Source organism: Perognathus longimembris, chromosome 20 (genome assembly GCF_023159225.1).
Source record: "Perognathus longimembris pacificus isolate PPM17 chromosome 20, ASM2315922v1, whole genome shotgun sequence".
In the NCBI taxonomy this organism is placed as follows: Eukaryota; Metazoa; Chordata; class Mammalia; order Rodentia; family Heteromyidae; genus Perognathus; species Perognathus longimembris.
The window spans coordinates 28,260,155-28,331,826 of record NC_063180.1 but is presented as its reverse complement, the minus strand read 5'-3'; the positions used below and the strand labels follow the sequence as shown (position 1 = coordinate 28,331,826).

At 48.2% G+C, this 71,672-nt stretch overlaps 2 pseudogenes; both read left to right on the top strand.

Annotated features, from left to right (window-relative positions):
* Positions 1-17,693: 17,693 nt before the first annotated feature.
* Positions 17,694-18,482, top strand: LOC125368182 (annotated as a pseudogene).
* Positions 18,483-46,209: 27,727 nt separating this feature from the next.
* Positions 46,210-66,585, top strand: LOC125368181 (annotated as a pseudogene).
* Positions 66,586-71,672: the final 5,087 nt, after the last annotated feature.

Sequence of the window (71,672 nt, the reverse complement as noted above, 5' to 3'; positions counted from 1 at the left end):
TTTTAGTTCTGTTTATGTGGTGAATTACATTGATTGATTTACGGATGTTGAACCATCCTTGTGACTGTGGGATGAAGCCTACTTGGTCATGATATATAATTTTCTTGATCAGTTTCTGGATTCTGTTAGCTAATATTTTATTGAGGAGCTTTGTGTCTGTGTTCATTAGTGATATTGGTCTGTACTTTTCTTTTTTTGTTGGGTCTCTGCCTGGTTTGGGAATGAGTATAATATTAGCTTCATAGAATGAGTTTGGGATTTTTCCCTCTGTTTCTATTTCGCGGAAGAGTTTGAGGAGTATTGGTATTAGCTTCTCACTAAAGGTTTTATAGAATTCGTTGGTGAATCCATCTCGGTGGTCTTCTTGGTGGGTTTCTCTCAACTTGGGCATTACAAGGCAAAGATGAAAACTGAACAAGTATCTATGTTAACATGTTCCATTTTTGTTTTCCAAAGCAAAGGAAGTGAGTTACATCCATTTGTATTAAGTCTGAGCCCTCAGGGGGATTGACACCTTTTTGGGGACTAACAATGTATGGAGGGCAATTTTTAAACTCTATTAGGCTGTTCTTGTTCTTGAGGATCCCAAACTGTTTACATAGAGAGGCGGCATCTTGATGAAAAAATGGAGTAATTTTGTTGAGCTGTTTTTAACTTACTAGAATTGATAACCTGCTAATTGGGGCACCTACCTCTTAATTTCTATGAAACAGAGGCTCTGGAAGTCCAGAATAGGCTATGATGTGCTGAATGAAACAAGGTGCAGGGTTTTACGAATGGGGTTGGGTAAGGTTAGAGCTTAGGGTTAAGGTTAGATTTCATTTTTTTGCCATTTCCGGTGCTTGAACTCAAGGCCTGAGCAAGCACTGTCCCTGGCTTCTTTTTGCTCTAGGCTAGCACTAAACCACTTGAGCCACAGCACCACTTCCAGCTTTTTTCTATATATGTGGTGCTTGATGAATCGCACCCAGGGCTTCAAGTATACACGGCGAGCACTTTACCACTAGGCCATATGCCCAGCCCCTAGAGTTAGATTTTGTTTTGCCAGTCTTGCGGCTTGAACTCAAGGCCTGAGTGCTGTTCTTGGATTCTTTTTGTTCAGGGCTAGCACTGTACCTCTTGAGCCACAGAGTCACTTCTGGATTTTTCTAGATGTATGGTGCTGAGGAATCAAACCCCGGGCTTCATGTATATGAGAGAAACACTCTACCACCAGGCATTATCCTTAGCTCTGCGGTTAGGGTTTTGAATAAACCATTTTTTCTGCTTTTTATGATTTCTGATTAAGCTCTATTGATGGTAGTCTTTCTGTATATTTTAGCTACCTACACCTACATGTTTCTTCGAGAGTTTGATAATTTAGAGGCAGTAGAAATGCATATTTGAAGTGAATAAGTCTTTTTCACATTTAAGTAGATGCGGCTATTTCATACTAATTTTGATATTATTTCATTCTTTACACTGTAGTAATAAACAAATGCAGTTTTAGAACCTGTGTTTTAATAGCAATTTTGAGTGTTAAAGTTTGGCAGTTGTGGACACTGAACACTAGGGGGAGCCAGTTGTATTCACATTGGGAATGTTCCTGTAATTGCTATGATTTTTTTTTTTTTTTTTCTGTCCTGGGGCTTGAATTCAGGGCCTGGCCTCTGTCCCTGAGCTCTTTTGCTCAAGGCCAGTGCTCCACCACTTTGAGCCAGGGCTCCACCTCCGGGTTTTTTTGGACTGGTTAATTGGAGATAAGAGTCTGGAGGCCTTTCCTGCCCTGGATAGCTTCAAAGCAATCCTCAGTCTCAGCCTTCTGAGTAGTTAGGATTACAGGCGTGAGCCACCAGCGTCTGACTTAAGACTTTTTTTTTTTTTTTTTACAATTTTGCATAGAAAATCTCCCAAATAAGAACAGATTTTTTTTTTGTTTTTAGATTATGTGTGTGTGTTTAGGATTTTTTTCACAGAAAAAAAGTTTGTCATCAGAAGTTATATTCGTCCAAGTTATAATTTTGAGTGCGTTATACCTAAGTAAAATGTATATAACCTGTATTTAAATTGATAACAACTTGTACTAATGAAGCTCTTTTTTTTTTTTTTTTTTTGGCCAGTCCTGGGCCTTGGACTCAGGGCCTGAGCACCGTCCCTGGCTTCTTCCCGCTCAAGGATAGCACTCCGCCACTTGAGCCACAGCGCCGCTTCTGGCCGTTTTCCGTATATGTGGTGCTGGGGAATCGAACCTAGGGCCTCGTGTATCCGAGGCAGGCACTCTTGCCACTAGGCTATATCCCTAGCCCCAATGAAGCTCTTTTTAATCTATGCCTAAGTAGGTAAATAGGAGAGAATTATAAAGTTAATAAAAATATGGTGTCCAATTTCTGTAGCTGAGCAATATAAGTAAATGCAATGCAGTAGAGTATATTATACCCTCAAAAAGAAACAAAACAAAAATAGCAAACTAATTAAGTAAAAACTAGGCAAATGAGCCGTGCACTGGTGGCTCACACCTGTAATCCTAGCACTTAGGATGCTGAGATTTGAGGATCTTTGTTCCAAGCCAGCCTGGGCAGGAAAGTCCATGAGACTCTCATCTCCAATAACCACCTGAAAACTGGAACGGGAGCTGTGGTTCAAAGTAGTAGAGTGCTAGTCTTGAGAAAAAATAAAAAGAAAAAACTCAGTGAAAGTACCCAGGCCCTGAGTTCAAGCCCCATGAATGACCAAAAAAAAAGAAAACAAAAAAAAAGAGACAGGAAGATCATGAGAGTCCAGCCTGTGTTACATATCTAAGAAAAACCACACAACCAAATGTAGAACTGTTATATGATTCAGGTTCCTCATTCCTGAATGTGTACATATATATATGTATATATATGTGTGTATATATATATATATATATATATATATATATATCCAGTGGAGACGAAGTCGTCGTACAAAGAGCTGTGCATACACTCTTGTTATTGTGGAATTATTCACAATAGCTAAGATATAGAATCAGCTTTGGTATCCATCTATGTAAGTTTGGACACATTACCTGTATATAATACAAGATATTATTCACCCACAAAGGAAATAACATTCTCTCTCTGTCTCTCTCTCTCTCTCTCTCTCTCTCTCTCTCTCTCTCTCTCCCTCTCTCTGTCTTCAGTCCTGGGGCTTGAACGTAGGGCCTGGGCACTGTCCCTGAGCGTTTTTGTTGAAAGCTAGTGCTCTGCCCTTTGAGCCACAGCTCCACTTGTGGCTTTTTCATGGTTAAGTGGAGAAAAGAGTCTCACGAACTTTCTTGCCTAGTGTGGCTTTGAACCTCGACCCTCAGATCTCAGCCTCACGAGTAGCTAGGATTACAGGAGTGAGTTACTGGTTTCTTTTTATTATTATGTGTTTTATTATTAATTGGGTGCCAAATATAAACCAGTGAGGGGGGGCATCCATGTCCTCAGCCACAGGACCATATTCCCAGCCTGAACTATCTTTGTATGCGTATGTAATACATAGTTTTTTGTGTTTAAAACCAATGGAGTGAACTATTTAGTATACATATATTCTTTATTAAATGTTGAAAAACAGGCTTGTAGTCGGTAAATCTGTTATGCTGTTTTCAAACATATTTTTAGTTACCTACACGTGGTTGAGTACATAGGTGCTCAAATCCACTTGTGCTTTTACTTCATTTCACCTACTGGACATTCTCTAAAGTCCCTCATCTGTTAACATGAAGAGCATTGACTGTACGGCATGTTTAGCTAATCTACCAGCCTTACTAGGCTTGATATTTGTTTTGAGATCATAATCTATTATAAAGAGCATCTGCTAATTTGCAATTTGTGTAGGCATTTTACTGTTTTTCTTTTCTTTTCTTTTCTTTTGGCAATTCCTGAAGCTTGAACTCAGGGCCTGAGTACTGTCTCTAGCTTCTTTTTGCTCAAGGGTAGAAGTCTACCACTTCAGCCACAGCGCCACGTCTGACCTTTTCTATATATGTGGTGCTAAGGAATCGAACCCAGGGCTTCAGGTATGCCAGGCAAGCACTCTACCACTAGGCCATGTTCCTAGCTTTACTGTTTTTCTTTTAATCTTGATAGCATTTGTTTGAATTTTCTAGGGTTTTCATAACAAAAATTAAAAAAAATTATTTTCTGGCAATCCTAGAGGATAGAAGTCCAGAAGAATGCTCAGGATGCAACGATATTGCTTCTGTCTAGCAGATGGCTGCCTCCTTACCTTCTCATGCAGGACCTTCTCTGTGCCTCCTTGTCTGTCCACTTCTGCATATAAGGACACTCATCTGGTTTGATCATCAGGGTGATGGCTTCATTTTGACTTGACTACCTCCTTAAAGGCTCTCCCTACAATCCCAGATGGTGAGGATCAATGAGGGCTTCCACACTGGAGGGGAGACAGTGCAACATTGGATGGAATTCAGCTTCAGACCACCTTGTAGACACATTTCATAAAGAATTAAACCTGTCTGCAATGGGAGATGCAGTTAGGTAGAACTAAAATAAAGGTTAATTAATTTTTCTTTGATTAAATGTTAAATCAGGTCATGCTGCCTTGCACATATTATGGACATCAACTTTTTTTTTTTGACCTGTCTTGGGGCTTGGGACTCAAGACCTGAGCTGTGTCCCTTGCTTCTTCTTCTTATTTTTGTCCTCAAGGTTAGTTAGCACTCTACCTCTTGAGGTACAGCGCCACTTCTGGCTTTTACTGTTTATGTGGTTCTGAGGAATCAAACCCAGGGCTTCATGCATGCTAGGCAAGCACTCTACACCTAAGCCATATTTCCAGCCCTGGACATCAATTTTATGAGGTTGTAGGAAACCGTAATTCTGTGACTGTTGTGAAGCATACAGCTTTTCTGACTCTGGCGGCAAGTACTACCGGAGCTGACAACAGAGGCGGGAACACAAGGGAGCTACTACTATCTGCTATGTGAAAAGAGCAAACAAAGTGAAATTCCTCTAACAGTGCCTGGGCACTGTCTCTCTGCTTATGTGCCTAAAGCGAGTACTCTACCACTTTAAGCGATGTTCAGAATATGGCTTTTGGGTGCTTCATTGGAGCTTCAGAGTGTCAAGAACACCCTGCCTGGGCTGGCTTTGACGCCCAGCCTTTGGAGTAGCTACAGTGACAGACATGAGCCACCGGTGCCTGGCTTCAAGCTGCCTGTTCCTGGAGGTCGTTCCAAGTCATGGGCCTTGTAGTTGTGCTGTCAACAACGAGGCCAGAATGACCCATGAGGGTGTTCCATGTCCTGAACACACTGGGCATCATGCCTTTGCCTAGAAAAGTGATCCTCACCACAGAGGTGACCATCAGGCATGGAGCCATCTCCACGCCCTGAGAGGGCAGTACATGTGAAGTTGGCTCAGCCACACCCATCAGCCAGAACATTCACTGCCTTGTCATGGCCTCAGTGCCTGGTGGACTGGGGATGGACTGGGGTGGACTGGGGTGGACTGGGGGTGGAGCAGGGCATCCTCCTGGTTTCCCTGAGCCTCACCTGCCACTGGCCTGGGGCTAGACATGACAGTGCCTCTGTGGGCCACTGGTGAACAGAGATATGGGAATTGGACATCTCACTCAGGGAATAAGACCTCTCTTAGGGTGGCAAGCTCATAGGAAAAGAAAGCATAGGGGAAGAAGAGAAATCCACAGCAGGAAGGGAGCAGAAGGAGTTGAGTATCGGGGAGGAGCCCTGGATGGCTGGAGACAGGTTGGAGGAGGGTGGACAAGACAGGACTCAGGGCCCAAGGAACAGCCTCTCCCAAAGCGGCATTGACAACCAGCCACACACGGAGTAAGGCCTGGGATCCCTGACCCTGCAGGCTCCAGCCAGGCCTCGTCCTTCTGGTCTCCAAGAGGAGGTGGCTATGGGCTCCACTGAGGCAGAAGGTGGGCAGTGGCAGTGCCCTGTTGAACTGAGCCTCCATTTTGTGTTGTTTTTCTGTCTGGTGGATGGGCCCTGGGGGCTCTTGAACCCTGAGGCCTCCAAAACAGCAGCCCACACTATCTCAGATGAGTCCTTGGCATCAGGGAAGGGAGGTGGGACAGATAGGAAGGAGAGAGGAAGAAGAGAGACAGAGCCACCCCAAGTCCCAAGTTCTCTGGCCTGGAACTTGGCCGTCATTCCCCCTGTCCCATTCCTTAGCAGTCAGGTGTGGAGAGCAGACTATGTGGAGGGGAGGGCCCTAGGGGCTTGGGCACCAAGAAGCTCCTGTGAGTGTGTCCTCTAGCTCAGTGGCCACATGCAGAGCCGAGCCACAGGGCTCAATTCTGGGAGTCCTGGAAGGAAACGGGCAGGTCTGTGGCACAAGGGCCTGGTCTCTGAGTCTCAGCCATTCCCATCTGCCTAGGATCCCAAGAATGCCTACAAAGAATTTCAAGCAGCATTTTCTAGATGGCACAGCAGAAGCCTAGGGCTTGCTCAAGTTGCATTTAGGTTTTTTTGCTAGTCCTGGGGCTTGAACTCAGGCCTGAGCAGTCCCCGAGCTTCTTTGTGCTCAAGGTTAGCACTCTGCCACTTGATCCACCCGCTACTTCTCGCCTTTTCTATATATGTGGTGCTGAGAAATCAAACCCAGGGATTCATGTATACGAGGCAAGCACTCTTGCCACTAGGCTATATTCCCAGCCAACGCCTTTAGTTGTTCTGTTTTTTTAAACATAATTGTTAGATCAGCAAACTTATTTTCTTTTAAGCCATTCATGTGAAAGCAGCTTTTTTATGTTTTGTTTTTGTTGCCAGTCGTGGCGCTTGAACTCAGGGCCTGAGCACTGTCCCTGGCTTCATTTTGCTCAAGGCTAGCACTCAACCTCTTGAGCCACAGTGCACTTTTGGCTTTTTTCTATATATGTGGTGCTGAGGAATCGAAACCAGGGCTTCATGTATATGGGGCAAACACTTTACCACTAGGCCATCTTCCCAGCACCACGCATTTAGTTTTGTGTGCTGGCTCACCATGAAATTGTTCCCTGCCTAGGGAGAGCCTGAGTGACGTGGGCCATTTTCTGTTCTTGGTGAGATGGGGACTTAGGAGCCCCAACATCTGATGTTCTGGCAAGAAGTAGCTGGAATGGGATCCCTAGGGATCAGGGCCGAGTGGCCTTGGAGCCTCTGAGAAATACAATGTCACGTGTAGTTTCCCATCTGGGTGGGGAGAGACAGTGTGTTGAGGACACCACAAGGATCGATCTCCCTGAAGGTGGACACCACTGCCACGGGCTAGGTTGGGACACTGAGCTGCAGGTGGGGTCATCCTGACCAGTGGGGGTCTGGGCTAGACCCATCCAAGGCATGAACAGGGAGGGCACTCTGCAGAGGTGAGGTCAGAAAGGCTCAACTGATGAGCTGTGGAGCGATGACCTCACAATGGCTCAGAGAATCTAGAGCCTTGGTGCTTCCGGGCAGCCACAGTCCATACAAGCCACAGACCGTGCACTTGTATGGATAGTGACTATCGCAAAATGTTTGGTTGTTGTTGGCAAATTCGTCGAGGCTCAGGCCTGAATGAAAGGAGGAGAGGCTGCTTGGCGCGCGTCTGTCCATGCTGGCTGCGCCCTGGCCTCTGCCGTCGCTTCCAGAGATTGTTCCGGAGAACAACACAGGTGACATGGGGCAGTGAAGGGCCGGAAACTGTTGGGCAGACTCATCAGGCTCCTTAATAGGCTCTCCTGCCGTGTGTGTGTGTGTGTGTGTGTGTGTGTGTGTGTGTGTTTCTTTTGTGTGGGGTCTTTTCTCTTCAGGTACCTGAGTCAAGTGAGTGGTGATGCGTCTTCTGGTCACACTTGACCTGTCCCTCCATGGTCGTCCTCTAGAATGAAGATGGCTTGGCCCCAGGCATGGAGGTGGCCTGCGGGTCCGAGTTCTTCAAGGCAGGCACACCGGAGGAGCATGTAGAGCGCTTGGTGCTTGCCCAGTTGATCCAGGACTCCATCTTTATCTACAATTTCTTAGACACCTACAGGATGTTTCAGGACACCCAGGAGGTCCTGGATCTACTTTTCCAAAGGTGAGTGCCAACTGGAATGGGATGGGGTTCCTCAGCTGCAATGGGAGCCTTGGGAATGAGTGTGCCTAGAAACTCACTCTCTGGCAGTTGTCTTTTCCTGGGGAATCGAGCAGGGAAGTCCTTGGAGAGGCCAGGCCTGGCTGGCAGCTTCCATTGTCCCTTGTGGGACTGTGGGCTCTTCCCTTTGACTCTGTTTGTTTGAGGCCTCCCTCCAAGCAGTGTCTCTCATTAGCAAGAAGGAAAGCGATGCTTGCTGGGTGAAGGGTGTCAACCCAGATGTAGACAGAGCAGGCAGGTCTAGGACAGAGGCAAGACACCTGGACTCGTCAGTTGATCAGGGCAGGAGCTGCTTGTCCTCATGCAGGGCAGAGATAGCAAGTAGCTCGAATAGTAGGGCCGTGATGCAGGCAATGAGCTAAGAGATGGGAAAAGAGCAGGATGTGCCAGCTGTCCTGGGCTGGCCAGTGATGCTTAAATTCCTCCACAGGTTCAGGACTTTTGATGCCCCCATGGGCTCCTCAGGACAGCCGGCTGCCCTTCCCCACTGCAGCCAGGAGGTCATTCCTCGGGACCAGCTCTGCTAGTGAGTGGAATTTGATTGCCAGGGAAGGCCCATGCCTCCACAGTGCTGACAAGTGTGTGTGTGTGTGTGTGTGTGTGTGTGTGTGTGTGTGTGTTTTGCAGGGTGAGGCTTGGCTAACCGAGGAGCCCTCTACTCTTGTACTTGTCACCAGAGACTTGGGTTGCGGGCTCCATCTGTGGGAGGAGGAAGACTCTAGGAGCTGGGTACTAGTATAGAATACCAGTGGAGTCTGAGGCTCAGCACAGAGCCCTGTGAGAATCCATCCTCAGCACAGCCCATGTCATCCAGGCTTGCCCAGCGCTCCTTAAGGTCCAGCTTAGGTCAAGGGACATATGTCCTTGGACAAGTCCCTGGACACGCTGTTTGGAGTCTGGATGACAGCTCAGCGCCACCCTGAGGCACATCAGCAAGTAGAAGGTGTGGAGTGTGTAGACAGCCAATGTGGATTGCTGGGGAAGGAGGCAGAGGAGTTTCCAAGGAGGTGTGCGAGAACCCTGTGCGTGCCAGGCAAGACAGCAAGACTTCTTGGAGTCTAGCGTGTAGAGGCCCAGGGGAGAGAGCAAGAAGGTGGTGCAACTTGCAGAAGAGGACAGAGCTGTTCCCAGCTATGGGTCTTGCAGCGCTCCTTGCAGCTTGTCTGCAGGCCTGGCCTGGGATGGCTTGGCACTGGTGGCACAGCTCAAAGGTGCTCGTGTTGGCAAATACTGGTCTCTGCCAGGAATTTGAACAACTTCTGGGGATAAAGAAGACCACGGGAGGTGCTGGCCTTTCTTGAGTCTCTCCTTGCCACCCATGTGCCTCCAGTGCCATCTCGGGCCTCATAAACACCTGGCTGGACCATCGCCCCCAAGATTTCTTAGAAGCTGCCCAGCATCCGTGCCTCCAGAGCCTCTTGGTTCACCTGCGGCTCCATATGTGTGGCTCCGAGCTGGAGCACGGTGTCTCCCATCTCCTGGCGCAGTTGGGGATCCAGGAATCCATCCAAGGCAAGGCCATGGGTGCGGAGCGTGCGTCAGAGCCGGGGGTTGGGCAGGGTGGATGGTTCAGGGCAACCTAGGGAGCAGGGTATTGTGGGACTCCTCAAAGACTGGGCCACAAAGCAGTCGTGGAGATGGTCTTGTGTCCTCCTGCAGCTCCGGCAGCAGCCCCACTGGTGGCTGTGACCCCGACTCCCCAGCTGGATTGCGCTCCATGTCTAAAGGTGGCCCCCAGCACACTGGGTGGAGCACCAACTGCTGCCCAAACGGAGGCCCCTTCAGCCTTGAATCCGGCTTGCAGGCCTCTGGGAGCCCAAAAAGCGTGTGTGGATGAAGAGCCACGGGCCACGCCGGCTCTGCTGCCACGGCCTGAAGGGGCAGGAGCAGCCCGCGGGGAAACGTCATCATCCCCCACTTGGGCTTCGGAGCTTAGTGGCCAGGGACCAGCGGCGGCCAGTGCTGAGCTGGAGCCCTCCTGCTCCGGGGCTCCTGGGTTGAGTGTAGGAGAAGCAACAGTGGGCGCTGGGGAGATGCAGCCCTGCTCCAGCTTGTCGCCTGTGCTTGGGGCCCAGCCTGCAGCAGAGGCCATCGCTGAGACAGAGCCAGCATCCACCTTGGCTCCCCTTCGAGGCGATAGTTCTTCAACCTTCAGTCCTGAGTTGGAGCTGCTTCTGTCCTTCTCTCTGTTGTTCTTTGTCCTGGGAGCTACAGTTGGGCTACTCTCTGGATTAGTAGTACTAACTCTGCTGCTCTGTGCCATGAGAGCTGTAGGCTCTTGTGTCCCATCGGAGCCAGCTTCCCCCATGGCTCGGGGCCCCGGTGCTGATGGAGCTCCAGCATGGAGTGCTGCCAACAGGGAGCCGTGTGCCAGCTGGGCTCGCATGCTCCCTTGCAGCCAGCCGGCCTTTAGTGCTGAGCTGCCAGTGTTCCTGATCCTGGCCCTGGTGCTGCTTCTCTCCAGAGGACCCGATCAGGTGCTCTCAGCTGTGGGAGTACTCATGCTGCTACTCCATGCTTTCAGAGCACTCAATTCTTGTGCCAAATCAGAGTCACCTACCAGCTTGGCTCTGGTGCACAGTGCTCAGGGAGCTATGGAAAGTAGCACTGACAAGGAGCCCAGTTTTCCCTTGTCTCCTCGTCTCAATCTCAAAGAACCAGTCTCCAGTGCAGAACTGGAGGTGCTTCTCACCTTAGGTCTGTTGTTCTACCTTCTTGGAGCACCAGCTGTGGTGCTCTTTCTGGTTGGAGTACCGGCCATGGTTCTTGCTGTGGTCAGAGGTATAGCATGTCATGCAGACTTGGAGCCATCGGCCACCGTGGCTCAGGTGAACAGTGTAGATGGAGCTCCAGCCTCCAGGCCTGCCCCGAAGCCACGATCTAGCTCAGCTCCAGGATTCAGTGTCAGAGACGCAGCCCCCAGTGCAGAGCTGGACGTGTCTCTGCCCCTGGCTGCGATGGTGTCTCTGGTGCAAACACCAGTTCTGGCATTGTGTGTTGGAGCAGCACTATATGTTGTGCTCCTCCTCGTAGGAGCCCCAATTTCCCACACACCATCATGGAGTGTTCGGATGGGGCCAGATTCCACCATGGTTTCAGATCTCAGGCGTGAGGACACAGCAGCCTCCGGGGATGAGAGGGAATGCCTGAGAAGCTCGACTCCGGTGTTGGGCCTGCTTTCAACAGCAGCAGGCGATGCCTGTGCTCCAGTGCTGGCTCAGGACAGTACAGCTGCCTGGAGACCTCAGCAGGAGTCCCATAACTGCCTGGCCATGGTGAAGGAGCAGGCTCCCTCCGCTTCTGGCCATTCGGATCTGGATTGGGCAGCAGTTCCTGCCCAAGAATCTTGCCATCGTCCTGTGGTGGGCAGAGAGACTGGGCGCGGCCAGGAGGTGCCTCCTGCCCTGATTACAGTTCCCCACCTGATGTCAGAGCAGCTCACCAGGATGGATGTGGTGAGTGGCTGGGCAGAGCTTCATGTGGGGGGTTGGGTTTCCTGTGCCCTCTGCTGCCCAGGCCTGAGCTTCCTTTCCCTGGAGTCCAAGGATTCTTGCCCCAGCCCCAGCACACCTGGCACCTGTCTGTCTAGGACCATTTGTTTAAGTGCAATCCCTAAAGAGGTGAGCCCTGCTCCCCTGCCAGGAAATGTGTGGAATCAACTGGTGGAATAGAAAGACAGGCAGACAGGATAGAGCTCAGCCTAAAGTACCAGGAGCTGGGGGTCTCCTTACTCCCTCGGCAGGCACCTGATATGGACCTGATGGGAGCCAAGGCCAGGGACAGGAAAGGGTGCTAGTTCTTTGGTAGGACCTATGCCAGTGTTCCTGGACACAGACATGTGCTGGCCAGGCTTGGGTGAAAGAAGTTTTTGCTGGGGACAGGAAGGCATTTGGGAGGACTAAGCGCACTTGGGCAAAAACAACTCTCTCCTTCCCACCTTAGTTCCCTTGGAGTCCCTGTGGGGCTTGGTGTGCTGGGAGTTGAGCACAGCAGATCCAGAGACTCCCAGAGGCTGGAGTGTCCTCCTTCCTCCTCTGTGTTCCATAGCCGTGTATGTGTGTGTGTGTGTGTGTGTGTGTGTGTGTGTGTGTGTGTATGTATGGGGACAGGGATCCCAGGCCTTGGCCTGGGCACTGTGCTGTGTGACAGAGCCTGGTGACCCTGGCCTTCCTCTACAGGAGCTTTTTGAGAAGGCGGAGCCCATCCAGTGCCTGCTCTACAACTGGTCTCGAAGGTACAACACGGGCAAGCCGCACCTGGCCCCCAGCATCCGGGCCATCTTGATACACTTTAACAACGTCGTGTCCTTGGTTACAACCCTCTGTCTTGGGGACCTCAGCATGAGCGCCTCAGTCAGGGCCGGTCTGCTGGAATTTTGGATCCAGGTGGCTGAGGTAGGGGATGGACTGTGTGGCCTCTGGCCTCTCGCTGTCCTTTCCCATCTCTCTTTCCTATGCTTCTTGGAATTGTGCTCAGGTGCTGTGTGGAGCACAGTCCCACCTTGCTAGGCCCATGCTTGGCAGAGCCAGCCAGTCCCAGGTCACCCCTGGCTGGCTCTTCCCCCTGTCCTGCTCCTCAGCCTGTACTGTGGGACCCCAAAAGCTGCCTGGGTGGCCCTAGCTCCCTCCAAGCCCTGCCACTCCAAGCATCCCTCTCTTGTCCAGGGTAAGCGGTGGCGGCAGTGCCAGGGAAAGCTCACACAATCTTCCTCCCCAGGGTTGCTATGTCCTGAGGAACTTCTCCTCACTGCACGCCATCATGTCTGCCTTGCAGAGCAGAGCCATCTGGCGTCTGCACAGGTCGTGGCAACTGGTCTCCAGGTAGGTTGCTATTCAACCAGGAAATGCCCTGAGGGTAAGCATGGTAGAGAGCAACTTCCCTGAGCTGGGGTCCCAAAGTCCAGGCCATGAAATGTGAATGGCACACTTGCTGCCTTGGCACAGCTTAGGCAGTCCTTGGCAGGCTCGGCCACTGAATACAGGCACACACACACACACACACACACACAGACTCGTGTAAATCCAGTGACACACAGACACATGGTTATCAGGTTTTCTGTGGCGGCCACACATCTGTGTCTTGTTGAAATGAAAGCAGCACTGACTAGTGGAAGTGGGATAGCACAGCTTTCTGCCAGGAACAAGAAACTGCTCATGGCACACGGGTCCGGGCACTCAGGAAAAGGTTTTGGACACTCTTGTGCTGCCCTGTGGGATTCCTGCTGCCCATACAAAATGGAGTCCAACTCCCCCCTCCCACACCTTCCCAACTGTCACCTTCACTCTGTCCCTCCTGCAGGAAGGACTTGCTCACATTCCAAAAGCTGGCCGAGATCACCTCTCCTGAAAACAACTACTTTAAGAGTAGAGAGCTGCTACTGAAGGTATGCTATGAGGAGGGGAAGGCAGAGGGCAGAGGTGGAGAGGGCACTCATGCTGAAGGGGTGTGGCCACATGATTGCGCTTCTCTTGGGGGGAAAGGCAAGGGAGGAGATGACTGATAGGCACTCATGCAGGTCAAGAGCCCTGGAGTCCTAGGAGGCCTTTCTGGTTGGGAGATAGAAGGGTAACACACGGTGGTCCAGGGAAGCAGAGAATCTCCTGGACTGGGGACTGCTTCTACCCACCCACATGTTGCCGCATGTGCTATAGGCCCCAGAAACATGGCTGCCTTTCCCCATATTAGGCTGGCTTGCATGCAGGATGCCTCCAATGACTCCTGCCCCTTATTGTTTTGACACATTGTTCAGAAGAGGCCTGCTCTGCTAGGGGCATTTCAGGGGTGCCTCTTGGTCAAATGCATAAGGGACCCCTCGGTTGGAGTGCAAACACCCAGAGCAGCCTTGTGCCAGCAGAGGCGCTGTGGGGCTCTCAATGTATCCACAGAGCTGATGCTGCTCATGCTCAGATCCCAGCTGAGAAATTCCCAGCCCACAGCAGAGGCTGTGCACAGCCCAAGGCCTTGACAAACAGGGCTGGCCAAGCACTGCTAACTCTTGCCTCTCAACCTAACTCCAACTCTGACAAGAGGATATGGGAGGATTGCTGTTCCAAGCTAGCGTGGCAAGGAAAACTGGAAGGTGACCCCCCCAAAACGGGAAATGGAGCTGTGGCTCAGGTGGTAGCCCAGCCACTAGGAGCTTCAACCTTCAAAGAACACCCAGACCCTGAAGTCTCACAGTGGCAATGAAAACACATTAGGAAAACAAGCCCCCAAAGATAAAGGTGAGAAAGGAACCAAGTCCTGGTCCTTCTTTCCTGACTTTCCGGAGCTCTTCCCATTCAAGAGCAGCAGAAGGCACATCTCCTCCCATGCTGGACATGCTCAGGTGCACAAGTAGGCCCCGGGATGCTCCTGTCCCAGCTGCACACAGGTAGAGAGAGCTTCTTGCCATAGCACATGGGCCTGGGCTGTGGAGCCAGGGGAAGATATTGCAGGATTCAGGAACCCCATCCTACTCAGCCGAGGAGAGCCAGGACCTTGGGGTCAGGAAGGATTCTGGAACACCATGGCATTCTCCCTTTGTGCCCACCTCCTGGGAGGACCCTGACCCACAGAGAAATGCTAGCTGAGTGGACTCTACTCAGAAGCTCATGGACCCCTTCCCTACAGGCCTTGAGGCCACAGGACAGCCCAACAGCCTTCTGTATCCTTCAGTTTTCTACTGGAAAATAGGAAGGGCTACACAGCTCCCAAGGCTAACCACCCAGGTTGGCTTGTGTGCTGCCCCCCAAAGGAGAAAGCAGTGAACCCTGTAGAGTTCTGAGGAGGCACTGACCCCCCCATGCCAGGCAGGTCAGCACCCATTGGAGGCTGGCAGCAGAGGACCCTGTCTAGTCTTCAGTGCCAGGAGGCGCACTGTGCAGTTGAGGAAGCAAGTAGAGGAGGCCCGGTGTCCAGGAGAGATGCCCAGCATTGAATGCTGGGGCCAAGCCTGAGCTAGAATTGGTCAGCTTGGCCATTAAAGGTTTGGCCCTGCACAGCAGCCAAATGCATAGCACGAGTAACACACTGGCACTAGGAGGGTGCACAAGACAGAGCCCTCACTCACAACATGCTTGATCCTGGCAGGAGGCCTTCATGTTGGCTGCCAAGAAGAAGCTGCTCAAACGATGTTCGAGGGAGTCTCAAAAGATGGTGAGTGACTGAGACCTCGGCCAGGATGCCTCACTGAGAAAATGCTAGCCTTAACTAGCTCTGTTAGCCTTGGAGCTCACGCCCGAGGGCGGCAAGCAGAAGGGAGGATCACACTGTGGGAGATTGGAGCCCTGATCAGTGAGCTGTCAGATGGGAAGGAGGAAGCAGAGCCAGCAAAGCCAGGGCTTGGCAGAGTTTAGAGGGAGGCTGGTTGGCAAAGGTGGGCTACTACCCTTTGGGCTCTGCCCAAAACAGCCTAGAGCTGGACCTGTACTGTTTGGAGTTGCAAGCAGCAGGGAGGGGCTGTGGACAGAGGGCTCACAGGTTCTCCAGGACCCTGTGCTGTGGGAGGCCCTGTGCAGATGCAGGCTGTCTGAGAAGTCTGCTGGGATTGGGGAGGGGTGGGCCCTGGGCGCTGACCATCACTCTGCCAATCCTACAGGCGATGAGCAACGGCATCATTCCCTATCTGAGAATCATTCTGAAAGACTTTATCCTGATTCAGGTGGACTACGAGAACATCAAGGATGTGAGTAGCCAGGACCTAGCTGGCCGCTTGGAGCTGGCGTCCTGAGCTCTGGCACTGCTGGTGGCCTCAAGGCCATCCACTGAGCTGAGTGCAATGCCTCTGGGAGCAGGTGCCGCCCACAGCCGCCTGACCCCTGTGCTGTGGACACAGAGCCCAGCTGGGACTTCAAGTCCCATAAGGGAGGATCTGGGGCCCCACCTGGAAGCAGATTTCCTAAGACAAACAACCTGTGGCCCAAGCCAGGCCTTTTCCCCTGAAGCCACAATGTTCCTCCTAGCTCAGAAGGGTCAGTCCTCACACTGTCTGCACCTGACTGCATGCTGGGTCCCCAGCCCTGCCCTCTGTGAGTTGGTCCTCTTTCTGTGCATGCACATGGGATCCCGTGGCTAGAGGAGGCCCTGCTCAGAGGCCCTAAGTGCAGAAGGGCCCCATTCTAACTGCAATGCCCTCTGCCTTGTAGGTGGCGAGAAGGAAAGTGAAGAAATTGATCAAGGTGATCAAGGTATCTGCCCAGAGAGAACAGGGCTGGTGGGGGCCAGCAGGGTGGTGGAGTCAGGCCTGCCCCTCTGCTCTTTCTTCCTTCAGACAATGGCAGGATAGAGAAGTCCTACCCCAGGGAGGGTGGGTTGTGAGGTGGCACCCAGGAGATTCCCCGCTGGCAGGATGGAGTGTGAGGACATGGCTGTGAGGTCCCCAGCAGCCTTTGGAGGCTCAGTGGAAGTTGGGTTTCCAGAGCAGTCAGAAAAACTGGGTCCCTCCCAAGACAGCCTAGCCCAGCCCTGGCCAGTCCAGCCCTGTCACTGCCCTTGTGCTGTCCATGGCCAGGAAAACGAGATCCTCGAGCAGATGAAAGAGCTGCAACACAGTTGTCGCTTTTATAATATTCAAGTCGACCACCATTTTACTGAGTGGTTCAGGGGCCTGGAGCGGCTCAGCAAGGATGCCAGGTAGGTTGCCACTCTCTGAGGCACGGAGAGGGGCCGTGCCTAGGACAGAGTCCAGAGGGACAGAGTTGTGTTACCTGGGTGAGGGGGATGGGACTGACACTCTGGAGGGCCTAATGGCAGGTGGGCCACCAAGCTCCAAGCCCAGGCCAATTCTGGCAGGGAGCTGTACACAGCACTTGGTCTCCTCACCGGCTCATTTGTCTTAGCTATGAGCTGTCCTGTGCCCTGGAGCCCTGCAGGCCGACTGGCTGTCCAAGCAAGAAGCACTCAAGTGTTGACAAGTCTGGGAAGAAGTAAGTGGATGGGCCCTGGCAGTCAGGGACCAGGGTAGATGGGGGGGGGGCTGGGCAACCCTCTGGCCCCAAAGCCTGGGGCTGAGTTCGCCCAGCTAACAGCAGCCCTGTTGCTGGGCTTAGAGGTTCAGCTCTCTGGGCCTCACTTTCTTCCCCTACAAAGTCTCTGGGATCCATCCCTGAGAAGGGGTCAGATTAAGGAAAGCAGTGATTGCCAAGAGACTGGACTGGAGCCGCGTGCTAGCAGGGTACTGGGGAGTGGGAGCTTGGACTGTGCTTGGGGCTTGCACTCCAAGAACCTCTCTAGTGCCACCATTCCCACAACACTGCCTTCCCTTGCAGTGGCGGCTCCCAGCCAATCCAAAAGACCTTTCCCCAGAGGACAAAGAAGGAGCATAGAGTGCGCTTCCATCTGCCTCCCACGTAGAGAAAGGGCCAAAACCTGTACTATCATCTTGGTCTGGCTGAACCAGGGCTAATCACCACAAACCTACAGTGGCCCAGGCCACACCCCCCCTACATTCACCTCCAATTCTGAAACCCTCTCAATCCTTCATCCACAATCCTATTTTAAGTGAAGTATGGCAGCCTTGCCTATTAGAATGTTACAAAAACAAAAAACACAAAAACAAAAAAAAAAAAAACAAAAACCACAAAAAAACACAAAAAAAACCCCAAAAACCAAAAAAGAAAAAAAAACCACAAAAGAAACAAAAGCAAAACCCCAACTCTGCATCGCCCCCTGTGGGGCCGGCAGGAGGCAACTCTTTGCAGGAAGGTCACTGAAGCACTTCCTGGAGGGAAATAGGATCAGCTTCTTGGAAGAGTCATGGAGTCACAGTGTGTTGGGCTTCCTCTAGCCCTGCTGACATATCTGATGTGGTTCCCTGTATCACAGAGCTGTTACAAAGCACTCTGTGCTAGTGATGTGAGCAAATGTCTCATTCAGGAGCTATGCCAGGGCGGGCCTGGACAAGGAAATTGTTCCTGCTCTAAAGAGTGTACGCTGTGTCTTGGGGCACTTTGGGACAAGTGCTGGGGTTGTGTTGGTATGTGTCATCCTCAGAAGTAAAGTGACACTCCTCCCACTTCAAGAGCACAGTAGAAGAACTGTATGAGCCTATCCCCTCTCTCTTCTGGGCTCTCACAGATGGACACACCCAGTTGAATTGGAACATTGTTTCCTTCCCTAGTGCAGAAGAACTTTCAGAACATGAGAACCTGGTTTCTATTTTAGAAACTGTGAACCAGCCTCATCACCCAAATGTGTCTGTTCCAAAAAATAATGTTCAAGGCCCCTTATCCCGGTGACAAAGAGCACCCGTTTACCGTGGTCTAGTTTGATGACCGCATGTCCATACCTCAGTGTAAAATATCCTGTGAGTCCATGGGAGCATCCAAGTACCGCTGGTTTCATAATGCCTGCTGTTAGTGCATCTATCCCGAATGCTTGGACTACAGAAGTGAGACCGTCAAGTGTATGAACTTTATTTTTCAAAGAAGAAAAATGTAAATAGAAAGCATCTTAGTCAGAAAGACATTTGTACGCATGAGAGTTCCTCAGAGAATCGACCTGTGGCATCAGAGTGCCAACAGGTTATGAAGATGTCAAGAATCTGGATTGCATTACCTTTAAGGTATGGTATATCCAGGGATGTCTTCAGTTACAAGGTTATAACTGCTCTTGTTCTTTATTCCCCACCGGTAACATAGCTTTACCTTTGGATACTTGTATAACTTTGGTCATAAGGACAACAGGTACACAGAGAATTCCTAAAAGATCTGAGTTTGTAACATAAAGCCTGATAATCTTTTTTTGGTATTGAAAAGCTTTCTGTCTTCAAAATTATAGCATTAAACTGTTAACATGAACAATGATTTCCTGACCTGCTACTGAATATGTCATTCTTTATTGTTCCCTGGTAGTGTTTATGTACTCTGTAAGTATAGTAGATATTCAAATATATCTACTATATGAAAAATTACCATAGGAAATTTAAGTTAAACATCTTTACTTTGGTTTTAGAAAGCAAAAGCTTATTGTATTTATAATTTAAAAATATGTAGTAGAATCTATCCCGTAATACATATGCTGACAGTGCTTTAGTGAAAATTTGTCATTCTCTTCCATTCCCTTCCTGAAGTGCTGATATAGATCATAGTCATCCCTATGAATTTCAAGGCACCATGCCTTTTTTTATACTTCATTAATTTAGCAAAAATTTTTGACAAGGTGTTGTGCACAGGGGTACAGTTACAAAGTAGGGCAGTGTGTACATTTCTTGTGATATCTTACACCCTGTTTTACTTTCCCTTCCCTAGGTCAGGTAGACATATATATATATAATATATATATATATATATAATACACAGTGTACCAAGAACATATACAGTAGCCACGTGGCCTACGCCAAAGAAAATTCGCCTAGGGCTTTAAATGTAATATTGACAGTAGACAATATATCAACAATAGTCTTATATGATTGTACATACATAGCTTTTGAGCTATGTGATCCACTGAGAGGTCTATTTTTGACCTTTATATTTTGAGTAGTTGTTGGTTTTGGATACATAGTGTAGGGTCGCTGACCTACACCTGTGGGAAATACCATTTGACAAGAAGTTTTTGGTTTCACAGACCTGGTCTCTACTATCTCACCCTTCCCCCACCTTAACAGTCATCTATCAAGGAGATCATGCCCCTTTGTTGTCTCGCTCAACATTATTTGTTCAAGTTCTGACCATTTCCCTGCGAATACCAATATTTCATCATTTCTGATCGCTATGTAATATTCCATTGTGTATAGGTACCATATTTTTTGGATCCATTCATCTGTGGAGGGGCATCTGGATTGTTTCCATATTTTGGCTATTGTGAGTTGTGCAGCGATAAACATGGAAGTGCAGATGTCTTTTTGATATCTTGGGACCTGTTGTTCAGGATAGATGCCTAGGAGTGGTATGGCTGGGTCATAGAGTAGGTCTATGTTGAGCTTTTTGAAAAACCTGCATACTGTTCTCCAAAGTGGTTGTACTAATTTGCACTCCCACCAACAATGGAGAAGGGTTCCTCTTTCCCCGCACCCCCTCCAGCATTTGTTGTTGCCTGAGTTCAGAGTATAGGCCATTCTAACTAGAGTCAGGTGGTATCTCAGGGTTGTTTTTATTTGCATTTCCTTTACTGCCAGGGATGTTGAACATTTCCTCATATGTTTCTTTGCCATTTTTATCTCTTCTCTTGTGAAGTCTCTCTTTAGCCCCTTTGCCCATTTCCTAATTGGTTTACTGGGCTTGGAGGGGCTTAGTTTTTTGAGTTCTCTGTAGATGACAGATATTAGGCCTTTGTCTGTTGCTGTGCTGGTAAAGATCCTTTCCCATATGGTTGGCTGTCTTTCTATTTTGGTGGTTATGTCCTTAGCTGTGCAGAACCTTTTTATTTTGCAGTAATCCATTTGTTGAGTCTCTCCCCTAACTGTTGTGCCCCTGGGACTCTATTCAGGAAGTTCCTTCCTGTGCTTATAAGTTCTAGCGTCTTTCCTACTCTGTCCTTCAGTAGTTTCAAGGATTCAGGTCTGATGTTGAGGTCCTTGATCCATTTTGAGTTGATCTTGGTGCATGGTGATAGGCTAGGATCCACCTTGAGTTTTCTGCATATGGCTGCCCAGCACCAGTAGTTGAAGAAGCTCTGTTTATTCCATTGTAGGTCTTTAGCTCCTTTGTGGAATATCAGCAGACTGTAAGAGTGTGGTTTTATTTCTGGATCTTCACTTCTAATCCATTGGTCTTCAGGTCTGTTTTTATACCAATACCAGGCTGTTTTTGTTATGATGGCTCTATAGTAGAGCTTGAAGTCTGGTATTGTGATACCTCCTGCATTGCTTTTTTTTGCCTTGAATTGCTTTGGCTATTCTAGGTCTTTTGCTGTTCCATATGGATTTATGGATTGCTTTCTCTATTTCAGTGAAGAATGTAGCTGGGATTTTTTTTTTTTTTTTTTTTTGGCCAGTCCTGGGGCTTGGACTCAGGACCTGAGCACTGTCCCTGGCTTCTTTTTGCTCAAGGCTAGCACTCTGCCACTTGAGCCACAGTGCCCCTTCTGGCCATTTTCTGTATATGTGGTGCTGGGGAATTGAACCGAGGGCCTCATGTATACGAGGCAAGCACTCTTACTACTAGGCTATATCCCCAGCCCCATGTAGCTGGGATTTTGATAGGAATGCATTGAATTTGTATAACAATTTGGGCAATATGGCAGGGGGGAAACACAGAGAATATCTTGCTTATGTAATTTACCAGTCTACCTTGAGCTTACACATACATATTGTTTATTTGTTTTCTTGATTAATGTATACAGACATTTCTTTTGTATGTTGACTTTTATTATTATTATTATTTCCATTTTGAGTCTCTGGAAAAAGGCCTGAGGCCCAGACCTTGTCTGAGATAATACATATTTCTAAAAAGACAGTCAACAGTTTGATTTGCAAATTAACTCTCACAAGATACTTCTTTAATACTTAACATTTAAATTCATATTATTGGGAGAGCTCTTTTAGATTTACTTACGTGTAGATTATTATCATCTTCATTCCAATGTATAGGTTAGTTACTTCTTTTCTAAAACTTGATTGCATTCACAGTTGCTTAGAATCCTTTTTAAACTCAGAATTTGTGACCATAGCCTCTAGACGATCAGGTATGGAAGACTGGCCTACAGAAATATCTCAGTGGTACCATGCTTGCTTAGCTTGCCCTAGGCCCTACGTTCAATCCACAATCCACAAGAAGACAGACATAGAAACAAAATATAATATATATGTATATAATATATGTCTATATATATGTATATGTATATATATATATATATATATATATATATGTCTTGGAGCTTGAACTTTGGGCCTTGGGCACTGCCCCTGAGCAATTCAGCTCAAAGCTCTACCACTTGAGCCACAGTTCCACTTCTGGTTTTCTGGTAGTTAACTGGAGATGAGAGTGTCATAGACTTTGTTGCCTAGGCTGGCTTTGAACCGTGATCCTCACATCTCAGCCTCCTAAGTAGCTAGGATTATAGGCATGATCCATCAGCACCCAGCTTGATGTGGCATTTCTCACAAGAATGTCTTGCAGTCCTGCAGGTCTTCATGCTAAACTTTCCTGATCTTACTAGAAAGATTATCAAAACACTTTTTGTCTCAGTTATGCATGCAAAGAAGATAACAATTCTGCCAATGTGATATGAATGACTCTAAACCTACTCCCGACTCCAAGCTTCACAACCAAAAAGCCATAGAATACTGTAATAGCACTTTACTTCTAGATTGTTGTAAGAAGTGTCTTCAAGTAGTCACAGTTAAAGATGATCATTGACACCAGTAATGAGTTTGACATACTACCTCCTAGTGGCAAAACCATGGTCACAGCCAGTGTGGCTGTAGGCCAAGAGAGACGATCCAATGGGCTGGGCCTTTTATATTGTCAAATTCAGAAACAAGTCACTACTGTACAACTCTTAGAATGCCCAAAATCTAAAATGCTAAAGAAAATGCAGAGTGATATGGAGAAACCAGGTGTTCTACACTGATTGGTTCTGAGAACCGAAGTAGTATGAGAAGCAGTGTGGCCCCTTGTAAGGCAGCTGGGCAGCTTGGAACAAACTAAACATATCTCTAGCATATGATGCTCAATATGGCACTGGTCCAAAGGAGTGTGAGATCTCCTCTGCACAAAAACTACACACAAATGTTTATAGCAGTTTTATTCATAACTGCTCAAAGCTGGAAGCAACGGAAAACTATTGTCATTAAAAGACATGTAAGAAAATTAAATGAATATTACTAAGTTTTAACAAGGTGGGGGAGGTGGGAAATCAGTGGGTTTTTAAATTATTTTTTGGAATGGTTTTTTCAAATTTTTGTATTTTAAACAGTTGAAACATTTTTAATCTTATAATAGAGTCATAAAAATAGTAGAAATAACAATTCCTTCAACTCCAAATATTAACATTTTGTTGCATTTTCTTATCTCTCCTCTCTGTATGTATCTGCACTGCATTTTTTTCTGATTCAGAATAATTGAAGGCACTATACTCTTCTGCTAAACACGTCAGAGTTCCATCTTATATAGTAACCACATTATGATTAAGTCAAGACATTGTCATTGGTATAATGACCTAACTACAAACATATTCATTTGTTTCCAATTATCTCATAAATGAGTTTTATTTGAAAAGAGAATAAAGGATTCTGGTTAAGGGCACAATCAAGGATTACACTTGCATTAACTGCCATGACTCTTTGCCTTTGTAGTCCTTTCTCAAATAGGGACTGTCTCTACTTAAAAAAAATATGGATCTTAGTTTTAGGGCAATTTTAGGTTCAGAGGATAGCTGAGTGAGAAGTACAGAGAGCTTTCATACATCCCTGGACAGCTTCTCCCAGTACCAACTACATCAGAAACATACGCTGAGTACATCTGATGACCCAACATTGATACATCATCATGCTGAGACCACAGTTTACATTAGAGTCCACTCTTGTCCATTTGATAGGTTGTTCAACTGTATGACACTGATCTATCATTATATGCCAGACAGAATATTTTCACTATCCTAAAATCATCTGTTCTCAACTTATTCCTCACTGGGTCCCCACATTTTCTTGACCATATCTGATCATTTTACTCTCTCCATAGCTTTGCCTTTTTTTTTTTTTTTTTTTTTTTTTTGGCCAGTCCTGGGCCTTGGACTCAGGGCCTGAGCACTGTCCCTAGCTTCTTCCCGCTCAAGGCTAGCACTCCGCCACTTGAGCCACAGCGCCGCTTCTGGCCGTTTTCTGTATATGTGGTGCTGGGGAATTGAACCTAGGTCCTTGTGTATCCGAGGCAGGCACTCTTGCCACTAGGCTATATCCCCACCCCCATAACTTTGCCTTTTTAAAAATGCCTATTTGGGGGACCACACAGTGGGTAGATTTTTTTAGATTAACTTTTAAAATATTAGTAATATGCATTTATTTTTTCTCTTGTCTTTTCATGACTTAACAGTTCTGCACAATAACAGCAATAGTTATATTAGACCATTAGCTTAGAGGATTAAGGGTGTCATACCACGTGTGGTACCACAAGCCTATAATCTCAGCACTTGAGAGGCAGAGGCAATGTGGATCAAAGATTCAAGGGCAGCCTAGGCTACATAGGGAGACTGTTTCAAAAACATAATAGAGCACCAACCCTGGGTCATTTCTAGGGGCTTTGCACTCACACTGTGCTAGGTCTCACCTTGAAAATTAACAGCTTCCTTTGGCATTTAAGAGTTCTAGGTTGTTTAGAGGTTGAGTGAAATTCCTAAGCCTGTTAACTGATCACAGTCTACCAACTCTCATAATTAGCACAAGACCACTTTCAGAGGGAAAGTTTACAAACCCTCACCCTGCATCCAGTGACAGTCCCTTGCACTTTCCTCAAGAAACCTTCAATCGAGTTGCACTAAGTACAAGTGGGCACTTTGAGCATGTTGCCCTTGCAAATATTTAGGAGAGAGACTGAGCTCTCATTTTGGCTTGATACTGCAGAAAGCATGGACCATGTACTTTGTTATGGGTTAAGAGTTTGGGCCCCACCTGATATGTCAGTCAGTTGATATCTCCTTGTCTCCATCTGAGCCTAGCCTATCTGGATGCACAATGCTTTATTTTTTCCTTGCAGTATCTTCCCTTCCTACACTTCCACACCTCATTCATGTATCCAAAGTCGAGTTTTCACTTTTGAACAATGTTGGTCTCCTAGATCCCTTTGTTAAGCAGTGACCACCGGCTGGAGACACCATTTCAGAGTCAGTCTCAGCCTCCAAACATGTGCTGCTTCGTGAGATCAGGGTTCATAGGGGCTTTCTTTTCACTGTAAGCCCACCTCCTAGCTTCAGGCTCAGCACAGAGCCACATACTCAATGTCTATGACGTGGTAAGCTGTGACATTAATAGTGACAATTATTATAGGATGACAGTACTTTTGACAAAGACTATTTCTTCACACACACACACAAACACACACTCCTATCCTTCCCCACTTTATTCTGTGGAAAGACTTAAGACAGTGTGATATTTTTGCAAAAACGTCCACGTTGAGGAGCCACCTTGCCCAATCTCACAGAGCACCTCTGGTGGGGTCAGCTTCCTCGAAGCCTTGATCTCTCACAGGGATTCTGGTGGGTGGTGGAAGGGAAAAGAAATGCTTCCAAGTCCTCAGCACCCTAGCTTCACAAAGATACGCAGCTAAACACACTTCCAAATCCTCAGATTGGCCGTGCACACAAGGCTCTTCCCTCCATGACCTCGGGGGGCCTACAGGACATTGGCCCTGGCAAGCAGGAAAGCTCGCCGCCTCTCCCCTAGCCTGGCCGCTCCGTGTCCCCGGCTCGGACGCGGGAGTGCCCCGGGGAGCTGGGTGTGCCCGCGGGCGGGGCGGCCAGGTCTTTGGCCTGGGAGCCCGGCGGCGGCGCGGTCGCCGGGTGCTAAGCGGGCAGCACTGGGGCGCTTTGGTCCTCCCGCCGTCCCGAGTGCCGGCCTGGCGCTGGATCTGAGCGGGGTTCTCCGCCGCCCGCTCCGCCGGTACCCCACCCCCCGCACAGGTGACCGCACCCCTTCACGGCGTGTCCCCCGGGGACCTGGGTGTGAGGCGGCGCTCCCGGCGCGGAAAGGGGCGTGTCCGAGGTCCCCGGCCCCGGCGGCCAGAGCACCTGCGCGGGCTCCGGGGGGCGGCCGCCCGCGAGCTTCCCCGCCCACCCGCCGGGAGCCCCTGCCGGCCCCGCCCCGTCCCGTCTGGGGCCTTCCAGCGGGTCGTGGACTCCCAGTCGGAGCGGGGTGCGGGGAGGGTCCCGCCGCCCGCAGCGCCAAGTCTCGCGGTGCTGCTAAGACCCCGGAGCCGCAGCCCGGCGCCTCCCCCACGCGACAAATGCTGCGCGCGGGAAGGAAGCCGAGGCCGGGGCCGGGGAGCGGCGGAGAGCGCGAAGCCGCGGCCGGCTGCGGCGAGGACCGCGGGGAAGCCGCCCGCTAGCGCCCTCCTCTGTGTGCGCGGACGCGGCGCTGGGTCTCCGCCGGTCTCCCCGACGCCCCGCGCCGCCCTCGCTCCCGGGGCGCCGGGCCTCCGCAGCAAGATGGCAACCCCGGCGGCCGTTAATCCTCCGGGTGAGTAGCGGCTGCGGGCCAGGCCCGGCCTGGAGCCGGCGGCGCAGGTCCGAGCGCAGCGCTCACTGCGCGCGCTGGGCGCCCGGGGCTGAGCGGCGCCGGCTGTCCGTGGACGCCGCAGCCCGCGTCTCCACCCCGTCTCGGCCGACGCCGGCCCGGTTCCTGCCGGCTCGGGCCGGGTACCGCGGGCGGGCGGGCGGCAGAGCCCGGGGTTGCAGGCGCGGGGAACCGCAGGGCCCGCCCGGAGCCCCTGCAGCAATTCCGACAGTCGCCTTTGCCCCGCGCTTCCCCGTCCGATCCCCGCGTCCCCGGAAAAGCGCGGGGTCGTGGCCAGAGTGAGTGTAGATGATGGAGGGAAAAGTTTGGCGCCGAGAGGCAACAGGATGGAGCTCCCGGGGTTCCTCCTTCTCGATCTTTACAACTGGCCACCGTGTGTCCAAATTCTTCCCGGGCTGGACAAACTTAATGTAACCAACGGTGCGGCCCGGTCCTGTCCAAGCGCCGGTGCTGCGCACCTGTCAGCCTCGCCGAGCAGCCTTAAACATCTGCTCAGCCATCGTCTAGTAGGAATAATTAACTTCTTTTGGAATGATAGCAAAGGAAACCCCATTTTAGTTGTGAAACTTCCATGTGGCGCGAGCACTGCTGGAGAGTTTTGGGTGTTGTGCCTGTAGTGCTGTGGGCATGACAGGCTGCTAAGTCAGGGACGGAGCTCAGCACTCAGGAAAGTTACACGAGAAGGAGGTACTGTGCCTTGGGAGACAGTGTTGAGTGAGAAATCACAATGTCTGGCAGAGAAAACTTCGGGCATCCTGTCCTTCTGCACTAGTCAGGGAAAGCGTGTGTGATTTGCAGTCCTTACAGGACTGGAAGGCTGAGGACCTTTGCAGGTGCAAGTCATGAGGGCTTGCTTCCCAGTATCAGTCGGGAGGTCACCAAGGGGGTCAGTGCACCACTGGGATGTTACAGAGATTTCACATCCAGGTTTATGGACGTGGCCAGGCTTTAGGACCTCTAAGCGCAGGTATGATGGACTTTGTCTCCTTGCATTAAGAGAGAGACTACAATGATGAAGAGCAGAGAAGTTCCACTGTCACTTTCTTTCTAAGGGAATAACTTGTCAGCCATTCTCAAATAAGTTAGACAAAAGGTAGTAAAAGTAGAGGTGTTAAGGCAAGGTTTAAAATGAGACAGGTGATACTGAGGTCAGGTTTAACAAGGGTGGCTTGAACACAAGACAAGGAAAGCACCGTTGGCTATGTGGAGTCCAGATTTGGCACTGGTTAGATGTGATATAAGGACAAAGGAAGAGGCCAAGGAGACAAAGAGGCAGGTGCCTATGGTGTGGACAAGGAAGGAGGTCCATTAACAGAAACAGTTGGTTGTCAGTTGGGTGGTTAAGCGACTTCAACCTGTTTGCCTTTTTAGAAATTAACAGAAAATTGATAGATTTGAATGTAGTGAAAGTTGGAAAGACAAGGTTAATGAAGATATTTTGGTGCAATATAGGCTTACACTGGAAAGAGGAATACAATTGAAGTGATGGCATGATTTGTGTACTCTTACATCACTGTTGCAAACTGTTCTGTCCATCCAGTTGGCCCCGTGCTGCATGGAATGAAGATGGAGCAGCTGGGGGTGCTGAGCACATCAGTGTCTGGTCTTGGGGACTTGATGTTTCAGAGGACTTGGTCATCCAAGCCCTCATTCTCCCAGTCAGTACCTGTTCAGCTTGACATACTGGAGATCTTGGCAGGGTGAGTGTTTATCAGCTGAAAATCCTTTGAGGTGATCACCTTTTCTCTTAGCCATCTTCATTATTTTTTTTTTAAACTGGTTCCTGTGGTAGCAGGATGCTTAGGGGTGTGTTGTGTTGTTCTGGCCACACGTGAGTGTCCAGCTTAGGATTTAGTCTTAAGGAACATCTCCAAAGAAGTAGATTTCATATTTCATGAGTAATGTACAACAAAGGAAAGCTTGACTCCTGAGCTAGCCACTCACTCTCATCAGCAGAAATCACATGACATTTCTCTAAATTCTTCCTCATCCTCTTACTCCCACCCCCTCTCTAGATGGTTTGTTGCTTTGCACAGAATAAGAGCTTAGTAAACATAGCTAACTGAACTGAGAGGACCCAGGACTTATTTCTGCTACTACTTTGAGCTCAGGTACAAAGGCTGCTTCCCAACCACCCATTTGTTGTTTTCCCTAGCTGATCACTGCACATCAACCAACACATTCATTTGGGGGGACACTACTCTGCAATACAATGGTGGTACTCAGAGAGTTTGGTGATAGAGTTGAAGATGGGTCTTCACATCCTCATGTTGCTCAGTTGGTGTGAGCCAGGTTTCAAAACTCCCTACACTGCTCCATCTAGTTCTCTGGTGTTGGATTTAGATTAGATTTGTACCAGCTACTCATGGTAGAAGTCCCTAGAGGAAGAAGAGATTGATTGCCAAGTGTTCCCATGGGTCTTGCTTCTGTACCTCCTCTGGTTGAAAATACTTCCTGACTTCCGGGGTCATTTCTAGTACTTACAAGGGTCTATCTCCAGTACTATGGTATTGGTAGATTTCCTCTGTTCTGTTTGTCCAGGGATGACTATAGACTAGAGAATTCTTTCTTCCTGTTTCATGTGTTAGCTCTTTCTTGCCCATTCTGTGTGCTCCCATCACTGTGATGTATTTAACCATGAGCCATTCTCTACAACCAAGCACATGGCAGCAAGCACACTCTTAAAACCTCCTGAACCATTAGCTAATTAAATTTCTTTTTGAAACAAGTGAAAGACTAGGACAACTCCATCTTGTTTGTGTTAAGCTAAGAATAAACCAACCGGCCATAAAAGCCCATTTACCGAAACCAACTGGCTATAAAAACCCATTTCCAGGATGGCCCAACCAGTTTGGGAATGTTCCAGATACTTTGACCACCCTGGAATGTCGTCAGACCAATTTTTAGAGAACCCCTAGCCCCGAGTCAATCAGATTTGTCCTCACACCCTAATCCTGACTGCACCTGGTTTATGTAACTTTGTGATTTTTTCCTTTAAATACCCATGTAAAACTCTGCTCGTGGCCTTCCTCCTAACTTCCGCTATGTCGGTGGGTAGGACGAGGCCCGAGTTGCTGCTCTCCTGAATGAAGCCTTGCTTTTGCATTTCGGAACGTTTGGTTTTCAGTGGTCTTCTTGGTGGTTTCCTCGTGACATGGGAATAACACAAGCATCCCAGTTTCAGATATTATGTAACAACAAAAAAGGGACAAATACAGAACTTTATAGCATGTCATCATTTTAGCTTTTCTTTTTTCTCTTAATAATCTGCATGTAAGTTTTCTCTTTTTAATGAACTTATTGTTCACTCTTTTTCATGCTTAACAAATTTTTACCATTAACTTGTGCCAGTGGCTCACACCTGTAATTTTAGCTACTCAGGAGGCTGAGTTCTGAGGATTGTGGTTTGAAGATGCCATCCTGGGCAGGAAAGGCCATGAGATGCTCACTTGTCTCCAACAAAACACTCAGAAAACCCCATAAGTGGCGTTGTGGTTTAAGTGGTAGAGTGCCTGGCTAGCTCTATACCTCCTTCCGTAGAGATCCTGGGCCTATTTGCCCCCTCCGTGTGGTCCCCTTTCACTCTCATACATAACCTCTGGCCAGTAGGAAGTAATGCAGGAGCTAGGGCCACGGATAAGCTCCAGACCTGGTGTGTCCCCGAGAATGCCCTCCCTCCCCATACTCGCCATGGAGGCCGGGTATGCATGGACACCTCAGAGTCAGCTTCAGGAGCTTCCCACAGAGGCGGAGACTACAGTCCCCCAAGGACCAGGTCTCCAAGGGTCTCCAGTGCCATTAGGAGACATGTGCTCTCAGAGGAGAGGCAGGGCTGGTTTGGCTGCCTCTTCAGGTTTTGGACCCTGAAAGAGGTGGGGGTGACTAGCAGCCAAGCAATCCCAGGTCTTAAAGGTATAGCCATCCCTTACAGTAGAGCACTTTCCTTAAGCGCGAAGAGGCTCAGGGACAGCACCCAGACCCCGGGTTCAAGCCATGAGACTGGCAAAAAACAACAACAAAAATATTATTAGGTGTATCTACCAAAGGGCACACTGGTTGTTTCTAAGTTATGGTGATTATAGCTGCTATTTTTTGACCAATATTTACTGAGCAACAGCCATGTGCTGGATACTGATATCGTTTCTGGGGTTGTGATGATAGAAAAATTGGTACAGCCACTGTTATCAGTGTTAAATAGTCACAATGGAACCATGTTATAAATAATGTCAAAGCTGTGAAGAAATGATTCCTAGGATTGAATAACCAAATGTCCTAGTTTACATTAGGATTTGGTAAAGGCCATTTGAAGTCAGCAAAGGCCTCTGCAAGGAGTTGATATTTAAGTTAAACTCTCAGGAATGAAGAGAAATGTAAGGAAGAACATTGTAAGTACAGGGAGGAGATCCTGCAAAGGCCTGCAGATGGGCAGAGGTAGGCAAATTAGAACCATCAGAAAGGACAGTGTGGCTAGATGATGTGAGCAAAGTAAGAAAGCATGGTTTAGGAGTTCCAATTTATTGCTAAAGGCAGTGAAAAGCCATTTAAGAACAGAGCAAGGGAAAAGCATGGTCAGTTATGCACCTTGTGATCCTTCCTGTGGCTAGTATGGGCAACAGATTGGAGGGAGGCTCTGGAACAGCAAGATACAGTAAGGTGCCCATGAGAGAAGTAGATGCATTGTGTGTGTGTGTCAGTGTGTCAGTGACACCATGTTATAGAGGTACTGTCCTCATTTGAAGGGGGCCCTGTTGTCCTTTGAAGTTGAGCAGGGCATATCTTCCTTAGGTAGAGTCATACTGCCCTTATGGTAATATGTTGTAGAGTCATTCTGACCTTATGGTAAAATGTTGTAGAGTCATTCTGACCTTATGGTAAAATGTTTCTGAGAGAGGTGACATTTAAGCCATAGGCTCTGAGTGAGTGTCTGAGCTTCTGTCTTGAGGACTGAGTGGCTGGAGGCAATGGGGAAAGGCAAGATGTTAAGTGGTCAAGCAGGGTATGTTCATGATTTAGCATCAGTCATTGTCTATTGTCACACTTTCATCTTTCTCCTTTGACTGACTGCATGCTTCCAACCAAAGCACCTGACAAATTAGTCTGCAGGGATTGGAGAGCTTATGGCCAGGTGATTTCTTGCTTTTCCTGCTGCATTTTTTGCCATTAGACAGGTCATGTCTTAATCTGTTTCCAGATTCAAGAAGTCCTAATAATGGAGGATGATACTTTGTTTTTATTTATTTATTTTTCTGATTTGACAGTCCCTAATGTCTTTGTACAGCTCTAGGACAGTACGGGGTATCAGCAGGTAGGTCTAGGAACTGCTCTCTCAAGGCTTAGGTGATAGAAGGAGAGACTGAGAAGCAGAGAGGCCTGGAAGCAATCAGGGGAACACATCCCGGGTGGAGAGAAGCACCGAAGTTGGTGTAAGGTCCACCCCCGGAGATGGCTCCACGCAGATCCCCCAGCATTATCTTGGTAACTGGCATACCTGGAGGCAGTCACCTCCCCCTTCTCTGAGGTCACATCTTGGACCACCCCTGGGTCAGGCCTCCTATTGGACCGTGGGAGGGTTGCAGGCTCTGAGGTCACATTGGCTGGCCACACCTTTCCTGTCCGCTCCCCAGTCCTAGATAAGGCATGGCCCCTGGGTGGCTCTCCCTTATCTGGCTAGGCTACAAGCTTCTCCTCTAGCTTGTCCTGAGGCCAGAAGCTTGGCAAAATAAAGTTCTCTCTTCTGCTTGAATATGGCATGGTGTTCTTGCTCATCAGCTATCTACTTTAATAAGCCTTACAGTTTGCCTGAGTTGAAGCCAACAGCACTTAAGAAGTCAGTGGACTTGTTCAATGACAGAAGGGAGGTCAGGAAAGGTACATGCAGTTCTGCAGTTCTCCTGTATAGGCAGTGCCCCCCCACCCCTCAACATGCCTTATCTAGGGCAGAGGTGGCCAAGTGAGAGGAGGTGGCTCCTCTAATTATGCCAGTTACCTAGGTAACAGGTACTGTGGAGACTTTAGACCGGAGCAGGGGAGGCATCTTCGTGGAGCCCTCTGGGGTAGACCTTCCTGGGAAATTCTTGGTTGTGACAGCTCCAGGAGATGGATGTACTCCAGGCTTGGGTGGACAGAGGCCAATGTTGCTCCGTACATGGGCAGGACATGATATTTTTATGATGTATATGATGCCCCTCTGGTGGAATCACATGCCACTAGAGCTGAGGTTGATGAACTCTGATTTATGGGGACAAAGCGTTTCACAGTACTCTGGGCAGTGATAACTGCAAAAGACACCAAGCAACCAGTTCTGCCATGGAGTCTATGACAGTGTGTGGTCCATAATAAAACATCAAAGCTTTAAACAACACCAGGCTTTGTTGTTAAAGACCGGCCTTGCTGCCTTGCTATGTACCCAGGTTGGCTTTAAACTATGGCTCTTCCTGCTTCAGCCTCCCGAGGGCTGGCATTCCAGGTCTGTAGGGCATATCCAGACTCAGATGGTGCTTTTGAGATAGTTCGATACTTAACAATGGAATGTAAGCGTGAAATAATTTCAAGAATGTTTTCTTATTATTTTTAGGGCAGGTGGTGTTTCTATAATATCAGCAGTTTGAAATGAGGTGTAGTGTGGAAATTGGTTGCTATTATCTTACGTGCTTGATGGATTCCAAGTTCCCCAAGGACTAAAATGAATGAATGTGATCAAGGATCACAACTGTGGTCTTTTTTTTTTTTTAATCATTTTTTTTAATCACACCAAAAAAAAAAATGTCTTTGAATTCAGCTCAGCCAACCTCCTTGAGCACAGCCTCTGTTTGCCTGCATAAAAGTTTTCAAGCTTAGTGCTGGGGTTTGGACAGATACATGGTTTGGAAAGTGGCTTGGATCTGTGGATAGTGAATCTTTAGGAGGGGGCTCTGCAAATTTATTCAAAAGACCAGCCATTGTTAGTAAGCAGAAGGGTTTGTGAACTCCACTTCTTTCCTGTGGCCAAAGAAAGAGTGCTGAGGGAATGGGTTGAGGTGTGTGCCTTTTCCTGATCAGCATCACAAAAGGCAGACCTGTGTCCCTGGTGCCTGCTGGGTTTGTGGGGAACTCCTGCTTCTGTAAAGCTTGCATCTCCTTCCTGTGTGCCTCCCCCTAGATCCCCTGTGGCAGCAAATGGTACCACTCACCATTCATTGGCCTAGGCCAGACATTATTTTAATTGCCTAGCCACCTAATTAAACAAATATTAATTGAATGCCAACTGTGTGCTCACAGTGGTGTGCAAACCCAGGCGTGGTTTTTTCTTTCACAGAGCTTTATTGGGTGGTTATAGAGTCAGCCATTTATTAAGTAGTCACCCACACAAGATACTGTCACTCAGGAACTGATGGGGGAGGATAGCCTCAGCTTCACAGTTCCCATGCAGAATTACTGAGACCCACTCAGGAAAAGCGTTTCATGGTATCTCACAAAAAGGAGAGTCTCACAAGGTGAACATTTTAGAAGGACTTATTTTAGTATTGAGAGGAGTATTCACCCAGACAAAAAATGAGCAGACTAGAGACAAGCAGCACAGCAGAAACAAGACTTTTATGACTCTTTGATGACCATCTTGCAAGAATTGTCTCTTGGCAGGCACTCCTCAAGAAGATGCCAGGAGCAATGTATTCCCTGCCCACTTCCTCCCTCCTTTCCTCATTAATCTGAGGATTCACTCATGGATTGTACACTCTTTAACGTCATCTAGCTTACATTAGGTTGGTATATGCACCTTCTGAGATTGAATTTTAGAAGGTGGTTCTGTCTCCACCCCCACTCCTGTGTTCACCCCTGGTGGAAAGACTTTGTATGTGCTTTCTGGCACATACTCATTTTATTCTGGTCCACTTTTCCCCCATTGATTCTCAAACATACACAGACACATACCCCCTCACCCCCTTCCAGTGTAGTATTTGCCTACTACATTTATTTAGGGAAGTTGGGAAGTGCAGGGACTTCACTCTAGTCACATCAGTCAGTAATCTGTCACTTTGCAAGCAACTTTTCACTCAGGGTCACGTGTCTTACCCAGAAAATGGACAAAAACTGACTATTTTCTACAGTAGAACACAGGTAAAGTAAGGAAAATATAGAATGATTGTTTCCCAAACAAAAAGGTTATTTTCCTGGGCCTGAATTTAATTGAGGGTTATAAGACACATTAAGTTGTGGTGCCTCCTTCAGTTGTGCAGTTTCCTCTCTTTTCTTTCATGACAAGCACAGGTATTTATATAATGCCCAAAATTCGAGACCCCCCCCCTCCCCAATGACCACCGAGAAGCTGATTCCGATGCAAAAGCAAAGAGTCATTTTAGCAAGCTCTAGCTTGGACCTATGCCAACAAGGACACAGCCAAGATGGACACAGCCAATATGGAGGAAGGCCCCAGCACAGAGGCCTGTAGGGAATGTGAAGATTCCAATGTAGGGCAGGGATGGGGAGGTGTGGCCAGGATGTGACCCCAGGGAAGGGGGAGGCAATCGCCTCCAGGTAAGGGGGTTGTCTAGGTAAAGGGTGGAGACAATCAGGTGCGTGTAGCCCTCAGGGAGAGGACCTTACAACTTGTATATTATGACTGCATTCACCCACCCTTCATTTCTCCAATTGTCTGCCCCCATTCCTGAATTTAATTGTTTTTAAGCCGGAATACCTTGAAATTGTATCACAAGATTCTTTTTGAACTATTTAAAAGTGAACCTCTGAGTTGGTGACTTAAGGGTATGTGTAGACCAGGCTAAGGAAAGGTGGTTAGTGATTTTGAATCCATGTCTGGCCAACCTCTTGTTAGAGTTCTCTATACTGTCTATGAGTAGTGTAACACATTTCTTGTGGGAGTATAGGTTAGGAAAATGGAAAAGGAATTGGCCGGACTCAATCCTCAACAGGGGAGGAATGTTTATTGAGGAACAGTGAGGGGCACGGACCTTCCCGTGGGCTTGGAGGTTGTGCGAGGGGGTGAATTTGGGACCATGCTTGTATGGGGTCTGAGCATGCAGGCAGAGGTTAATGAAAAAGCCTGTTAGATCTGAGAAGTTTTGGGCTTTTCTTCTGTTGGGCCTAGGTGAATTGCCCTGCCCACATAACAAAGCAGGTTCACACTTGCCTGAGGTTTTGCCTGGTGTGTGTGCACCTGAGGCAATAGGGTGGAGGTCAGTCCTGTACTATAGATCCCAGTAGTTGTGTATGTGTGTTTGTTTTTTAAAGACTATAGGGTTTGTACTTTCCTAAATTAAATACCGACTTCATTTGATAAATAAAATAATTATAAGCTAACTATGCAAAGATTATGATTTCTCTAATAAAGTCAATAGGGAGTTGTAGTAATTACCAACTTCTCTGATATATAAATTGAAAAGCTTTTCAGGTAAGTTGCTCATGTGGATTCAATATGGTCAATTCTTTGTGCTGTGGATTCAAGTGTGGAGTTTATGGATGTCAGGGAAGAAACCTCTTACAATGACACCTGTCTGACTCATTTTCCCAACTCAAGTTATGTCAGCGTATGAGAAATGAAGACTGCAGAAGTGGACAAAACAGACATGGTCACCATCTGTAATATTGCTTCCAGTGTGTCTGTGAAACATGGAGAAACAAGTAGCCATGTGATGCATACAGAATAAAAGAGTGTGTTCTCAGAGAAGAGCCTGAGGTTGAAACAGGAACAGAAGATCGTAATTCCCATGTTAGAGGTGGTGGAGTAGAGTAGGGAAAGAGCTCTCTGAAGCAAAGCTTCTTCAGCTAAGAGCAGAAGGATATAAACGAATAAGGATTAGCAATTGTTGGCATCAAGATGATTCTCAGCCATAGAATAACCCTGTGGCAAGATGGAATGAATGAGTCTGGAGAGGAGACGGCTACTGTGGGCATGATGAGGGACACAAGCCAACCAGCGACACTTCCAGCAGAGGCCCATTTTGCACTTAGAATTACTCACGGTGTGAAAAACAGTCCCTGAAAGGATGTTAGTGTCATTTTTTAGTATATTAAGACCTGTCTAGGTGCTGGAAAGGAAATGTGGTTTTGGAATCTAAGAAGAAGGGGGAACTAATATTCATATACTATGTGAAGTGACTTCACAAATATTTCTCATTTAATATTCACAGCAGGCTTTTAAAGTGTTTTGACTTTGGAATGCTATCAGTTATTCTAGCACAGTTATTGAAGTCACTCTTTTCTCCACTCCATGCCTTTGTGTATCTGTGTGTGTGTGTGTGTGTGTGTGTGTGTGTGTGTGTGTGTGTGTGTTGATGTATTTCTGGACCCTAAGCTCTTCTATTTATCCTCTATAACTACAGCCTTGTCCTTACCAATGTACGTAATGATAGTCCTCTACTTTTGTTCTTTTCTACTGTCAGGGATTCCTGCCGTTCTGGTCACCATCCTGGTGACACGTATTAGAAGTTACTATGACAGGTTGATGGCTTCAAAAGAGAGGGTGGATCTGCTACTCTAACTCTAATAGAAGCAGACTTTCTTCTGGCATGCCTCCCTCCTCTGTCAGCTTAGTTCTCAGTTCCTGAGCTGCTTCCCTACTCTTCTGTACAGTCTTAGCCTGTGGCACATCATGCTTATTACCTCCTTTTTCTTTTTCTTCTCTTGTGATTTCTAGGAGAATTTCTTCTTTTTTTTTTTTTTTTTTTCTTGCCTCTCCTGGGCCTGAGCACTGTCCCTGGCCTCTTCCAACTCAAGGCTAGCACTCTGCCACCTGAGCCACAGCGCCCCTTCTGGCTGTTTTCTGTATATGTGGTGCTGGGGAATCGAATCCAGGGCTTCATGTATACAAGGCAAGTGCTCTAGCCACTAGGCCATATCCCCAACCCCTGTAGGAGAATTTCTCAAACCACTAATTCATTGACTGAGTTTTCAGGACTATTACTATTTATTACATCACTTTGGACATACAGCCCTGAGATCATGAGGTGATCAATGTCTTTTTAAAATTTTTATTTATGAAAGGTCTCATATGTTGATAAGATAATTTTGTATTTCATCCTATTGTCTTCTTTCTTGTAATCTGTAGAGTGGGATGGTATTCATTCTAATCTTTCAGACAGCTTCCTTTCTTTTAGTATACTGGATCTCTCCTTCACTTATTCATCCTAGATTTCTAGTGCTTCCCAAAATTGAGATGCTTGCAGTCGTGTGCATTTCTTTGAAACAGAATGCTTTGGGGTCCAGGTCCAAGTGTCCCCAGACTGTGGGGTGGCTGTGTGCAGTGCTTCTGGTTGCCTGCAGATGGCAGGAGTTTCCCCACCTCTCACAGGAATGCTGCTCACAGCAGCCTTTGCTTCTCTCTACTCTTGGTTGACTACTCTAAGATGCTGTGATGTGGACCCTGGCCTCCCTTGGCTCAGGTCCTCTTCTTTATTGCTCCTGTGCTTCTTCATTCTGTCTCCAGTTTGTTTATCTGGAGACTTTTGTTAGGGAACTGTTGTATATCCTTCCCAGGCAGCCCAGTCCTTGAGCATCTAAAGGGGATAAAGTCTAGCAGCTTGAGAGTGCCCGGGCCTTATCTAAAATGGTGTCCTGTTTGCATACAACCTACACCATCCTCCCATATTTTTTTAATTTGTTTTGTTTTTGTTGCTAGTCTTGGGGCTTGGACTCAGGGCCTGAGCACTGTCCCTGGTTTCTTTTTGCTCAAGGCTAGCACTCTCCCTATTGAGCCACAGTGCCACTTCCGGCTTTTTTCTATGTATGTGGTGTTGAGGAATCGAACCCAGGGCTTCATGTATATGAGGCAAGCACTTTATCCCTAGACCATATTCCCAGCCCTTCCCATATATTTTAAGTCACCTCTGAGATACTTGCATTACCTAATACAGTGTAAGTGCTATGTGCTGTAGTGTGAATCTATCTTAAGTATTCCTCTAGGGAGACTGTGTTACAGGCTGATTGCTAGGATGGTGTTGTAGAGCTCAGACAGGTTTGGTGACCATGATCATAGGGAATAGGGGTCTTGTTTCAAGGACACTTCAGGCAAAGTTAGCTCCATCTGAAAAACAAACCGTGAGAGCAAGGTCTGTATAAGTGGCTAAAGTGTGGTGGAGCACCAAGTTCCTAAGTTCAGTCATGCATACGTACACACACAAAGAAAGGACACACGTATATACAGGGGACACACACACATACACACACACACACACACACACACACACACAGAGGAAAGGAGAGGAAAGTCTTCAGAGTATTAGAAGCATGCTCTTGGAGAGGACTGTGGAATCCCAGTCCCCCTACTCTTGTTCGCTTTACTTCCTGTCCATGAGTTGAGTAGATTTCCTTCCTCCTCTTGTCATGATGTACTGTATTGCCATAGCCCCAAAGCAATGAAGCACACTGATCATGGGCTGGAATATTCAAAACTATTAGCCAAAATAAATAGATTTTTCAGGTATTTGTTATCGTGGTAGAATGCTGATGGTTACACCGTGTCATGATTGTTAAATTGTATTTAGGAAATAGTGACAAGAGGAAAGGCTGCCCATGTGTATCACAGATGCATTTTTACAAGTCCAGATGCATTTTTACAGGTCCATGAAGGTGCAGATGTGGATCCCGTGAATGCGGAGAATGACTTGCTTCTGTCCCTTCCGTGTACACTGGATTTTCAGAAAACCTTCAGTGTTTCTGCCATTCAGCTAAGGTCTCTTCCAATGCCACTGTTCTCTATAGGTACAGACTTTTCTAGTAGTTTTGTTTGTTTTTAAATAATTGTATTACCAAATTGCAAAGGAAAGGAGGGATGACTTAAATTTGCCTTCCTGAACTCCCTGTCAGCCTGGCCTCCTGCTGAGCATCAGCCAGCTCATTTATAGCCCAGAGGAACACTCACCCTTAATATCAAAACGCTTAGCCTTGCATTTCTGGCATTTCTGAGGAAGAATGTGTTTCTTTAAATCATGCTCCAGCATATTCTAAACAGGATGAAGAATTTGTACTTTTGTCTACAGATTAAATAGCAGAAGATATGCTGGTCATGACGAGACTGAAGTGATGATGTTATACTATAGGAGGAGGCTTTGGAATAAGAATGCAGGAGCGAGTTCTGGGGCTTTGCTTGGTGCTGAAGTCGCCCAGTTGGCTGAGGTGGTAGAGGTGGCCTGGCTTAATGCCCAGTACTGGGGCTCTCTGTCCCTTGGTTATAATGTCCAATCACCCCCGATGTGCCTGTCTTGGGACTTCTCATCACTCATGAGACACCATCTCTGGTGCTCTCTGAACACAATGGCTGCCCTCCTATCATGCATTGCCTCACTGCTTGCGCACTTGCCTAGTTAGTGCCTCAGTAGCACTTTTTCTAGATGGTAGGGAAAGGGGAGCAGGCATTAATTCTAATAATCAACCCCCTTTGCCGGTTTAAATCAGCCCCATTCAACCAACTTCTTTCTTTTCTTGTTCCATGGCCACAGACCGGACTCCTAACTTAAACCTAGCACTAGCTTCCTTGGTCAAAAAGCAAGGTTTACAGCGTGCTTGCCCTATAAACATGTTCCTGTCTGACCACAGTTCCACCAGTCTTGTCCAGGAATATAGCGCTGCTCAGCAAACACTGTGGTTTCCATAATTCCTTCTTTCCAGTGTGTGTCTCATATGGACTGGCACTCTCCTGATAGCGGGGCCCCTCAGTCCCCATGTGGCCCATCCTCTTTCTCTGAGTGTCATGGATGGATGTCACTAGATAGTAATGCTCACTTTGTGCATTTTTGTTCCTAAAATACAGCTTACTAACATTCATATATCTAGAAATACAAGTCATATGAAGTTCCTACAGGCCATTCTGAGGAATGCGAAGTTTTCCTTTGATTACGTGATTTCATCTTCGCAAAGTATGTTCATTATTGTCAGCAATGGCAGGGAGGTGTTCTTCCACTGTTTTGTGTTCTCTTCTACTGTTTTATGGTCTAGTCACTACTCTTTGGGACTTACTTTCATTCCTTTAGACCCAGTTCTCCATGAAGCCAATGGCTGTTGCTCAAACCACCAAGTTCAGATTCTTGAATTGAAAGAGGAAAAAGGTGGCCAACGTTCACATTTTGCCTATGGAAGACTCTGATTGGCCTACTTGGATTGTGCCTAGTCTTGGCACTGATCACTAGGAAGGTTCTACAATTGGCCCAGCTTGTAGCAAATGACCAACCCTCAGCCAATCACGATCACTCAAGGGGTGGCATCCTAAAATACAATTTTAGTGCCTTTCTAGACTTTCATAATAAAAGAAAATAGTGAGAACTATTTCTCGAAAGTACTTCGAAGATACTGCATACTATGTCAACACCAAATCTGTCAGTGTCTCGATCTTTGGTTCTCCAGCCTCTGGAACTGTGAACAGTAAATTCTGCTGTTTATAAGTTACCTAGGCTAAGGAAGCCATTTTGTATTCCAAATGGACTACAAAACCTTCCAGGAGCAGAAAGACTTGCTTGACAGAGCTTATGGTGCTAGTTTCTTCAGGGACAGGCTCTGGTGTACTGCCTGGGTCCCTGTAATGTGGTGCAGTGTTTTTGTTTTTTTTTCCTTTGTACACAGCTGCTGTGATCGTGAGGGTGAACACAGATGGTGAAGAGAACACATTGTCAGTGGAACAGCGACCAAAGCATCCTCTTGCCCCCGGGTTCCCATTTCAGGGGACCATGTTCTTCTGGAACTACATCAAATATTGTCCGCCATGTTTGTTGGTTTGTTTTGGGTTATTTTGGGGTAGTTTTTGCTAGACATTATTTTCTTTTTGTCCTCTGTTGCTATCTTGGTTTTCCTCCTTTTTAAACCAAGCTAAGATGTTTTCAGTTTTCTTTGTTTTTTTTGTATTAAATTTATTTGTTTATTAATAGAACACAAATTTTTTGACAAGGTGTAGTGCAAAAATGGTACAGTTACATAGTAGGGCAGTGTGTACATTTCTTGTGGTATCTTACGTCCTGTTTTTCTATCTCTTCTCTAGGTCCGGTAGACATATATACAATATACAATGTATCAAGAACATATACAGTAGCCACGTGGCCACACCCAAGGAAGTTTGCCTAGGGCTTTAAGTGTAATGTCGATATTAGACCATATGTCAACAGTAGTCTTATATGAACGTACATACCTAGCTTTTGAGCTATTGTATTCCCCTGAGAGGTCAATTTTTGACCTTTATATGTTGGGTAATTGTTTGGTTTTAGTTACATACTGTCGCTGCCCCAATCCTGTGGGGAATACTATTTGACAAGAAGAACAGGAAGTGGGAGAGGGGCTGTGAAGGTTATTGGCTAGCTTCCCTGATCAGAACAGCAGCAGTGAATCTGGATTTTGGGTTGCACAAACTGAAATCATGAGCACTTACCCTTCCTTTCCCCTTGCTTTGGGCAAGCTGACAATGCTGGCATATCTCATTGTAGGAATGACCATCCCTGATGAAGATGCTGATGTGGGACAAGGCAGGTAAGGAAACCCTTCGGGGTTCTTCCATCTCAAATGAGGCCTTCTTATGGCCAAGGGCAAGGACTGTGGATTTGATGCCTGTGGACTCAATATTCACTGGAATTTGTGTGTCACTCTGAGATAGGATGTGGCCAAATGATGAGCTGTTAGCAGTGGAGGTCTTGCTGTGTTGATATTTTTTTATTAGTCCATCACTCATCTCAGGCTGGTTTCTGCAGTCTAGTTTGTCTACATCACACATCCCTGCTTAATCACTCTCGGTGATTCCCCAGGAATTGTGGGATAAAGACCAGGTTCATTGTTCAATCTTATCTTCCTTTCTCACCACTTCCTAGTCCTTGTGGCTTAACCCACACTCCCCCCCCCCCCCCCCCCACCCCCCGTGGGTATCCACAGAATGTTGGTTCTCCTGTCATTTATTTGTCCTTCTTTAAAACTTCCTTTTCCTCCTGTGTACTTTTATCTGCTCATCCTTCAAGACTCAACAAAAATAACTCCTGATGTTTTTAACAAACACCATCGACCCCTCCCCCATGCTCTGCTAGCACTAAGTTCCCACTTTGGGGGGGGGGCCTCCCACTACCTGTTTGCACTAAATTCCCACTTTGGGGAGGGGGGGCTCCCACTACCTGTTTACTGTAGTTGACTGAGTGCTTGCTCATTCCTTACAAGGTTCTCCAGAGTAGGGAGTAGGCCTCTTGTGTCCTGTGGAAACCCAGTACATTCAATATCTGACTCATGCAGTCAGTAGAATCATTCAGTGTTTTCCATGGGACCCTTCCCCAGACTGATGAGAGGAATATAACGAACAGTTCAGAGGGCACTAGTCTTCCATCCCCTGCCTTCCCAAGCTTGACCATTTTGTTCAGACAAATAAACAAGCAATTCCATTCATGTGAGACAGGTCCTAGGTACTCCTCACTGATGGGTAAAAATAAGAATATTTGGACCGTGGAACAGGTACGCAAAAGTGGTGGGGTAGCGTGAAGGGGAAAGGGGCAGATGAATGAAAAGGAGAAGAGGGAGAGAATGCAGTCAAGAATCTTATGTATATCCTACAAAATTAATAAGAATAAGGAGAGGGATGGGTGAGTGTGTTGAAAGGGTGACATTGATCCAGATACATTTTATCTGTAAACTGCTTTGTTAAGTGGCAATTCCTTTGTACAACTACTTAAAGATGACAACAAAAAGGAAAAACAATGGGTAAATTTTGCCTGGAAACCTATACTTTCCAAATATTTTAACCAGTTACGTAAGTTCCTTTGCTGTCTTTTGTGAAAGGCGAGGCAAGAGAAGGGGAGGGTATAAAATGTTTTAAGGTTTAACATGCAGCATCTCTTTTAACCTCCCAACCACTCTAGGACGTGATAGGTTCCATTATTCCCATTAGGCAGACAGTAAATTTTTCAGTGGCCCACCGTGGCAGGCAAGGGCATCCACAGGAGCTTCCGGAACACTTGAAAGCTGGCTGAACACTCTCTGTGCCAGTGGCCCAGAAGTTCAAGCCACATGCCTTATTCCCACTCTCTGTCTCTGGCCTCCCTCCTTCTCCGTCTCTGCCATTAAGGTCTCAGCTGTGGCCTCCCCTGTTCCAGGTGACCAGCTCTCCACTGTGTATGGATATGAATGGGGTGTCGGTGCCCACAGAGTTCTTGTCCCGGCATAACTCTTGACGGGATCATCACGTTTGTGGACCCAAGATGCATTAGCGTGATTGGCTACCAACCCCAGGTCAGTAGGTAATTTCAAGCTTATGGCAGTTGACTAGAGACGTAACTTTTCTTACCATGTATTTATCTCATTTGAGATATGGCACTGTGACATTGTGAAGAAACACCATAAACACCATAAAGATCCATTGTGCTTTGGATAGGGTGACACCTTTGCAAAGCAAGAAAGCTCACAGTAAACATCTGCGCTACTGCAGATTAACTTGTCATCTCTTTTTTCTAACCATTCTGGCTCTCTAGCTGATTTTTTTTTCCACACACCTCAGTTCAGATCAATCCATCTTGGAGTCTGCAGAACCTTGTTAAGATGTCCGTTTGATTTTTGCTTAATCCTCTTTATTGAGGCACCTTTTCAGGTCTTTGCTGCAGATTCTTTTTAGCAAATTGGTGGCTTGAGAAACAGGAAAAGGCAAGAGTAGTTAGCATCAAAGAACTGAAACAACTAAATGTAACAGGAGAGCTGAGCCCTGTGCCAGGCCTGAAGACAACTAGCTAGGGAGGGCCCTTGGGAGGCAAGTTTAATGTCAACATGTACAGAATATTGGGTGACTTTATCAAGCAAGTATTGGTTTTCTTAGGTTTAGTATTGTACATTGCAATTTTGTTAGACTGCATCATTTTTTTTTTTTTTGCTAGTCCTGGGGCTTGAACTCAGGGCCTGAACACTGTCCCTAAGCTTCTGTGTGCTCCAAGCTAGCACTCTACCACTTGAACCACAGCACCACTTCTAGCTTTTTCTGCTTATGTGATGCTGAGGAATTGAACCTGAGGCTTCATGCATGCTAGGCAAGCACTCTACCACTAAGCCACATTTGCAGCCCTAGACCACATCGTTTTTGTGAGATACATGTTAAAATATTTTGAGAAGTGCTATGATCTCTGCAACTAACTGCCAGAGGCTCAGCAAGAAGCCCATACATATGTGGACACGTGAGCTTATATGCTTACATGCAAGGGAAAAAAACACACACTGTGTGTGCATGTATGTCTACGTGCACGGAGAACAATAAAATGCCAGAGTGACAAATGCCGACAATTCTTCATTCTACATGAAGAACGTACAGCTGTTTGTTATACTTTAGGTCTGTAGAGACCTAAATTTGGAGGCAGTTAAAAAACAGAAAGCTTTTTGAAAAAAAGAAAAGTTTTTAAAAGCTCTTTGAAGAAAAGAAAAAGAAAAAGACCTGTATTCTGAGGAACAAACTTTGAGGAATACGGATGTGAATGTTTTAATTACATGTATATTTTCATTTTATTTATTTATTTTTTTACTGTGCTGGGGTTCGGGCTTAGAACCTCACACCCACTAGGTATATGTTCTACCACTGAGCTATACCCCAGTCCTACATATGTGCTTCACACTAGAAACAGACCAAACCCAGAATATGAGAGCCCTTCAACCTGCATTTCTTGTCATGCACATCCTGAGACATCTAGGAGAGTGTTGGCGGTATGTTACCAGCCAGACTCTCCCGTGAGTGTCTGCACGTGCTCTGCACATGCTCACTGGACTTCCCTTTGCTGTGGAGTCAGTTCACACTGGAACAGCGTGTGTTCCTGCGGGCTCCAGGGAACAGTTAGCCTTCCCTTGCTGTCCAAGACTTTAACACATTTGAAGCTGCCCTTTCACCATTTCTGTTATTCTCTGTCTCATCATGAAACACTTCTGTTTTTGGGTTAAGGATGAATAAAGCCTTAGATTAGTGTAGGTAGATAGCAAAAAGATTTTGAATACCATGGTTATTTTATGATAACCTCATTTCCTCAGCTATAAGACAGCTAGTTTCCACATTTAAGCAATTTAAGTTTTCATAGGCCACACATCTATCCACATAATATGCTTGTGCTTTCTTTTGATGTTTATTAAAATATATTGATGGCAGTTTGCCTCTCCAAGGCAAACAGAAATAAAATTGCATTCTGAAACCGCTGATCCTAGTGCCTTAGCAAAATTAGTCATTGTTATGGAGCATGAGTAGAAGAAGCCAGCTCTGTGGTGGCTCCCAGGGAAAACTGGTAGTCATTGCTCTATTAAAAATCTGTGTGGGAACCGAGTTGCTGGTGGCTCACACCTGTAATCTTAGCTACTGAGGTTGAGATCTGAGAATTGTTGTTCAAAGCCAGCCCGAGGCCAGAAAGTCTATGAGACTTATCTCCAATTAACCATCAAGAAGCCAGATGTGGCTCAAATGGTAGAGCACTAGTCTTGAGCACAAAAGTTCAGGGACAGTGCCTAAGCTCTGAGTTCAAACCGCAATTCTGGTGCACACCAAAAAAAAAGCTACCCAAACCCAATACTTGTGGTGGGACAAATTTAAGATGGACACATAAATGAACATCTTTATCCTTTTGTGAATAGATAAAAAAATGGGATTATTGACACCTCTCTTTTTTATTTAGGACCTTCTAGGAAAGGACATTTTGGAATTCTGCCATCCTGAAGATCAGAGTCATCTGCGTGAGAGCTTCCAGCAGGTACTGACTGATTGTGGCTCATACGTAGCTGTGCCAGGCATGTGTGTGCATGGCTAGAGAGACCTGATTGCCTCCCTAGATCACACAGCAAGGTGGTAACAGGGTGAGGACTGGAGGGTCTAGGATCCCTGGTAACACCACCACCACCACATCAAGCAGCACATTATAGGCAACACTGCCACATGCCCCTTCATCCAGCAGCATGTGAGACTATAAACAGTCAGTGCTGTCAGGACCTAGTTGGTTTAGAAAATAAAAAGAAGGAACCTGATCCCACTTGGTGGCCAGTCAGCAACTCTTGCTCTGTGAGCAGGGGCCTCATTTCTCTGGTCAGAGAGAAGCCCAGGTAGGGATGCCCAAGAGCAAGGTCCCAGCCTGGTTCCAGCTGGCAGCAGCCATGCAGCCTCAGGGACATTGTGGAGCAAGCCTGGCCATGGCCAGAGGAGATCGTGTTTCGTGGGCTCTGGCCACCAGCAGGAAAGGTGGGGGACCAGTGTTGATAAAAAGGAATTGGCTTGGGGGCTGGGGATATGGCCTAGTGGCAAGAGAGCTTGCCTCGTATACATGAGGCCTTGGGTTCGATTCCCCAGCACCACATATACAGAAAACAGCTAGAAGTGGCGCTGTGGCTCAAGTGGCAGAGTGCTAGCCTTGAGCAAAAGGAAGCCAGGGCCAGTGCTCAGGCCCTGAGTCCAAGGCCCAGGACTGGCCAAAAAAAAAAAAAAAGGAAGTGGCTTGTTCTTACCAAAGCATGGAGAGGGCTGTGTCCAGTAAGAGTCAGCTCTTGACCCTGGAGTGGAGCAAAGGCATTTAGTTGCCTGGATGAGAGACCTTGGAACATGAGTGAGTTGTGAGGAAGTTGAATTTGTTGCAGTGACCGTATGCCAGACCCGAGTCCAGGAAACGTGTGTTTTTTCAATTCCCCCTCTGGATCAGTTTACTGAGAAGTCAAACGGAAGAGCTGAGCCGAGGAAAACTTAGTGCAAGCTCTGTTCCCACCCCTCTCCTTTTGGCTCACATATCTTCCATGTGACTGCGGCGGTGGTGGTGGTGGTAGTGGTGGTGGTGGTGGTGGTGGTGGTGGTGGTGGTGGTGGTGGTGGTGGTGGTGGTGGTGATGATGATACGGATGATCTGGGAGGCGAATCTGCTTTTTTGAACAGTGTTTTCTGTGCAGGATGCCTCAAATGCATGCCCGATCTCAAAGGGGAGGAAAAAGGAGGCACTGCCCCCACTGTTAGGCTCGTTCCCTGGCTCCCCTCTTACAATCTTTGGCGGCAGCATCCTGCTGGCCTTCACAGCCACACTGCCTGTCCTGGGCCTCCTCTCCCTCCAGGCAGACACCATCCTCACCTCCTTCCCACCCCGACTTCCAAATGTTTTCCCAGGTGGTGAAGCTGAGTGCTGTTGGTCATGTACCAGTTCCGCACCAATACCGGCAGTGGATGTTGATCCGCACCAGCAGCTTCACCTTCCAGAACCCTTATTCCGACGAGATTGAGTACATCGTCTGCACCAACACCAATGTCAAGTATGTGCAGCCTGTTCCCTCTGCCGGCCCCTCCCTCTGCTGCCCCGCCCTCCTCTGGCCCTGCCCTCTGCTGGCTCCTCCTTCTGCTGGCCCTGCCCTCTGCTAGCTCCTCCATCTGATGGCCCCGCCCTCCTCTGACCATACCCTCCATGGGCCTTGCCCTCTAATAGTCCTTGTTTCTGGTGGCCCAGCCCTCTGCTGGCCACTCCTTCCACTGGCAATTTTGTATCCTTGCTATATCCAAAGCTGTGGGTTTTGTTTGGTGGCCCTCCCAGGCCCCATCTGCGGCCGAATATCCCTATAGGACTAAGGAGCATGAGGAGATGGAGTTCCCCATGGGGAGAAGTGCTACTCTCTGTTTCTCCTTATTTCCCTTCAGAGTTGTAAGAGCCCAAAGTACAGAGTGCCACTCTGGCTACTAGGGGCTGGTTCAGCATGTCAGTTGCTTTGAGACTTTATGTTTGCACAGCCTGGCCCCTGTGCTTTCTTCATATTCCACATCTCTTTAGGGGCGTGATCCACCGTCATGCCCTTGCATCTGCTGGAACCAAAATCCTTGTTCTTGTGATGGCATTGTTCCAAAGTGGTCTCAGGTTCTCATAGGACAAGTGCCTAATGTGCTGGAACGTCTATCTTTTTTCTTTCTTTCTTTCTCTTGTGCTTTCTTTTGTGCTTCATCTCAGGGTTTTGTGTGTTTTCACTCACCTCCTCTTGCAGCTTTTTGCAGGTTAATTCGAGATAGGAATCTCACAGACTTTTCTGCTTGGGCTGGGCTGGCTTTCTTTCTTTCTTTCTCTCTTTCTTTCTTCCTCTTTTTTTTTTTTTTGCCCGTCCTGGGCCTTGAATTCAGGGCCTGAGCACTGACCCTGGCTTCTGTTTTTTGCTCAAGGCTAGCACTCTGCCACTTGAGCCACAGTGCCACTTCTGGCCATTTTCTGTATATGTGGTGCTGGAGAATTGAACCCAGGGCTTCATGTATAGGAGGCAAGCCATATCCCCAGTCCCTTCTTCTTCTTTTTTTTTAACTGTATTTTTTTTTTGTCTTTTCTTTTTTGGTACTGGGGATTGAACCCAGAATGTTGCACTTGCTAGGCAAGTGCGTTGCTACTGAGCTACATCCCAGCCCCTGGGCTGGCTTTCAACCTCAGATCTTTCAGTTCTCGGAGCTCAGCCTTCTGAGTATCCAAGATTACAGGCATGAGCCACTAACACCCAGCATGTATGTGTTTTCTTAACGCTCAACGATGCCCTAAGTCACATTTGAGTCTTTTCAAACTGTTCAGTCATTACCTGTTCTTATTAATAATTTCTTGGTAATCTGTTAGTAGTAGGCAGAAGGCAGACTGAAAAGGTTGGGTGCAAAGAAGGTAGAATTGCTTTCCAGGTCCTGGCAGAGCTTAGAGGAAAAACCATGTTCCACTACTTAGGGAAGCAACACCAGAGACAGCCCTGAAATGGGGCCTGGAGGCAAAGTGACATGTCTTCCTGGTAAAACCAGTCCCTGCTGTGATTTTCGTTTTCTGAAAACTGGAGTTATGAGGGTATTACAGATGAGAATCAGTAAGGGGCTGAGAGACCACTGAGTCACAAGCCCTACACTTGGGAGTCGTTCCAGCCTCTCCTTCACCTGCACAAAAAGATAACCTGGCATAAAATCAGAATGGTCAGCACCACTTCGATCACCACACAGAAAGATAACCTGGTACAGAGCCAGAGCTGCCAGTACCACCTCCTTGTGACATCCCTCATCTGCCTCCTCCATCATGCCCTAATGGAGGCCTTGCTATCATACAGGCTCTTAAGTAGTTCCCCTATCTTTCATCAGGCCCCCGTTGAACCGGCCAAAAGGCCCCAGGAGCATTTTCTCTGAAACAGCCCCAGGACCATGCCATGCCTGCCCTTGATCAAATCAGTCCCAGACATCTCAACTGAATGAAGTCACCCAGAGTCCTTCACAATAGGCAGATATAGCTCAGCCTGCAGTGGTGTTACTATCTGCTCTCTGGTCAGCAAGGCTTTCTGAGCCCCAGATGTCTCTGCTGACCAGATCCAGGTTACTCCCTGGGGTACAACTATAACTGCTTCTGAATGCCCCCTAATGGCTTTTGTTACTCAGAATGAGTAAAAACCTTTATCCAGGGAGCATCAGGGGTGACTGACAGCGTGTGCTTAGCACTCTGTATCTCACCGGCAGGAAGCTGAGCCGGATGCACTGGTTTCTATTCAGAAACCATCATCCCCCACTAATGGAGCACAGCACTCTGCTGCGGTGGGACCATGGCTGTCGTCAGCTCTTTCTCTCTCTGGAATGTGCATGCATATCAGGGTTTATTTTTCTGCTAGTTACAGGAAATGTGTGAAAATCTCTTCTCAGGATGGGGAAGCCTGGGGTCAGCATTTCATCCACATGCACTCAGCTACAGAATTGGAAACCCAAAGGCTGTGGGAGAGAGATGCCTACCTCCAGACCCAGAGAAGTATGGTTGAGGTGCTGGGGATTGGTCATCCATACCTAAGACCTTAATTTCTATTTCCCATAAGAAGCTGTACCTAGTCTAGAAGCCCAGAGAGAAGCAGACATGGAAGGGGCCTCCCAGCCTAATGCCAAGGCCATGATGTAGCCATGCAAATGAGAAGCATGCACATTTCCTCCCTGAAGCACCAAGGTGTGCTAGACAAGGGAAAGGGATAGCCTGTGCCCCACTCATCTCAGGGCATGGTCCCACACAGTGGTCCTGTCTACTCTCTTAAGTTCTGGACTTGGTCTGGGCTCTGCTAGCCCAGGAAGGAATGGTGGTGGTTAGTTCCTGGGAAAATTCTCTGAGAAAGGGGCGGGTGGGTGGGTACAAGAGAGCCCATGTCCTCCTGCTAAAAGAGTGAGTTCAGTGCTCCAGTCCTACAAAAGGGGGAAAAAATAGAAGGAGCAGCTTCTTTTCCCACTGTGGTATATCTCAAGATGCTGCCTGGCTGAGCCCAAAGCAGTGAAGTGAGAGATGCTGAGGAACAACGCTCAGGACATCTGAGGTTCTCTAAGAACAGAAGGGAAGGTACAAGGTCTACAGACAGAAGGGATTGGAACTCAGTGCCTCATGTGCCATGGCTAGCTGTGTCAGCCTGGTAACTCATTTAAACTCTTAGAGCCTCAGTTGCTTTATCTGTTAGAATATTACAGAGATATAGAAGCTCTGCACATGAAATAAGATGCCATGCCCGAGATATAAGCAAAAAAATAAAGCAATAAATTAGGATCAAGAAGTGATAGAGATGGGCTGGGGATATGGCCTAGTGGCAAGAGTGCTTGCCTTGTATACATGAGGCCCTGGGTTCAATTCCCCAGCACCACATATACAGAAAACGGCCAGAAGTGGCGCTGTGGCTCAAGTGGCAGAGTGCTAGCCTTGAGCAAAAAGAAGCCAGGGACAGTGCTCAGGCCCTGAGTCCAAGCCCAGGACTGGCCAAAAAAAAAAAAGTGATAGAGAGCTATTGCAGAGTGATAGCTTTTTTTCTCTTGATTATATGCTTTCTTTTTAATGTTTTGGTTGTTGTTGTTGTTGAAGTATCAATTTGTTTTTTGTACCAGTCCTGGGAGTTGAGCTGCAGACCCAGGTGCTGTCCCTGAGCTTTTTTGTGCAAGGCTGGTACTCTTTATCACTGAGCTATACAGCTCTACTTCCAGTGGTTAGGGGAAATTAATTAGAGATAAGAGTGTCACAGACTTTCCTGCCCCGGCTGGCTCCAAACTGAGATGCTCAGATCTCAGCCTTCTGCGTAGCTAGGATTACAGGCATGAGCCCCCAGCTCCCAGCTCATCAATTTGTTATGAAAATCGTTTTCAATCCCCTTGTTTGATGGTGCCACCAGCATATGTTTAGACTCCAGGTAGGGAATCATAAGCTTCTAGCTCTGTTCTTTCCTTTATCCTGGGCTTTCACACCAGAGTAGGGGCAATCATGTGCTCAGGCAGAGCCTCACTTTCCTTGTGTGCCTCAGGATCAGCACCTGGAGTTGCTTGTCTGTTGAAATCTGTCTTCTCTTCAGCTCCGTGAAGGCAGGCATCTCAGGTGTTCTGAATCATGGCTGAGTCTCCATGCGCTGTGTGATTTCACTTGAGTCCGTATGGTTCCCTGCATAGATGTCTTCCCTGGGTGGAGTTCTACACTGAGTGCTCACCAGATCCTCCACCTCAAGTTCCCCCCACCTGGATTCACCTGGTGTGTTTAGAATTGATGAGGTCCCTTCTATGCTTCTCCATTTGAAGGGTCTGCATTGTAGGACCCGATCTCCCTTCAAAGCAACCTGATTTGCACATTTTAAGACTTCAGACATCAGTTTCCTCTGTGAAGTCTTATTTCTCCCAAGTGAAACACCCTGGCACCTTCAAGTGGGAATGGCCAATCTGATCCTGGCTCTGCCAGAACTGCTTGTCAGCCAACTGGTCTTGACAACCACCTAACTTCTTTAACCTCAACTTCTTTTTTTTTTTTTTTTTTTTTCTGTTTTTTTTGGCCGGGCCTGGGGCTTGGACTCAGGGCCTGAGCACTGTCCCTGGCTTCTTCTTGCTCAAGGCTAGCACTCTGCCACTTGAGCCACAGCGCCACTTCTGGCCATTTTCTGTATATGTGGTGCTGGGGAATCGAACCTAGGGCCTCATGTACACGAGGCAAGCACTCTTGCCTCTAGGCCATATCCCCAGCCCTAACCTCAACTTCTTAACCTTACTATGTGGGCAAAGTAATCACCATGCAATTCTTGTCTGCGGTTGTAGTAGATGATGCAAACTCCTGCCAGTTGTAGGTATGAATTAACTGAATCCAACTGTACGTTCCACATTAAACCCAACTGCCTTTTTGAGTTTTGTTTTGTTTTTTTTTGGCCAGTTCTGGGCCTTGGACTCAGGGCCTGAGCACTGTCCCTGGCTTCTTTTTGCTCAAGGCTAGCACTCTGCCACTTGAGCCACAGCGCCACTTCTGGCCGTTTTCTATATATGTGGTGCTAGGAAATCGAACCCAGGGCTTCATGTATACGAGGCAAGCATTCTTGCCACGAGGCCATATTCCCAGCCCCCTTGAGTTTTGTTTTTAAAATACATTTTTTTTAGGGCTAGGAATGTGGCTTAGTGGTAGAGTGCATGCATAGCATGCATGAAGCCCTGCATTCGATTCTTCAGCAGAAAAAGCTAGAAGTGGCACTGTGGCTCAGGTGGCAGAGTGCTAGCCTTGAGCAAAAGAAGCTCAGGGATAGAGCCCAGGCTCTGAGTTCAAGCCCCAGGATGGCAAAAAACAAAAACAAAAACAAAATAATCAACAAAAATCTTTTTTTTGGGTGGCATGATACCTTTTATCCTTCATGAAATGAAATCATTGCCCACTGTGACTTTGGGGAACAGGGAAGAGTTCTGACTTTAGCTTATTCTTTTCTCTTTTGTTGCATAGGCAGCTTCAGCAACAGCAGGCGGAACTGGAAGTGCACCAGTGAGATGGGTTGTCATCATACGACTTATCCCAGGTGAATTTCTGGGAAGTTCTTCCCTGTTTGGAACGACCTCCAACCCCTGTACTACCCTGACTCCAACTGGAGGAGCTCTGCCAAAGGAGCTCTGTGCCGGATGATATTGTGCCTCACAAGTGGGTTTCTGCTGTGTTTTAATACACCCATAGGTCCCTGTCCCTAATCTACTTGCTGGTGTTCATGAGGCTGGGAAATCTGTGGAAAAGGCAGATACAATCTTCTCCCAGGAAAGAGACCCTCGGTTTGCTGAAATGGTTGCAGGCATCAGTGCATGTAAGTTTCTAGATGGCAGTGGTTGTAAGATAAGAAGGTTTACAGTTGCTTGCTGGGCATACAGAGACAACCACTTTTAATGAGAGAAGCTGGAAAGATGAGTTTTGAGTAACTGCAGAGCAGGCCCAGTGGCTTATGCCTATAGTCCTAGCTACTTGGGAAGCAGAGATTGGAGAATCAAGGTTCAAGGTCAGCCTAGGCCTAAAAATTCATGAGACTTCCATGTCTGGACAGTGCATTGGCACACCCTGTCATCCCAGGTGATGTAAGGAATCACATGTAGGAGGATCATAAGATTACAGCTCAGGTTGTGAAACCCTGCCTTGAAAATAACCAGCGTTAATAAGGGCTGGAGGTATGGCTCAAGTGGTAGAATGCCTGCCTGGCAAGTATGAGGCCCAGAGTTCAATCAACAAGACTGCCATAACAATAATGTATTTTTTTAAAGGGGGGTCAGAATGGAGCACTGAATCTCATTTCTAAAATTTAAGGGGCTAAGATAAATGAACTCTCTTAATCCATTGTGCAGTTTAGTTTTATTGACAAAGACACGCTTCTGTAATATATTGTAACTTAAAACAAATCATACAATCAATAGCTAGGCCAATTAATTGATCAGATGGTTCTTAACTACAGGTAGCCAGTAAATACATGAAGAAATGCTTAACAATCTTAGCCATAAAGGAAGTGTAAATCAAAATGGCATTGAGATTCCATGTTAGCTCCTATTTATACCCCAAACAGAATGACTGTCATCAAATAAATAAAGAACAACTATTGGAGCCAGGCACTAGTGGCTCACGCCTGTAATCCTAGCTACTCAGGAGGCTGAGATCTGAGGTTTGTGGTTCGAAGCCAGCCCAAGTAGAAAAGTTCATGAGACTCTTACCTTCAATAAACCACTAAGAAATAGCTGGAAGTAGTGCTGTGGCTCCAGTGGTAGAGCAGTAGCCTTGAGGACAAAGAGGCTCAGGAACAGCACCCAGGCTTTGAGTTCAAGCCTAGGACTAGCAAACAAACAAACAAAAACTACTGGCAAGGTGCATGGGGTTTGGCAGGGTGTGGAAGGTATTCTATTGTTTGTGGGCATGTAAATTAGTATAGCCACTATGGAAATCGGTATGAAGGTGTCTCAAGAACTTCAAGAAATAGAATTCCTGGCTGGGAATATGGCCTAGTGGCAAGAGTGCTTGCCTCCTACACATGAAGCTCTCGGTTCGATTCCCCAGCACCACATATATGGAAAATGGCCAGAAGGGGCGCTGTGGCTCAGGTGGCAGAGTGCTAGCCTTGAGCGGGAAGAAGCCAGGGAAGGTGCTCAGGCCCTGAGTCCAAGGCCCAGGACTGGCAAAAAAAAAAAAAAAGAAGAAGAAATAGAAATAGAATTCCTATATGATCCTGTTCTACTACACCTAGGCATAGATCTGAAGGAACATAAGCCAGCAAATAGTAGAGATGCCTTCATACTCGTATTTGTTGTCTCACTGTTCATAATAGCCAAACTATGGATCAACCTAGGGACCCATCAACTGATGAATGGATATATATATATAATTTATATATTATATATTACCTATGGTATGTTATATATAACAGACTATTGTTCCATTTGTAAGAATATGGATGGAACCGGAAATCATGTTAAATGAAATAAGCCAAATTACAGGAGAAAAAAATTTGCGTATTCTCTCCCATATGCAGATTCTAGACATTAAAAACAGACTGGCCTGAGTGTAAAGCAGGGACTGTTTGGGAGTGTGAACTCATAGGAGGGGTAAAGTCAAGGGAGAGGTAAAAAGAAGGATAACATGATCAAGGTACTTCATGCACAAGGTTGAGCATAGAAGAATGAAAATTTGTTTTAAAAATAGAGGCAAAGTAAGAATAATTAATTTAGGGTGAATTTGATCAAGGACTATTATATACATGTATGGAAATATCACAGTGAACCCCCTTTTTTAGTGTACATTAATTTTAAAAGAAAAAAATGACTACAAGTTTTTTTTGTTTGTTTGTTTGTTTTTGGCCAGTCCTGGGGCTTGGACTCAGGGCCTGAGCACTTTCCCTGGCTTCTTCCCGCTCAAGGCTAGCACTCCGCCACTTGAGCCACAGCGCCGCTTCTGGCCGTTTTTCTGTATATGTGGTGCTGGGGAATCGAACCTAGGGCCTCATGTATCCGAGGCAGGCACTCTTGCCACTAGGCTATCTCCCCAGCCCCCTGGCTTCTTTTTGCTCAAGGCTAGCACTCTGCCACTTGAGCCACAGCGCCACTTCTGGCCTTTTTCTATATATGTGGTGGGGGGAATTGAACCCAGGGCCTCATGTATATGAGGCAAGTGCTCTTGCCACTAGGCCATATCCCCAGCCCCATACAAGTTAATCTGAAACAAAGAACTATTGTTTGGAAATAGCCATATGAAATAAGAAAGAATATAGTAATCCACCATCCTACCACATGCACGTAATCATTTTTAACTTAAATTAGGTCCCATCTTTTTGTACACACAGCAGCCAGGTCTGAGCCTAGTCAGCCAGTCCAAGCTGCAATTCGATGCCTATCCGAGGATGTGGGCCTCTGGGTTGGTCAAGAGCACTGGGCTGGGGTTCCAGCTTACCACAGGCCCTGCTTTCATTGCCTTTGACCTTGGACAAAGCAAGACATCCGTTTTCTCAAGTGGTACCAATGATAGCAGACATGTCGATGCTGTTTGAAGGTTAGTCCCTTCCTAGCCACTTTGCTCATATTTGGCACACTGAGTTCCCACCAGAGACCTGTGAAGACTGGGATTATCCTCTTTTTTTTGGAACAGAGGAAGGGCAAAGCCATGCCTAAAGTAGCACTTGTATACACAACAGGGCTTAGGTCCAGGGCCTAGGGACTAAGTGCCAGAGTGGGTCCTCTTCTTGTTACCCTCTGGGAGAAGGTCTCTGTGCCTATGCCCTTGTACTGAGACCTTCCCAGAGCCCACAGGGCTGCAATGATCACAGAGAATGATGTCTGAAGAAATATTTTCATTCAGTATTCCCATCTCCCCAACTCTCGAAGGCCCAGACTCCAAGTGGCTTGTAGCTGCCCCAGGGAAACAACAGCCTGTTACATCTTCATGCATAGGAGGTCCTGGGAGATAAGATGCCTAGGTGCAGGCAGACGCCTCTGGCTTGCTACATCCACTCTGTACTTATTCTGGACAGCCTTCCCCATGTCTGCAAGCAAGGGACTCACTTGCAACTCCCATTTTTCCTAGCGGAGAAGAAGATGATGAGCTCTGCCTCTGCCGCAGGCACCCAGCAGATCTACTCCCAAGGGAGCCCATTCCCCTCCGGGCACTCAGGCAAGGCCTTCAGGTATACCTCAGGAACTGGGAGGAGTGAGAAGATCTACTGCCCCCCGGCCTCAAGACCTTGATCTCAGAGTTCTGTCTGGTAGCTGCGGGCATGGCCCTGGTTCCTGACTGTGGATCTCAGTCATGTCTGGGAACTGTAGGCAGGACGCAGGTTCCTGTTCTGCATTCCTGGGCAGAGCAAAGTGTTCTGGAGGTGTTGGCATTGCTCCAAGCGCCTCCATGAGGTGCCATAGAAGATTGGTATCACTTACTTGTTATCAGAGCAAAAAGGCAGGTCTTTTCTGTAGTGGTACTGGCTGAGGAGGAGACACACTGGTCTCTAGCTCAGACCAAGGTACAGTAGAGCTGAGAGAAGCTAACAAAGTAGAAGGAAACATCCCTGGTTCACAGAGATCACAGCCAAATTTGAGAAAGAAAGGAGCCTCAGCCTAAAGACCACTGAAGAGGTTTCAGGGTACTTAGCTGCTTAGCACTGAGGCACCCTGGAGATCACCGAGGAGACTCCCATGCCATCACTGGAGGCCAGGCCTGGTTCCACTTTCTTCTGGGGAAACAGGAGCATAAACTAGAGAGAGTGGTGAAAGGAGAGCCCCATGCCTCCTAAAGCCCATGACCAGAGCCTAAGCAGAGCCTCCAGATGCAGGAAGGGACCAAGGTTAGTTAGGCAGGTTGGTTGGCAGCCCCGGGGGATGGCCCTACCAACAGACTGTCTAAGAATAGGCTGCTGAAGATGCATCTGTGGCCCAGAGGCCCTGGGTAGTCTGATTTCTATTCTGAGGTCTTATGTCTCCCAAAGAACAAGTTCTTCTCTTGAGAGAGATGGATGTGTAGGGAGCAATAGAGACTGAACAGGAGAGAGAGCTGCAAGACTCCAGGAGAAGGAGGCTGAGGATAGAGCCTGGATGTGGCAGGACTACTGGGCTGCAGGGACTCACAAACCAGCTGTTTCCCTGGGGGCAACTGCAATTTCTTCTTTTCTAGCTCCTCAGTGGTTCATGTGCCTGGAGTGAATGATATTCAGTCCTCCTCAACTGTCCAGAACATATCCCAGATCTCCCGGCAGCTGAACCAGCGCCAAGTGACATGGTCCGGGAGCCGTCCACCCTTCCCAGGACAGGTATGGGCACCCTGGGGATCGAACACCCAGCTCTGAAGATGGGTCAGTGCTCCCAGCTGGAGCCTACATCTCTAACAGCAGCTTGTCACTCAGGAGCAGCCACCGTAATTCAGGCACTGTGAGAACAGGGACCCTGCCTTTTCACTATTTCTGATTTCAGCATCTCTTTCTCCCTGCAGCCTTGCCCCAGGGAAGCAAACAGAAAGGAATCAGACCCTTAGCCACTCCAAAAGAAGGAGCCCCCTTGTTACCTCTGATAACCAGGAGTGCCTGTAAAAACACAGCCACGTGATATACCAGCTTCCTCCTAGCTGCTGGGAGGATGAGTATCTATTGGCTGAGAAAGCTCTTGGTATTCATCATGCTGAGGCTGCATAGCTTCAATCCAGGGGACCCAGGATTCTATAGCCATGGAGTAGGGAATAACTTCAACCACACCCACCCTGCAGATCCAGGTCCCCATATCTGGGCTGATCCCAAACGCATGTGCAGCCAGCCAGGAGAGGCAGGGAGTGTCACCCTCGATCCACAGCAAAGTCTTCTTCTGTCTGCTGTACCTGCCTGGACAAGCGGCAACCTGAAGTGTTGACAGCCTGTCTGGGGAGTTGGTATGGAGGTCTGACACTGATATTTCCTTCTCTTTGCTTATCCTGCCTGTAGCAAATCCCATCCCAGTCTACAGAAGTCTCCCTTTGGGATTGGAACGAGCCATGCTTACCCAGCAGACCCCTCTTCCTACAGCCCTCTGTCGAGCCCCGCGACCTCCTCGCTGAGTGGGAGTGCTTACTCCAGCCTTGCCAACAGGACTCCAGGGTTCGGTAGGTGGGGAATAAGGGAAAGAACTCCTGGGAGAGCCAGAAAAACAAGCTGATTTAGAAGCTGAACCCCAGGCTCCGAAAGTGGCTGGGCCAGGTCTGGAAGTCTCCAAGGGACCTCTCCTCTCTGTATTGCAGGAGGAGGCCTGCGATGCCCCTAAGACACTGGACGCTTAGAGACTTTGTCTTTGTCGTCCTCCAGGCAAAAGGACTGTATTTCTGTTCCCTGAGTGCTATTTCAACCCCTTATGGCCTTTGGCAGGGGCTTTTAGGAACCCTCATTTTAAAACCCCATAGTCTTGTTTCAGAAAAAATGAGAGAATATAGGGACAACCAATTGTGTCACTAGCACTATAGAGTTCTCTTACGTTTTTATTACAAGGGGACCCTATCTCACCTAAGAACTTCTTTCTCCATTTTGCTCTCAAAGCCTCAGGCCATAAAGGGTTCTGCACAGGTCTCAGGAGCCCTTGCCAGCTGCTCACTCTCTGTGGATTTCATGAGTCCTTGGTGCTGCTCTGAGGGCCCCGCTTCCACTCCCTAGGTTGTGGTAGACACGTTACACATTCGAATTCTCCCAGGAGGAGTCTAGTCTACTTCCTCTGGGCTGTCCCTGGGAGACATCCAACAGCAGTGAGGGTCCAGGGCCTTTCTATACAGAATGTTGTCCTCAGATGGCCATGAAACGGGACTCAAACATCCGAATTTCCATTTGTGAAACTGAAAGTTTCCATGGTGTGGTTCATCCATCAGCCTTATTTTAAAATGCCATACAGCCGCTGACACCCACAACGTGGGATTATCAGCTGCTCCCTGGCCCGCTTCAGCACCCCTACGGAAAGCAGTGCTGCTGCACTGAGCAGCCCAAGGTCCTGGGCACAGCATTTGCTAAACAATTCCGAAGTGTGACAGCTCCTTGCAAGACAAGCCCTTGGCTGGTTGTCTTCAGTCAGATCCCAGAGCTTGTGGAGGTAGCAGAGGTGATCCCGGCCTCTCCACTGGACTGGCTGGAGCAGACAGGGTGTGGAGCCATGCCATACAAACTTGCAGGACATCCCCTAGTTGGCCAGGGGCAGATACCAGGGCCAGAAAGCAAAACATGTCACTTTGCACAACGCTGCCACAGCAACTGAACTTGTCAGGCTGGCTTTGTCGACTTGAGTCCTCATGCTGAATGGGAAAAGGGCCCTCCTAGGTGCTCATTATGTGGCTCACTAATGAGCCACGTACTCATTAGTAGAGGAGCTTCAAGAATCAATCCAAAGCATGTCCTCCATTTCCTCCCACTGAGCTCCCTTGAGCTGTACAACTATGATCTTTATGTTCCCAGTAGTCGCTTCACTTTCATCTTGACTCAGGTCACAGCAAAACCTAGTCATGTGAGATGTAGTGTCTAGAGGCAGAGCAGGAAACCATACCAGCCACTGATGTGAGAACTGAGAGATGTAAGCCTTTATTTCCCTCAGTAGCTCAGTAGGGAAGGTATGTGTCAGGACCCAGGCAAGAGACAGAAACCAGGCCACTGTTTTGAATAGGAAAGCTTAAAGGCTTTATGATGCATCAATGGTGGCGAAGGAAGAGCCGAAGGAACACAACAATAATGAAAGTTATTGGGTTATAGGGTTGAGGTTACATAGACAGGAACGGAGCAAGAACTTGGAAGACAAAACCCTTTTGCACTAAGTCTGAGGTTCAGACTGCGGAGAAGGTACATCTGCCACAGGATGCACTTCCCGGAAGCCCAGGGCTGCAGCTGACTTGAGACAACGCACACCATGACTAGTCTCAGAATTCACCAACCAGGTGGCTGAAAATTCCACCCAAAGGGAACATGAGGTCCAAGTGGCATTGCCGCGAGGCAGGGGTGGGCTGGTTTGCAGAGATTAGCAATGTGGCCCTGCTGTGAGGCAGACTGTAGGAGGAACACAACCACCAGAACCGGGAAGAGACATGCTCCCTCCACGCCTCTCTCCAGTCCAGGTGTGCTTTAGAGAGGATGGAAATAATTCATCCTTCCAAAGTGTCTAAAGGTTCTTCCAGCGAGAAATAGGATGCATAATAAGAGAGGAACCAGGAAGAATGCAACTTCAGCTATATAAAACGTTTTGATAATCTAAAATGCTCCAGTAATCTGAAATATATGCCTTTCTCTCTCCTAGATCTTGCCACCAAGATTCAGCCCTTATACTAGGGCTTGAACTCAGGGCCCCAGCACTGTCCTTGAGCGATTGTGCTCAAGGATAACTCTCTACCACTTGAACCACAACTCCACTTTTAGCTTTTTAATGGTTAATTGGAGATTAAAGTTGCACTGGCTTTCCTGCTTGGGCTGCTTTTGAACTGTGATCCTCGGATCTCAGCCTCTTGAATAGCAAGGAATACATATGTGAGCTACCAGCCAACAAATGTTACTGGCTTTCCTCCTCATCCCTTGTCTCTGGTTTGTCCCTGTCCACTGCTGCATGCCTCCACTGCCAGTCAGTAGTCAATGGATGTGGACACTACCTTCCCCACCACCTCTTCCTAACAGCTTTCCTTCTTGGCTGCTGAGTTGGTTTCTCAGCTGGTCTCTGTCATCCATCTACTCACTGGTAGAACGACCCTCCTAAATCTGTGTTCTGCACCCCTACTTAAAGCCTTCAGTAGTTCTCTGTCATGCTCCTGATGTAGAGACCGGCCTTCCTCATCCTGAGCCTCGGTGAAGCAAGCCTTTTCTCTCATGTCTCTGAACAGATGGATCTTTGATTTCAGCCTCCACCAAGCCCCCCACTTGCTCAGCTAGGAATTTCTTCTCACCTCAGCAGGATCTTTTGCAAAAGCCTTTCCTGCTGGCCAGGACTAAGACAGTTTTTGTCCTAACTCTGCTTAGCCCTGTGGTGGCAGTTCTCCCCTGCGCTGCCTGCTTGCTCCTTTCCCAAACTAGAAGCTTGTCAAGGCAAAAACATTGCTGTTTCCTGTGTCTGTGCAGTTTCAGGATAGAGCCTGCATCAAAGGATGAGCTTAGGACATAGTTACAAAACAAGGAAATGAATGAGTCAGTTCATGGGATCAAAAGTCATTGCTCATTCTGTGTTGATGGAAGGGAAGTCCTGACTGTATACATGTGCATGCATGCAACACACACACACACACACACACACACACACACACTCACACACACACCCCACTTTCATCATGTGTTAAGAGAGACTTAGGTAAGAGCCAGAGATACCTGGACATGTACATAAAGAAGTTGTGTCAAAGATAGTAGAACCCAGACCAAACACAGTCCTGTAAATCAACAAAACATTTCCAAAAGCAATAGTCAGGAGTGTCAAAGACTCAGAGAGATGGTGAAGAAGAAACAAATACCTATGCATTTCTCTTGGCAGTTCAGACTTGGGTAGAGTGATTACTGTGCAGTGCTTGTGCATGAGGGAAAATTCAGATGGCAATGTGTGTATCTGTGGTTGGCTTTAGGACCTAGATGGCAATGGAGTGGAGAGGGCTTGAACTCTGGGCTTGGGTGTTGTCCCTACGCTCTTCAGCTCAAGGCTAGCACTCTACTACTTGAGGCACAGCACCACTTCCAACTTTCTGGTGGTTAATTGGGGATAAGAGTCTAATTGGCTTTCCTGCCCGGGGTTGGCTTTGAACCACAATCCTCAGATCTCAGACTAGGATTATAGGCATGAGCCACTGGCACCTGGCAGAAATGAATCTTGATGGGTAGTGCCTAGCAGAAGACCTTGTTGAAGCAGCATCCCAGAATAAGCTTGAGTGCAGTCATCAGCCTGCTATGGGGGACTGTTCCCAAAGCCTGTGCTTTGCAGCAAGGACAGCAGTGTCCATCCACCCTCCCACAAAGCTACAGTGGACATTCTTGTACCTAGCTCCTGAGGCTCTGAAATGTGACAGGTTCCTCCCACGTGGAATGCCCCCCCCTGGTCACGCTGCCACTGCTGCTTGTTTAATTTGGCCTGGTTGTGAACCAGATCTGCCCTCTGCTCTCTCTCAGCCACTTCCAGATCCTAGAGCTCCAAGTCAGGCCTGGACATGATTCTATGAGAGCCCCGGGCCCCTTGGGCCTGGTATGAGAGTCAGGAAGAGGCATTTCCCATCACGACACTTTATAGCAGATTCCTTCATGCACACTAGACTCAAGTCCCTCTTGTGCAGAAGCAAGGAGCTATACCTGCCTAGATTTTCTAGAACTCTGCCAATTGTTCTCCTTATGCATGGTATTAAAATCACTAGGAGTTGTTACATGGAGCCTAAGTTTCTTAAAGCCTTTTGTATCTCAGGCAGCATATGTGGATGTGTGAGACAGAGACAAGAGACAAGCAGAGAGATGACTGAGTCTTCTCCCTCCCTCCCTGGACCTCACCTGAGATTAACCTGGTGCCCAGGTAGGGTGTGGGCAGGTGAGGTTTGCTTGTGATCAGCACAACTATTGAAAAGAGTAGGTTCAGGTAAAATGGGCTCCACCCAGTTTGACTGAGAACTGGTTGTGTATTCAATGTTAATTACATGAAACATTAAAAAAAAATCATAAGGTCTTTGATGTACCTTAAGATTATCCTCTTTAAAGGATTTTTTCCCTTAAGAATGCTCCTTGTTTGAATCTTAAAAAATTGTGCTCATTTTTCATCTTTTGCTTTTTCCATTGGGTATTTTAGTAAACAGTGGTTGAAAGCAAAACAGCTGTCATTTGTAAACAAATTAGCTGCTACCCACAGAGGCTTCATCTTCCTGCCTGAGCAGTGTCTATGTCCCTTTCCTCTCCCAGCGTGCCCTGAGAAATCCTGGCCTGACAGGAAGGTCACAGCCGCGCCCTGCATTCATCACCCACGGCCTGTGTGAGGCGGTGGCTAGCGCACTGTGAAGGCTGTGGGTGGGGCCTGGGGTGCTCTTCTTCCAGGGGGGGCTGGGTGACCCTCTTTCCCAGAGCAGGGCAGGGTCCCGTGGAGAGTCACCTCCTCTTGTCAACACTAGAGCACTGCCAATACCACAGGTCCCACTGAGACCCCCTGGAGCGCAGGGAGAGCCCCAGGCTCGCAGCACAGGCCACCCGCGCTCACTTTGTTATCTGCCACCCCGAGGGCAAAGGTGGCCAGTGACCTCTTGTCCTGCTCTGGATGGGGCGAACGTGCCTTTCAGGAATATGGGGCCCTCCAAGCTGCAGTGGTTCTTAGGTCTCCCAGAACCACGGATGGCTTTTTAAAGGAAGTGTCCTGTACGTCGGATCTTTCAGCTGAAAGTGGACAAAGTAGCGGGCAGTTCCAGGGGCGGCCCTCGGAAGTCTGGTCACAGTGGCAAAGCCAGCACCACAGTCAGCAGAGCGGTGAGCAGCACTCCCACCAGCAGCCCGGTCAGACTGAAGTGTTCCAGGTAAATCCAGCGAGCACCGCCTTGCCTTCCTGTGGGCACTGGCGCCTCCTCTCTGCCTCCGCCCCCCTCCCCCCCCCCCCCCCGCCGTTGCCTATCACTGCCGACTCAGTAGCTAGCAAGAGTTCCCTGCCCAGACCAGAGGACCCTCAGTCGTAGAAAGCCCATCTTGCCCGCCAGAGAAGCAGGTGCACTTGGGAGGGGTAGGACCTGCAGCCTTCGGGCTGATGCACAAAAACAGAACCTGCCATTGCAAACCTCCATCCCAACTCCAACTCCAGAGCTGCCCAAAGGAGGCTGGCCGAGCTGAAGGTCACAGCGCATCCTGAGGCAGGGGCTGAAAAGCTGCAGACACCTGCAGGGCTTTCCCTGAAGCAGTGTCCACCCCCACTTCCCAAGAGTTGCAGGTACCTTGTTTGACCTCCACTGTCACTGGCTTCCTGGCCCTGGCTCCTCACCAGGGCCCCGGGACAGGTAAGGCCATCCCTAAATCCCTCCCTAGAAGGCCCTGGCTGTGTCCTCCCTTGCTAGGCCAGGGACGCAGCCCACCAGCCAAGGGTCATTGGATAGGTCACACCCTGCTCACAGAGCAGGGCACTGCCCCCGTGTTTCCTTGGCTCCATTTCCAGCTAGAGTCCTCTCCATTGGAAAATTGGAGCCTCAAGCCTACGACCCCCTCAACACAGTGCTGGCCTCTCCCATCAGGTCCTGTAACAGGAATCCAGGCCTCTGCCATCAGGCCCAGGGCGCTGCCTACCCTTCAAAGCAAGGCTGGGGCAGGAGCCACATCCTGGGGACTGCTGAGACTCCTCCTTCTCGGGGTCCCTGCTACTCTGACCCCACCCTCCTTCCAGTTTCCTTCCCACTAGTTCAGATAGCATCTTCAGAGACTGAGGTCTGGAGCCCAGGGATCAGTCACTGAGAGTTCCGCAGGGCCTCTTCCTCAATGTACCCAAGTCCCCTGCTCAGGCCTGTCTCCTCCGAACAGTGGCTGCCTCTCCTTCCTTCTTTTTTAGGCCTTTGGCCTCAGCAGTCATAGGCCTCACAGAAGCACTGTAAAGCAGAATTTCCCAGCAGGAGTCTTCCAAAGCATGATGTTAAGAATTCTTGGTAAAGTAAGGTTAAGAAAAACTGGTTAAAATAAGCTACTCAGATTCTTCCCTGCAAAGACTTATCAGAATTACTATACCAGGCTGGGAATGTGGCCTAGTGGCAAGAGTGCTTGTCTTGTATACATGAAGCCCTGGATTCAATTCCCAAGCACCACATATGTAGAAAACAGCCAGAAGTGGCACTGTGGCTCAAGTGAGAGAGTGCTAGCCTTGAGCGGGAAGAAGCCAGGGACAGTGCTCAGGCCCTGAGTCCAAGGCCCAGGACTGGCAAAAAAAAAAAAAAAAGAAATACTGAGTCCAGAATTACTATACCAATGAGGACTGTGGATTTTCAGGAGGTGGTATGCTTTGTTTCAAAAATGTATTTGTCCACAGAATTCTTTTCTCATTGACTATAGCATGAGCTAGGGATTTGAGAAAACACACAATGGGACATTCACCACCAGAAGCTGAAATACTGCTACTACTATCTGGATAGGTGATCTGACACCCAGTCAGTGGAAGGACTTGTAAATTGCCTGGGGTGCGCACTGGTCACAGGCCCTGGGGCTCCTCCTGCCTGCTGTGTGGTTCAAGTCTCCTGCATTTTGATCATGTGCCTCCCTCGCCGGTGTCCGGTGGGGCTTTGTCTGCTCTATACCCCAGCTCAGCTTTCAACGTTGCGTACCTCCCGGCAGGACCTCTCTTTAAGAAGGACAGTTTTCAGGGTCTCAGACGTTGAGGACCCCTGCAGGGCAACCCTCAGCCAGGCAGCATTCCTAGGCTGCCCATTAGAGAGGTGGCCACGAGGGTGAGTGGCAGGCTGGGCTCCTGGGACATGTACAGAGCACAGGGAAGAAGCTGACCCCTGTGGCCTTTTTCTCTCCTGCAGGACATGCTGCCCATGCCCGGAGATCCGACCCAGGGGACTGGCAACTATAACATCGAGGACTTTGCTGACCTTGGCATGTTTCCGCCCTTTTCCGAGTAGCTGTGGGCAGAGTGATTCTCCCTCTGTGCAGTGCCACACTCGTTCTGCGACATCGCCACCCGCGTGAGTGAGGTCTCCCGTACCCAGCTTGCCTAGCACAGGACCCCCCCATACCACAGGCACCTTTGCCCCCTAAGTTTCCCCCAGGCATGGCCTTCCTCCACTCTAACATGCAACCAAGGGTTTTAGCCACTGACCAGGGGCCCTGCTAGGCACTGGAGGATCGCTTGTATTTGTTGTGTTCTATCTGGATGCGTTCGGGAGGTGGGCCGATTGTGTCTTGGTGTTTGGTTGTGAATAATCTCTTAGTGGACCATTTATCATTTATACTCCTAAAAAGTTCAGTTAGGATCCAGATGGACACCGCAGGCCTGCCTAAGAGCAGAAATCAAAGCTTCCTCTTGCTTTTCACATCTGCTCTGGGGGTGGGAGGGGTCCACAAGGGCTGGAAAAATGGCAAGTGGGATACAGAGCCTGGAGGCAAGGACCCCAGGGACATTGCCTGCTTGACCACCCTCACCACGCTCTGCAATGGGCTGGTTGTGCCCTGGGATCTGGGAACCTTGTACAGTGAGCCCCGAACTTCCGTCCTGATGGCTGTGTTGTGCTGTGTCTGTCCTGTGTGGTCAGAGTGAGTGTGTAGCATCCAGAGTCTAGTGAGTGTGAGAACAGGAATGGGCAACCCCACCTCATCCAGCAGCCCCTCGACCCACATGAGCAAGGCCTGAGAGCCGGGCTGAGAGGCTGAGCCTGGCAAGCTGGCTCTCAGCACTGCTGCTCAGAGTCAAGGCTGGTGACCTGTTCCTTTAGAAGTCCTTACTTAAAAGATTCCTACTAAAGATCCAGGTGCCTCTTCAAAGAGCCAGTCCTTCCTCCTCCCTGAACCCCACGGAACCACTGGGCCTCTGAACATCTATGTCCTGATTCCATGTAGGTGACTCCTATGGTCCCTGATCCCCCTGGAAGAGCTTGTTCCCACCCGGCACCTACAGAAAGGCACACAGGGAGGTCACAGCAGCTGGGGCCCTCTGTGTGGGTATGGATGGTGCGAGCAGCACATCTGGATAGAGATGCTCTCACTTCCTTTGGGGCCACTTGAACCCTCTGTCTTCCCCTGGTTGAGCAGGGTGGCTTCTCAGAGAGTGCAAAGTGCAAGGAAGAAGACCCAGACCATCCTGTTCCCTGCTGCATATGCACCAAGGCCTTGCGTTCCCAGGTAGTCTACTGACATGACGATAAGCAGCTTGTGGGCTGTGAGCCAACTCAGAGGCTTCTGCCTGGCCCACCTCTGAGTTCAGGATCCTTGGCTTGCTGTTTTGCTAATGTGAGATGAGGTAAAGACCCAAACCCCTGTTTTCATGTCTATGGACCCCCCTCTCACACTGTACACTGTACACTGTACACTGGTCAGGGCTAAGTTTCCCTTCATTTCTTACTTTTATAGGCCCTGAGTCTTGTCTTGTCCAACCTCCAACCTGTCTGTAGCCATCCATGCCTCCTTCCCTACACACAACTCCTTCTGCTCCCTTCCCGCTGTGGTTTTCTCTCCTTCCCTGATGTTTGCTTGTCCGTTAAGGCAGAGACCCTAAGAGAGATCACAGGGACACCCCTCCTCCCTAGCTCAAGTGTGGGAATGGATGGGTAGCCTCCTGCTTGCACATGCACAGGGAGGACCTGGTGTGGGGAGATGGCCTCTCACCTGCAGGAAGTCAGAAGACAGCTTGCACACCAACAACACCCAAATGTGGTCAAGCTGCCTTTGCACAGTCTGTAGACATCATCACACACAACCCTCCTGTAGTCACACTGACACTCAAGACTGGTATGGCTTTAGGACTAGAGGTCATCCTTCTATTCCAGCACACGTGTTGCAGTCAGACAGAAGGGCCTGCACTTCACACCAGGGACCATCCCTACTCTCCTTCATTCACTCATGGGCCAGGACACCTGCCAGTTACAGCCTTGTTGACATCCTGTCCTCCCTGCTTTACCTCAGCACCACAAACGGTCATGTGCCATCAGGGCCCTAGAGGAGCCCACACCTAGCCAAGGAAACTGACGCTCTGGGAATCCAGCCTGAGGTGCTTCCTTCTCTGCTGGCTGCAGCGTGTGTGTCCTTGCCCCTAGGTCAGTGAGATGTCCAGTTCCCATATCTCTGTTCACCAGTGGCCCACAGAGGCCCTGTCATGTCTAGCCCCAGGCCAGTGGCAGGTGAAGCTCAGGGAAACCAGGAGGACGCCCTGCTCCTTTCCATCCCCAGTCCACCAGGCACTGAGGCCATGACAAGGCAGTGAATGTTCTGGCTGATGGGTCCTGGGTGTGGCTGAGCAGTCACCTTGGCCAACTGCACATTCGCTGCCCGCTCAGGGCGTGGAGATGGCTGCATGCCTGATGGTCACCTCTGTGGTGAGGATCACTTTTCAAGGCAAAGGCACGACACACAGTGAGTTCAGGACATGGAACACCCTCATGGGTCATGCCGGCCTCGTTGTTGACAGCACAACTACAAGGCCTGTGACTAGATAGGACTTCCAGAGATAGACAGCTTGAAGCCAGACACTGGAGGCTGATGTCTGTCATCTTAACTACTCAGTAGGCTGTATGTCAAAGCCAGCCCAGGCAAGGTGCTCTTGACACTCTGAGCTCCAATGAGCCACCCAGAAACCACATTCTGTGTAGTGCTTGTAGTGGTAGAGCACTGGCCTTAGGCACATAAACAGAGGAACAGTGCCCAGGCCCTGAGTTCAAGTCCCAGGGCCAGGAAAAGGAAAATGCAACTAGACAGCCGAAGGACAGCTGAGTGTACTCAGTGTGGTCAACCATCAGTGCCAGCTGGGAATCTTTGCTTCCAGGTGGCTATAGAATGGCCATCTTCATTGACACTGAAATCCTTTTCTTCTTCCCAAACTACCTAGTGTTCTCTGTGGTGACGGTTCTCACTCGTTGAACTAGACCTTTACAGAACAGGCTGTGTGGTTCCCACCCACTTCTCCTAGAGGAAGCTGCTGAGTATGGCTGGCTCCAGTGTGCAGGTGTGTCCCATGTTCAAATCCCTCATCTGGGCCTTCTCAAGTAAAGGATAAGCATGATGGTAATGTGGATAGATGTGGATGCAGTCATGACAGGCCCTTCCTGGACAGAGGGCAGCCAGACTGTCCTCACCAGAATGAGTGAGGAAACTTGAACATAGCACTTGGATGTTTGATCCTATTTTGACTGAGACTTGAGTGTACTCTGTGTGCTAAAGGACATTTGCTAAAGGACATTTGGACTGCTGGTGTTCTTTTCCCCTGCACCTTCTACTGTGTGGCTATTCTTTTCCTTGTCCACTAAAATGAAAGAATGGCTGCCATGTTATAGGTGAGCACAAAGTCAATTCGAGGAATGAAGTCTTTCTATCAAATAGGGAACTTGTCACAGGCAAATTTTTGAGGTTTGGCCAGCCGTTCCTAAACATGGCTTTTGTGAGCAGGTGGATAAAAAAGAAACAGGCCCACACCCTTCCAAGGGCTGGGAATGTGGCTTAGCACTAGAGTGCTGGCCTAGCATGCATGCATGAAACCCTGGTTTGGATTCCTCAGAGCACAAAAATAGAAAAAAACAAGTGGTGCTAGGGGTCAGATGGTGGAGTGTAATCCTTCAGCAAAAAGCCAGGGACAGTGCCCAGGCTCTGAATTCACAAGCCCCCAAATTGGCCAAAAAATATATATATATACAAAAACACATCTGATTCTTTCTCATATTCTCTCTCTCTCTCTCTCTCTCTCTCTCTCTCTCTCTCTCTCTCTCTCTCTCTCTGTCTTTCTATCTCCCTCTTTTTAATTGTGTTTTTCTTCTTTCTTTTTTCTTTGCCCCTCAAGGGACTTGAACTCAGGGCTTGAACACTGTCCCTGGCTTCTTTTTGTACAAGGCTAGCACTCTACCACTTGAGCCACAGCACCACTTGTGGCTTTTTCTGTATCTGTGGTGCTAAGGAATCAAAGCCAAGGCTTCATGCTAAGGAATCAAAGCCAAGGCTTCATGTATGGGAGGCGAGCACACTACCACTAGACCATATTCCCAGCCCCTGTTTCAGGCCCTTTTAAAGAAATGTACTTCAAGTAAAAAGAAAGAAAGGACATGCTAATGTCTAAGTATCAATTATATCCATGAGATACCTCTCAGCCTCTTAAAAGGCCAAAGTACCTTGAATATTCATTAGAATTATTGGAAAGAACAGGAAAATATCAGGTCTTTAATTTTTTTCCTTTCTTTTTGCCAGTCCTGGTGCTTGACCTCAGGGCCTGAGCACTGTCCCTGCTTCTTTGTGCTCAAGGCTAGCACTCTGCTACTTGAGCCACAGCGCCACTTCTGGTGTTTTCTATGTATGTGGTACTGAGGGATCAAACCCAGGGCTTCACGAATGCGAGGCAAGCACTCCACCACTAAGCCATATTCCCAGCCCTAGGGCTTTCATTTTTATAATATTTACAGTGTTGCAAATGATCTTACAACTAGTGTTCAAATAATGAATATACAAATTTATCCAAAAACAGGATCTATTTTATATACTAAAATATGTGTTATGAAGAAGTACTCTTAAAAAAGTACTTTTAATTCACATATGCCCTACAAAAATTGGCAATCCATAGAATTATCTGTGTAATAGAAATATTAATGTCTTAGATTCACTCTTGAACGTGATGGGAATGGCTGAGACTCAGAGACCAGGCCCTTGTGCCACAGACCTGTCCTTGTCCTCCCACGACTCCCAGAGTTGAGCCCTGTGGTTCAGCTTTACGCCTGGCCACTGAGCTAGAGGACACACTCACCCAAGCTTCTTGGTGCCCAAGCACCTAGGGCCCTCCCCTCCACATAGTCTGCTCTCCACACCTGACTGCTAAGGAATGGGACAGGGGGAATGACCACCAAGTTCCAGGCCAGAGAACTTGGGACTTGGGTTGGCTCTGTCTCTCTTCTTCCTCTCTCCTTCTTGTCTGTCCCACCTCCCATCCCTAATGCCAAGGACTCATCTGAGATAGTGTGGGCTGCTGTTTGGGAGGCCTCAGGGTTCAAGAGCCCCCAGGGCCCATCCACCAGACAGAAAAACACTAAATAGAGGCTCAGTTCAACAGGGCACTGCCACTGCCCAGCTTCTGTCTCAGTGGAGCCCATGGCCACCTCCTCTTGGAGACCAGAAGGATGAGGCCTGGCTGGAGCCTGCAGGGATCGGGGATCCCAGGAACTGGCCCTTACTCCGTGTGTGGCTGGTTGTCAATTCCGCCTTGGGAGAGGCTGTTCCTTGGGCCCTGAGTCCTGTCTTGTCCACCCTCCTCCAACCTGTCTCCAGCCACCCAGGCCTCCTCCCCAATACTCAACTCCTTCTGCTCCCTTCCTGCTGTGGATTTCTCCTCTCCCCCTATGCTTTCTTTTCCTATGAGATTGTCACCCTAAGAGAGGTCTTATTCCCCTGAGTGAGATGTCCAATTCCCATATCTCTGTTCACCATTGGCCCACAGAGGCACTGTCATGTCTAGCCCCAGGCCAGTGACAGGTGAGGCTCAGGGAAACCAGGAGGATGCCCTGCTCCTTTCCATCCCCAGTCACCAGGCACTGAGGCCATGATGAGGCAGTGAATGTTCTGGCTGATGGGTCCTGGGTGTGGCTGAGCAGTCACCTTGGCCAACTGCACATGCGCTGCCCGCTCAGGGTGTGGTGATGGCTCCATGCCTGATGGTCACCTCTGTGGTGAGGATCACTTTTCTAGGCAAAGGCATGATGCACAGTGAGTTCAGGACAT